Source organism: Medicago sativa, chromosome 5, assembly GCF_051527215.1.
Source record: "Medicago sativa cultivar Bolivia chromosome 5, Bolivia_mono, whole genome shotgun sequence".
NCBI classification, from domain to species: Eukaryota; Viridiplantae; Streptophyta; class Magnoliopsida; order Fabales; family Fabaceae; genus Medicago; species Medicago sativa.
Window position 1 is genome coordinate 21,115,070 of NC_140753.1, and position 72,089 is coordinate 21,187,158.

Below are 72,089 nucleotides of genomic sequence, written 5' to 3' on the forward strand. Positions count from 1 at the left end.
ACAAGACCGACTGACATGACATGTTTTAGGACCCTGCGAATGTCGTTATTCTCTAATAATAAAATATATGAATTAATTTCGTCCAAAATATATATGATTTAAAACACTCATTATGAATAATTTTTTTTTTAACAAATCAAAATGAAATATATTGCTCAAAAGAGAGTGAATCACCCCGCACAAGGTGTGCTAAAGTGATGAAACACTCAAAGTCTGTTACAAACCACAGTCACCTAACAAGAAAGCCAACATCTAAAAAAGAAATAAAAAAAATAATTACATGACACCCATACAAAGTAGTGGGTATCTCCACCAATCATGAAAACCAAACGCAATAGGTACCGGATGCGAAGAAAGCCACGAAAAGGAAGTTTGCTTCACTTTATCAACAATACTAGAAGGATCAAATACCGCATTTTTGAAGACACAGTTGTTTCTTTCCTTCCAAATTACCCAGCAACTAGCCAACCAAATGACCTTAAGATAATAATGAGTACATTGTGGTAAGCCTGCCAAATGAATAAAGTGAACATAATGGTCTGTAACTCATTATGAATAATTAAATGTCGCTTAGCTCAGTCTGTTGGGACAATTTATAAAATATGCAAGGTCCAGGGTCCAAACCCCGGCCACTACCATCCAGGGTTCAAACCCCGCCCACTACCAAAAAAAAGAAGAACTACCAAAAAAAAATAAAAAAATGTCACAAGCATTTTCTTAATTACAATTATGCACATTTAATAAATGCTAAAACACTCTTATTTAACTATTTTTTTTATTCTATCATTAAAAATCTCAATTAATAAATGCTAAAAAATCAGAATCGTTTAATAGTTTATTGTCATTCAAGAAAAATAAAAAACTTACTCTACTCAGTTAGCAAATTCTTTTTTAAGGGAGTGAGCCAATTTTTTTTAATGTTTTAATATATTCATTTTAAAATTAACTTTATATTGTAAATTTTGAATCTCTATCTCTATTATAAACATTTGCCTTAATTTTTTTGAAAAGTACACATGGCATCTTCAAATTTCTCATCTCATTTAATTTTTTTTATCAACCAATCAAAATGGATCATGACTCATTTATTTTTTATTAGCCAATCAAAATGGATCATGACTCATTTATTTTTCATTAGCCAATCAAAATTGATCATGACATGATTTTTTTCTTATATATAGACAAATTGTTTTTCATTATTTTCATCTACCTCTTCCTCTCATTAAAAAAAAACCACTTTCAACCACATTATCTTTTCTTTTATTTGTTTATTTCCTATTTTTTTTTTATTGTTTTAGTGTTTGATTAACATTTCTTATTCTTATGTTACTTTTTATTGTGATTTTGTGTGTGTGAAGAATATTGTGATTTCTTATTCAAAATTGGTGTTTATATGTTCTTTGTCTTTTACCAGATTCTTATTTTGGACTTGGAAGCCAATCAAGAGAAAAGAAGAAATGCATCACATATCAATTAAAATATATATGAAGTATTTATTTTTATGTAGTATTTGTTTTTGGAAATGATGTTTATCAATTTTATTGATTGTTGATATTTTATTGTTATAAATCTATGATCAAGGTCATGTATAACATAATTTTTTTACCTTTTTCCAAACATCATGCCTTGAACTTGAGGAATTCATGTTTCGTATATCAATATACCTATGTTGGAACATAGTACCTAAAAAACTAAGCAAGTAGCAAATCTATAACCTTCATTTTTTTTTTTTAGATAACTAAGGATATGGAAGGTCAAATCGAAAACACACTAACTCATGGATATGGGAGCATATGAGAGCACCGGGAGACCAAAACTTAGACTAACATTGACACCTTAACTAACTTAATCAATATTATCATTGGATTAAAATCAATCAATGGCTAAAATTTGGCATCAAATTAACTTTGACACTTTAATGTCATTTAATCCTAACCCATTTTTATATATTGATTGAGGGTATTTATTTGATAAAAAAAAGTATGTCACTATTCCCTACTTCAAAAAAACTAATGTGATTTTTTGTTTGCAAGGCTAGGAAATGAAAAAAAAATGACTACAATCTCAAGAAGGTTCATATTGCATCAGCAACAAGCATATCCCAAAGGCCTGGCGAAAGAAAAGCGTGAACGAAATGGTGAATATCAAAAGAAGTGCAAAACATGAATTAATAGCTAATGTGATTTTCTTACTTCAAAAAAAAAAAAAAAGGCAATGTGATTTTCCTTAAAAAAAGCTAATGTGATTTAGCAAGATTTAAAATTTTCATTTTTAATTACTTCTTTTTTGTTATTATTACTTACTCATATTAATGTAGTATTTTTTAATTTTTATGAACATTCAAAATCAAATCGAGAAAGAGAAGATTTTCACGTGCCAAAGCAATTGTTCTTTTTTACGGTGTAAATTTTATAATTTTATAATTGCAATGGTACCTATGCAAATCTTTTTTCATTTTTAATTTCACTAAGATAGTAAAAAAAACGATGTTAACCCTTTACAGCCGATTAAGGATCCATTTCCTAAAAAAACAAATACCCATATATTACCAAAAAAAAAATTGTGAAGAAAAAAATATTTATGAGTTGATTATTGTTTGTATAATATTACCAAGTTTACTCCGCTAAAAAAACAAAAATTTACCAAAAATGTTAACAATCACGTTTGGATTGAATCTGTGTGAGACACACCAAAATATAAAGTTTTTTTAATTGTTTTTCTTAAAAAAAAAATTGGTAGATGCAAATTTCACTATTGTAAACAAATAAAAAAAAAAGCTTCATTTTTTTCAATTAAATCTCTACATTAAATTAGGAAAGTGTCTAAATGATTTTTTTTAAAAACTCGGTATTTGACCCATGACCGATTAATTTTGGTAACCATTCTCATATCCGCTAGAGGGGGCCATTTAAAGGCAAATCAAACTCTGTACAGGCTAGCCTACTCAAATTTGCATAAGAGGATTCAAATTTGATACCTTGAGATGATCACATTTCAAGGTGTAAAGCATACACCAATGGTTCGACAAAATTGTTTAAAAATGATATTTAGAAAGAAATATACTTGAACATGTCTTTTTAAGAAACTAAGAATAAGGTTCTTGCTAAATTGTGCCTTGAATACACGAGCTAAGAAGGTAAAATTATAATTAAAAAAATTAAATTTGTATTGAAAAATAAAATTTTGAACTTTCAAACTAAAAAATACACAACTTCCAAGATTTCATTTATCTGTTTAATTTCTTTATTTGTACTATAAGGACATCTCTATTATATACAAATGTCTTCCTAAAAATCAAAAGTACACATTGCATCTTCATATTCTAAAGACCATTAAAGTCTAATTCACCTCATCTAAAAATCGAAAGTACACATTGCATCTTCATATTCTAAAGACCGTTAAAGTCTAATTCACCTCATAAAAAAGTTTACACATGTGATTTATTTGACAAGACAATGTGTCTATGTAAACATGCATTAATATTTTTATTAATTACCTTATTTATAAGCGGAAAGCTGTAAAAGTCTTATAATGACAAAAGAATAATTGAATTTTTTTATCACTTATTAATCATGTTTCAAAGGCAACCATCAAATTATCATCATTGTTTGATTTCTCAACCAATCAAATGTAGTCATGTACTCTTTGCCTTAACTTTCTACCAATTAGAGTAACTAAATCATCATAGGTTTCAATCATACACGAATTTGTTAACAAGTTGTGTGTGTGTGTGTGTGTAGGTACAACAAATATAACTTACTAACAAGCAAAATCTTCAACTTTCATCTAGCATGTTGACGTGACATTTTTTCTTGGGCTTTAATTTTTCCTTTTTTTTTCGTTTCTCAAACATGAAACATATCATTGATGTCATTACAAGGACCATTGAATTGCTTCTAAAATGCAAGGACCAATGAGTACGAGTATATGATATAACATAACAAGTATGTGTAACATCGCAGTTTAAGTATTAAGAATTTAAAACCTTTTCAACTCAAATGGAGTTTTACTTTAAGATTTGAACTTAAAACATCATATAAATGACTTTGAATAACTTTATTTAGAAGAAAGATTTACAAAATATTTACATTTACATAAAAGACACCTTTTAAAATATAGCGGATAATGAGACCCTAAACTAGACTCTACTGTGATCCGGCCTCTGATGATACTTTGAAAATTACTTATACCTGATAAATAGAAATAAACATGGGTGAGAGTATGAGTGTATGTCATTGCAAGGACCTTTGAATTGCTTATAAAATTGATTTAATTCAAATTATTTTTGGTCAATTTGTTTTGATAAAAAAAAACGGATCCTAAAAATATGTCAGATTATATAGTTGATTTAATTATAATGTTACGAACAGTATCATTTTTTTTTCTACAAAAGATGCAAAATCATCTTAGCATTTAATGAAATATCAATTATCTAATTGAATGTATTTATTGATTTTCCTTGATTGTGTTTTTCCGATGATGTTAATTAGAGGTTCTTGGTACAAACTCGGATGAAGAAGAAAAAAATTAATTTTGTTTTGAGAAAGAAATAAAAATTAATCTAACAACTAATTATTAAATTTGCCATTAAAAAAGCCTTTGTTAAATAGGATATCTTTTTTCTTAATTAAATACATTAAATATATAACTTTTAACCTATGATGATCAATAAAATCTCATGTCATTCATTTTAAATAGTATTCTAGACATTTTTTAAATTAAAAATAGAAAATAATTGATATTTTAAGGATCGTTTCTAATAAGTATTCTTAAGATAAAAATTTATGGAGAAAAAACAAAAAAAAAACTAGAAGACGAAAACCTAATCTGATAAAAAATTAGGGACATAAATTGAATCCAAGAAAAGAGCTAACATGAACTAAGTTGTATAATCACATTAGGTTAAAAACAACCACATTAATTGACACTACATCTTCGTCAAAATCCTTAAGACATTAGATATATGGATCATCTCATTTATATGTTTCTCTTCATCTACTGATGCATTCAATATGGAACTTTAACTCACATATGACACATTAACATCACTCTATTTAGTGTGATTTAATGGATGAAGCTTTATGTTCATTTCTTTCATGAGTAAAGAGAAAGTAAATTTGGAAATGAAAGATGATAAAAAAAAATCTAAGCATGAGAAAAATGATAATGAATATCTCCACAATCAAAAGAATACATCATAGAGTTCATAGCTATGAGGAAGCCTACAATGAATTGGATCATTACATTTGTCTAAGAGAAACCTCACAAATGAGATTGACACCACATTTTTATCTAAAATCTTTAGATACATGTATATGAGTCATTTCACTTCTATGTTATTCATCATCTACTCTTCCATCTAATGTAAAATTTTAACTCTCTCTCTCTCTCTCTCACACACTCTCTGCAATGTGCGACTCTGTGTCCATAATTATGTGACATACTACATAGTCAAACAAGGTCACACGGAGGCACAACATGGTCAAAAAGGTGGATTGATGTAATTTAATGGATTGGGGTTTATGTTCCTATCTTTCATGAGAATAGAGATAGAAAAATTAGAAAAAGAAAGAAGATCATGAAAAATAAATTTCAGATTAAGAGATATGATAGTGGTAAAAAAAATAAGAATTGTGTGTTTTGTCCATAAGGTTATAACAAATAGAGTGATTTTATAGTAATTTTATCGGTTTATTGAAGGAGTTTGAGATATTTGGGTAATTAATTTACCAAAAAATTAAACTCAATTAAAAATACGCCACAACATTTAAAAATGTTCAATAAAGATGTATTTTGTCAACTCAACATAACACGACAACGTTTTTCTATCGTGAAATCCCAACGAAGACCAAAACTGAAGGAAGTTGAAATAATAGACATTGATATTATAAAATATTGCATGAAAGCGAACAACATCAAAAAACTTCAATTTAATATAAAAATTATACAAACAACGTTGAAAAAACTAACGAAATAATTCATCAAAATGTTTAGAGTTTCAAGGCCACCAACAATGAGTTAGATCATCACAAAGCACACAACTGAGATTGACACCACATCATCACCCAAAACTTTAAAATATTATGTATATTGGTCATCTCACTTATATGTTTTTCAAGATCTACTTGCATCTATTGTGGAACTTTAAGTCACAATTGACACTTTAACATATCTCCCATAAGTGTGAGACTCTTGCGTATGAGGTCTGGTGACATAGCCAAATAAGGTCAACCAGAGGCACAACATGGTAAAAAATGTGGGTTGATAGTGGTTTGATGGATGGAGGTTTATGATCATCTTTCATAAAAAAAGAGAAAGAAAATTAGAAAAAGAAAGAATATAAAAAAGAAATTTAAAGATAATAGAAATGATAAGGGAAAAAAGTAGTGTGTGTTTTGTCCATTGAAGTGTTAGGAATAGAGCGAGTTACTGATAATTTTATGGGACAGTTGAAGGAGTTGAAGATTTATCAGTAATTATTTCACCCAAAAAGAGAATCAATTAAAAAAATATCACATCATTTTTAAATGTCTGATAAATATGTAATTTGTTAATTTAACATAACACGTCTACATTTTTCTATTACTAGATCCCACCAAAAACCAAAAGTGAAGGTATATAAAATAGTGGATATTGGATAATTTTTTTCTTTCATGAAAGTGAACATCTAAAAACTTATATTTAATATAATAAAATTAAACTAATGAAATCCAAAAACTAAAAAAATAGTTCATCGTAGTGTTTGGAGTTTTGAGTGAGCTTATAATGGATTGATTATCACATTTGACTAACAGAAACCCCAAAAATGAGATTGACACTACATCTTCACCAAAACCTGAAAGACATTATATATATTGGTCATCTCACATTCATGTTTCTCAATATATACTTTTGTTTCGAATGTAGAAGTTTAACTCACACATGACACATAAACATATCACTATTATGTGTGAGACAATCCGTATTTCTGATCTGGCGAGAGAGCCAAAAAAGATCAAAGGCATAACATGTTAAAAAATGTGGGTTGGTAGTGGTTTTATAGAGAAATATTTTTGTTCCTTTCTTTCAAGAGAAAAAAGAAAGTATATTAGAAAAAGAAAGAAAACGAAAAAGGAATTTGAACATGAGAGAAATGAAAAGAGAAACAAGTAAGGAGTGATTGTTTTTCTCTAAGAGTATAAAGTATATAACGAGTTACTGGTACTTTTATACATTATTGAAGGAGATAAGAATTAATGTTCAATTAATTTACCAAAATATTAGACTCATAAAAAAAATGCCACGACAATTTAAAATGTCTAATAAACATGTATGTATTTTTTATGTCAGCAAAACACATCTACATTTTACTATTGTCAGATCTTACCAAAGATCAAAAGTGAATGAATCAAATATAACAGAGGTTGAATAATTTTTTGACATTTGAAAACTAAAATTTAAGATAAAAAATTAAACAAAACGACATTCAAAAACTAACAAATAAAATTATCACAACGTTGGAACTTCTGTGAGAGTCTGAGTTGAGTTGTATGATCACATTAGGCTAGGGTGTTCGCGGTGCAGTTTGGTTCGGTTTTGAGGCTAAAAGTCATCTGAACCACAAGATAAAAAAGCATGTGGTTTTGTTTGGTTCGGTTGACTTTTAAAGCACAATCTGAACCAAACCAAACCAAACAAATACGGTTTGAGTTGGATCGGTTGGTGCGGTTTTTTTGAGACAATACAATTTTTTGTTTACAACATTAAAATCGAGTTAAAAAGGTAACACACAACATATTTTCAGCAAGGTTCCGACAATGTTTTTAATTTCATTCCACATTAAATTTTCATTTTCACCAAACAACATAAACCAAATTAAAAATGTGGACAAAAATTAATTCTATTATGTAAAAAATGTAAAATACTTATATTTTATCATTCTCTAAAAGTTCAAGTAGAACATAAATACATTTTTGAAATAAAAAAGCAAAGAAGAAACTTAACAAGAGAAAAAATATGTCATTTATAAAAGTTTTCATTGAGTTTCTATGAGTATTGGTCTAGGTGACATAGATTTTAATTAGTGTTTTTATTATGTTGCAGTTTGGTTTGGTTTGGTTCGGTTGGTAAAATGAAAACCGCAAACCAAACCAAACCATGTGGTTGAGTAAAAAAGTGATCCGAATACATCCAAATCAAATGCAGTTTTTTGTAGTTTCGGTTTGGATTGGTTCTGTTTGTGGTTTTTGTATTGGATTGGTTCAGTTTTGAACACCCTTACATTAGGCTAAGAGCAATCACACGAGTGAGATTAACATCAAACCTTCATCCAAAGTCTCAAGGCATTACAACATGGACCATATTATTTATATGTTGTTCACATCTACTCTTGCATACAATATAAAATTTTAACTTACACTTAACACATTAACATCTCTCCATTAAGTTTCAGATTCTCCGTGTTCGTGATCCACCACCTAGAACACTCCCTCTCCCCTACAACATTGAACCAGGATATCATACCACAGTTGGACTTTTTGGTGGAGCCAACAATAATGTGGATCAACACATCGGAGAAAGGGCAACAACACTGAAAATGAGACTACAGTTTCATCCAAAACGTTAAGGCTTAAGTATGAGTTTTTCACTCTTTTGATATTCAACCTGCACTCTTTCATCTAATGTTGAACTTTAACGGACTTCTGCTACATCACAATATTATCTCCCTTAAGTTTGACGGAATTCTAGCCCGTGCTTGGCACGGGTGTTCATGCTAGTTCTTAACAAAAGTCAAGTTTGTTTAGAATATTCCTTAAATTTCTCAACCATCATTGCATATTGATACTCTCAATTTTTCTCACTGATCGAAAATTATTATTATTCCTATTATTATTATTATTATTATTATTATTATTATTATTATTATTATTATTATTATTATTATTATTATTATTATTATTATTGTTAACTAATAGAGGTACAAATTTAAATGGTAATTCATATATATTGAAAAAAATTCTACTTACCACTCATTGTAATTTTATTATTTTTTTACCAGATTTAAGGTTGACTGATGAAGAAATTTCCAATTTGACACTAATTGAAATTGAGAGACACTTGCAAAAGAATCGCAAGTCTTTGAAGGACTATCCTGGTATGCCATATCCAAATGGATATGTTGCTGAGCAATTGGGGAATAGATTTATTTATGAAGAGCGTGCTTATAATCATAATGAGCAACTTCAAGAATTTAATGGCTTATACCAAAGTCTCACAGGTATGTATATTTTACTATGTTGATTGTGTTATATCTATTTTTTTTTTTTATAAAAGAGTCATGCCTATTGTGCATTACTAATAGCTTCTTCGAAGAAAAAAAAATTGTTTATTACTAATTGACTTATTATGTCTTTGATATATTCACAAGATGAACAACGAGGTGTCTTCCAAAAAATAATGGAAGCTGTAAACAACCAAAAAGGAGGTGTGTTTTTCCTTTACGATCATGGTGGCACAGGGAAGACGTATATGTGGAGAACCTTGGCTTCTTACATACGTTCAAAAAAACAAATTGTTTTGACAGTTGCTACGTCTGGAATTGCATCACTATTACTGCCGGGAGGTCGAACAACACATTCAATGTTCAAGATTCCAATACCTGCTCTTGAGTCATCATCATGTGATATAGATAAAGGGAGTGATCGTGCAGAGCTTATAAAAATGGCCAAGTTAATCATTTGGGACGAAGCTCCAATGGCTCACAGGTTTTGTTTTGAAGCGTTAGATAGAACACTCAAAGACATAATGTCTGGCACCCGTTTTTCATCACAAATTTTTGGAGGGAAAGTTATTGTATTTGGTGGTGATTTTAGACAAATCCTTCCAGTTGTACCAGGAGGAGGTCGCTCTGATATAGTTCATGCAACTATCAATTCATCATATATATGGGATCATTGTCAAGTGTTGAGGCTTACAAAGAACATGCGACTGCAACAAAATATCCAAACATCCAATGATTCAGAATTGGAGGAATTTTCCAAATGGATATTAAATGTCGGAGATGGGAAGTTGTCAGAACCTAATGATGGGTATGCAGATATTGACATTCCATCAGATTTGTTGATCACTAATTTTGATGATCCAATTCAGGCGATTGTTCAAAGCACATATCCAAACTTAGTCCATAATTACAAGGATCCAAAAATTTTACAATCTAGAGCTATTTTGGGTGGAACACTCGAGATTGTTAATGCTATCAATGAATATATTTTGGGCTTGATTCCAGGTAATACAATGTTTCAACATGTTTTCAAAATTTCCTGTTATAATTGTATCATTAATTGTAGTTTTTTTTAAATGTTTTATAGGTGATGAAAAAGAGTATTTAAGTGCGGATTCTGTTGATAGATCCGAAGCTGATGGCAATGAGTCTTTTGATGTGTTGACCCCTGAGTTTTTAAATACTCTCACAACTTCAGGGCTGCCCAACCATAAAATAAAACTCAAGATCGGTACACCTATAATGCTACTCAGAAATATTGACCAATCAGAGGGTCTCTGTAATGGAACAAGACTTATAGTAACAAGACTAGCAAACCATGTTATTGAAGCAAAGGTTATTTCAGGTAAGAACATTGGAGCAATTGTTTATATCCCGAGAATGGAGATATCTCCTACACAGTCTCCATGGCCATTCAAGCTCTCTAGAAGGCAATTCCCAATTACTGTTTGTTATGCTATGACAATCAACAAATCTCAAGGACAATCACTGGATTATGTTGGATTATATCTTCCTTGGAGTGTGTTTAGTCATGGTCAACTGTATGTGGCAATATCAAGGGTAAAGAGCAAAAAAGGTCTTAAGATCGTAATTCATGACAAAGAAAATCATGCATTGAAGTCTACCACCAATGTCGTTTTCAAAGAAGTTTTTGAGAACTTATAGTTTGTAATATATTTTCATCTATGTTATATGCTTATCGTTATATTTTAAACTATTGTCGTAATAAGAGTGGTGTTGACACTTTATTCAACAAGCTCTACTTTTGTTAAGGTTTCAGCATATTCAAGTGGTGATAACTTTTGGAAGTTCACTATGTATATTTTCTTAACTAAAAGTTTTTTCTGTTCAAATTATTTTTATTATTCGGTTATATATGTTGATTGTGACGATAATTATCGTAATGGCTCGCGACCCGTGCGAATGCACGGGTCTTTTACTAGTTGTATTAGAAAGAGAGTGTTCTTAACATTTATCAATAGATTTTTTTTTGACAAAAACAAAACGATATTTATTCATTCAAATTGATAGAGTACATCAGATACAAAACTTGCTATAAACGTAAAGGGTGAATCGCGAACAAATTCACAATACCCAAGTTAATAGCATACAACGACAAAATGCTTACAAATAATATGATAAAATCTAAGTCACCAAAATACACATGCTTCCGGATCTGCAACGTTGACGCCCAAATCATTGATTGAAAAACATTTGTGCTTTGGTGAGAAACTGAAGGAGGGAACTTGGGAAACCAAAGGAGGGAACTTTAGGGTTGTGTGTCTTTGGTGAGAGTTTAATTTTTGGGTCGGAAAACATTTGTAAACACTTTGAGTAGTGAGATTTCATTATTGGAAGGATAAAAAAGCTTCCTTTAGTGTTTTCTCTTAGAATTCATTTATGAGTGTGAGTGACTTGAAAATGGGTAGAAATTAAGGTTTGTTTTTTTTTTTGAACTTTTAAGCTAATTTCTTGTAACCTCTTTATATCACTTTTATCATAGTGGATCAGAGAGCTACTCTCTCCCGCAGAGTATGTCATTTTGGACAGAACTGGGTAAATAATTTTTTTTTTAAAAATGGGCAAACAATATTGATGTGTTTTTTTTTTCTTCTTCTTTCTTATATTTGTTTCTTTGAATATGTTTGTGGTGTTGTTTTACACTTAGATCTAAGTTTGTTTGTTGTTTTTGTTGCTCGAAACTACTTTACTCATTAATTAATATTTTCTTTACTCCACACATCTAACTTTTATTGGTATGATTATTTGTTCAAATTCACAACAGAATATTATATAACATTTAGATATATACATATTTTACTTATGCTTAATTATATATATTGTCTACCCTACTTAAAATTATAGGTCCGTCCTTGAAACGGGTCATTACAAAATCTAACCATCAAAAGGACATAGATGTCACTTTATTTATCCCGAAATGAAATAAACATAACAGCCTATACTCTCGTCCTCTTGACCTATGGCAGTATCGCTCAGTGGCGAAGCTAGGGAAATTATAGAGCCTGTGTAAAAAATTTATCGCAAAATATAGCGTGTTAAGAACGTTAAAATATGACTTTACACAAAATATTATAAATTTTCGACAAACGACAAATTAATTATGAATTTTTAAAGTGTCAAAAACTCAAAAAACAAAACAACGGAAATCTCGACCTATAAATCAAATTTTGAACTCATTATTTGCAGAGACATCTATAAAAATACATAAAAAGAATTTGTAAAGTTTCATAACATTTCGAAGCCGTTTCAATTTATTTTGATTTTTCAACCAAAACGTGCAAATTTGAAATTTTGTTCCGAGTAAGCATATACTCATAGGTCAAATTTAGTTCCCTAATTTTGCAGGCATGACTAGAAGATGATAAGAACCTTCACAATGAAATTTTGTAGTTTTTAAATGAGATACAAATTAATTATAAATTGTTTAAGAAATTCATAATTATGGGGAATAAAAATTCATAATTAATTTGTCCCTGGTCGAAAAACTTTAATTTTTTGTGTAAAGCTATATTTTAACGTGCTAAACATGTATAGAAAAAATCATGAAAAAATTCAACATCTATGTCACATTTTTATACTACGCATATATTATTATTATAGGATAAAAAATAAGAAAAAACTCGAATTACAATGCTAGAATATATGTTTTTTATTTTACATGGTCAATTTAAACAATTAACCATTCAAAATAAGAGAGATGAACCTGTCAATAGTGTGCTAAATAAAATTAGGAGATAAATAAATGTCCTTTCTGAGATCTCTTTGCGTGTGAGAATTTTCAGTTTTGCCCAATTTTATTTATTTTTTAAAGTAGGAAAAGGGCTATTAGGCTGAACTTGGTACAAAGAAAGTAGCAGCTGAGCCCGGGCTAGTGCTCAGGCTAGCTGGGGGTGCCACCGCCCCTGGTATCGCTAATGTAGTAATGACCATCACCACCTATAAATGGGATTCGAAATTAACATTCTTGTGATTCTTCTTATTTCTTGTATGTCGTCACGCGACTTTTTCAAGATTTACAAGGGAAAGTTAGAATGGTCCCCTCCAACTTTTTTACAAGATTAATTTTGTTTTGATCGGTTTTATTATTTATGACACATTCATAGCTTGATCGGATCTACTAGAGGTCATCCAAATAAATTTTAAACTAATAAAAGTGAATATTAGATAAGAAAATAACAAAATATATAGCTTAGGATAAAATTCATCACTCGAAAAATCTGATTGAGACGAGAGAATTCATCTTATGTATCTTATAAGTTTTTGTTCAAAACAAACAAAAAATTTACCCGAGTAAGGTAAAGATACTCACAATGGTGATGAATCTATGGAAGTTTGTGCTCTAATCGTTGATGACGGTGCTATGAGGATGTGATGGTCACATCCCGTTGGGGAAAAGATGGTGTTATCCCTGCAGACACTCCAGCGCTCAAGTACGTATATGAGCAAGAGTGGAGCATGGAGATATACATATCTTGTGAGCTTGTCAAGAGCTATTTATATAAGGTCGAGGAAACCGTTATGTAGTAATGGTGTGATAATGGGGCAACCATTATGAAAGACATCCATTAATCATGAAATTGAATGGTCGTTAAGGTTACATACCATTTGGAGTCTTTATATATTATTGGTCAGAGAGGATTTGATGTCCGAGGGTAGGCTTTGGTTGTTGGGCCTCTGAGTAAATGGGCCTAAATTTGTGGCGGGCTAGGCTTTTGACTAGTCCAGAAAATAAGCCCCCCAAGTCGTTAGTTCAAGACGTTCGAAGTGATGACTTCGAATGACAACAAACAAAAAAAGGGATGTCAATTTGATTGTGTTAGAAACGATCTGAAGAAGATCTTTGTGATACTTTGAATACGATCATAATCCAAGGAGGATTTGTATTATGCTCTGATGAGAGAGCAGTTTTTACTTTGATGGTTTTTTTTTTAAATTGTAGCAAGAAGATAATGTTTTTCTTCTTGTGGAGTGTCGTAGCTTAGCCGAATTATTGACTGTTGTCCCCGTTGCAAGCTGAACACCCATGGGTTTGTAGAGCTGTATCATTGTAGAAATGATACCCTTTATGTTGAATAGACTTGTTGAGTGAGATAATTAATATTTTATCTTAGTTGAGCGAAGGAGCTCGAAAAGAGGACCAAATCGACCCAAACTTATTTTCGTTGGAAGTTGTTTTTCCAAATGATTTTAGTACTACTACCTTGTATTCACAGTTGTCAATGATTGCAATGATTATATGTAGACACAGAAAGAATGAATAAATGCAATATTTGAATTACGCAAACAATAGAGTCTACTCAACTCATGAAGCAAAATCATTTTATTTAAATGTATAATGCATATTTTATTTTCCTCCCTTACAAGGAGCATCTAGAACCAGAAGGCAAGATCTAGAAGAGGTAAAGGGATCAAACTCATACACTTTTCCCTCTCGAAATTACTACAACACAAATTAATCTCGAACCCAACAACAACAATGTGGGATTTTTTAGAGAGGTGAATGAATCAAACCTAGACGACAACAACGACAACACCATTTGGTGAAAGAGGTGAATGAATCTAGATCTTGAGGATGGAACAAGAATCTTGGTTGTTGTTTTGCTGGTAATTCGCTGTGGTAGTGAGATATTGTTGTTGAGGTTACTGATGGTGGAATCAATGAATTAGTGATTGTGATTGAGAGAGAGAGAGAGAGAAAGAGAGAGAGGCACTATACTCTATAATGATGATTTTACTGGGTTTAACTTTGAAAATGGAGAGAAGATTGTGAATGTTGATGTATATGAAGAGGATGAAGATCATAGAAAACCCCGAAAAAATGAGTTGTTAATGTTTTACTTTTTTTGTTTTAATAAAAATGAAATAATAAATCCTCTCTAATTTGTTTTTAATGATTCCTACTTACCATGTCATCGATTAACACACACATAAGCATCTCTTGACATAGTTGAATGAAGAAAACCAACGTTGTATGACTTCAAAGACCAATTTAAAACTAAATTTTTTAAAGGATTAATCTAATACAAATGTAAAATTTAATGAACCAAAAAGGTATTATTTAGTTTATAATAAGAATTTAATAGGAAGTTTTTTTTGTAAAGAAAAAGGCTAACGAGTGTTTTCGATACACTCTTTAAAAACCTTAAATAATAAGTTTTATTAAAAATGATATATTTAATAAATTAAAAACTACTCCCTCCGTTTCAAAATGAGTGTCGCTTTAGCCAAAAAAATTTGTTTCAAAATGAATGTCGCTTTCGGTTTCCAATGCAATAATAACTTTTTCTTTTCAATTGTACCCTCCAATTAATACTCAGCACACTACTTCCAAAGTATTACTTTTAAAACTAACCAATAGTTAATAAGGATAATTTGGTAAAATAACCATTCTCTTTCTTTTAATCATTGCATTTCTTAATATGTGTGTAAACACCTAAAACGACACTCATTTTAAAACGGAGGGAGTAAAATATTTAACTTTTTAAAAGAATAATTTTCTTAATTTAAAATCTTTAAAGAGTGTCCAATCATTCATTCACAAGAACCAAAGTCAAATAAGTAGTTTACGATTGTCCACGAGCACATAGATTATAATATTTTTTATTTGTTCATATCTAAAAGTATCGTGCGTAAGCAATGACTCTATGCGGAAGGGCAAAGGCTTTGTTTGTGGCTTAGTCTACAGTGTGTGACAGTCTCAGCCTTTTCTTTGCCCTGTCTTGACCCACTTAGATATTCGTGATTCTTGGATCTTTATGTTCGTGTTCTTTGTGTTTGTGCAACGTACAAACGAGTAACACATCATCTCCAAAACATTCACACCCACCTTCCCTCCTACCCATATGATTTCTCAACCATAAGAATGCTCTAACTATACTAATAATAACTTGTTTATGTATTTTCTAGAAATATTTCTAAATTATTTTAAATTAAAAAAAAAAGAATTTTTTTCATTTATTTGGATATATATTTTTTCATTTATTTTTAATTATGAATGCACGTACTAGTACTATAATATTTACTCATTTTTATTAGTAAGTTGTTGAAATGATCAGGGTGGTGATTACTATAGTACGGAGAGAGTATTAAAGTTTGCAACTGATCCCAACCAGTGACACTTATTTATCTTATTAAAAGAAATTCTTATATTAATTTTATTTAGACAAACACCAATTTCCTTTAAAAGCCACTTTACAAAAATGAAATGAAATAGAACCTTTCAATCATTCATTCTTCTCATCTTTATTTTTTCCTTCACTTTTTTGAGATTTTCATTAACCAAACAAAATTTACCACCCCTCGTGCTTCACGCACGAAGACCTAGCTAGCTATGCCAAGCAAGGAACTAGCTTCTCCATTAGGTGAAACAAAGGTTCCATTATTATCACAAAATCATCATCTTTCAACAACAAATGAAGAAGAAGAACCACAAGATCTTACAAGAAAGGTTTGGATTGAATCAAAGAAGCTATGGCATATAGTTGGCCCTGCAATTTTCAGCCGTATTGCATCTTATATGATGTTGGTCATCACTCAAGCCTTTGCTGGTCATCTTGGTGACCTTGAACTTGCAGCTATCTCCATAGCCAATAATGTTGTTGTTGGCTTTGATTTTGGCCTCTTGGTACGTCTACATAACACTATTAATTCCATTATAATATACTAGTACTTCATTTCAAAAAACTAGCACAAAAAAATAAAGAGCTAAGCTATACCAATTTATACTTTATTTTTGTATATTTGTTTATGATCCATGGTAATTAGATTCTTTGACAAATTCAAATCCCCTGTTTCGACATTGACAATCGTCATTATTATTCACGCAATCAGTACATCAGTGGTCGTTTGATTGAAATCAAATACTCCATATTTCAATGTAGAATTTGATTTATTTTTTAAAGAATTAAATACCAAATTTAAAACCTAGTAGGTCTAATATCGATTCAGCGATTACTGATGTACTGATTGTGTGAATGCAAAAATCCCTAACGGTACACAATGATAATTCCTCTTTTATCCCCGCGGTTAACCGCCTCAACGTATCCTCATGGCTTACGACCTTTTTCTACTATTGAACTAATCAATTTTTGTTTTATGATTTTTCAGTTAGGAATGGCAAGTGCATTAGAAACATTATGTGGACAAGCATTTGGAGCAAAACAATATTACATGTTAGGAGTATACATGCAACGATCATGGATAGTATTATTCATATGTTGTATTTTTCTCTTACCAATCTACCTTTTTGCAACGCCAGTGTTAAGACTATTGGGCCAACCAGAAGATTTAGCAGTATTATCAGGACAAGTTTCAGTGTGGTTGATACCATTACATTTTGCATTTGCATTTCAATTTCCTCTCAACAGATTCTTACAAAGCCAGCTCAAAACAGCTGCTATAGCTTGGGTGTCTTTGTTTGCACTTTTGGTTCATGTTTTTGTGAGCTGGTTGTTTGTCTTTAAGTTTCAGTTTGGTGTTATTGGAACTGCTGCTACTTTGAATTTCTCTTGGTGGGCCCTTACTGTTGGGCTTTTTTGTTACACTGTTTATGGTGGTTGTCCTTTGACTTGGAATGGGTTTTCTATGGAGGCTTTTTCTGGGCTTTGGGAATTTGTTAAACTTTCTGCTGCTTCTGGTGTTATGCTATGGTAAGTTTTGCTCTTTTAATTAATTTTATTGAATAATATTGAATAATTAATGTATCTGATCTATTGAACAGAATATGTTTGTTTTGTTTGTGTTTTTTGATTTTTATTTTTTCTGTTTGCAGTTTGGAGAATTGGTATTATAGAATTCTGATATTAATGACCGGGAATCTTCCAAATGCTGAGATTGCAGTAGATGCTCTATCCATATGGTAATTTAATTTTTAAAATTGTTTATTTTGTGAGTCGATCAAGAAAATGGAAATTGATTAAAATTGAGTGTTTTCATTTTTAATATTGTCCATATGGCCTATTTTTCCATCTTACAGTTTTTGTTTTTATCTTGATGATTATTTTTGTGCTGATCCATAGTATGTTTTGTTTGGCAGCATGACAATAAATGGGTTGGAAATGATGATTCCATTGGCATTCTTTGCTGCAACAGGGTAACATGCTTATCTTATTTTTGTTTTACATGCTATTCTAAATTTTGTAGTTGTTATTTTATTTTTTTGTTGAATGAAATCATGGCTAAGATTAAAACATAATGAGACCAAACTTGCAGAGTCTCATTGGGTGGATGATTAACATGACATACCGAATAATTATCTAATAAAAATATAGGCCAAGATTAAATTGCGGTGGTGATTGAGACTTTTGTACGTTGTGCAAAAATTCAAATAACACACGGAATCTATGACGATATAAGGTTTTAAAAAAACATAATATTTCCTGAAAAAGAAAAACATAATATAGGCGTCATAGAAAAAATTGTTGGTGCCTAGTCAAACAAAGATATTGTGCATTATGAAAGTAAAATATGAATGGTTATCTATGATTTGAAGTCCCTAGATAAAGTACTACCTTAGCCTCATAATATAAATAAAACGACAATGATTTCTTACGTGTTTGTGTTGCCCATTTCTTGTTAATAACTTTAATTTATTATTATAAATAAATATTCTAGGTTTCTTTATGTGAACGGGACAAACCTATATATATTATTGAGTTTTGTGATGGCTACATATTGGAGGCTGTTACATTCCGTTTGGTGTAGCTTTCATGAATTCAGTGAATCATAAGGGAAGACTAAGAACAAATATTTGTTTTGGTCACTAATTGGTTTACTTGACGACCACGTATATGTTTCCATACAGCCACCAATTTTATTTGACATATTCAATACTAGTACTTGATTTCCATTAAATAGTAGTACTCAAATATTGATATCCATTAAATAGTATTACTAGAATAAAGACAACAGACTTTATGAATAGAGCCATAAGTTTTTGAAACAGAAAAAGTCCATGCATTATAATTTAGGGAAATGCTAACCGGTGCTCCCAGTGCACTGGTTAAGGGAACTAAAAAGGGAAAAATATAGTAATTATTGCATTGAACATTGTATAATTAATCCATAAATAAGTCAACAAAGTTTCCTTTTATGGTAATAATTTCCTCTTTTTGTATGCTTAACCAGTGTCCCGGGGGCACCGGTTAGCATGACCCTATAATTTATAACTATTGGGTGCCACTGTCTTCCCCCTCCTAATGACGTTATGCAAATTCCTTATTTACTTTTAATTACTCCTATGAATCATTTTTGTTTAAATTTTATTTTATAAATAATACCTATTGAGGAATATATCATATACAAAATAATAGTATATTTTTTAATAGTGTGTCACAAATTTTTTTTTCAAGGAGTGTGTCACATTTAGTTAAGCAGTGTTTAGTTTTTAGGGGTGGATCAAAATGCGATTCAATCTTTTAAACTCTTGAGGAGAGATTAAGTTTTTTTTTTTTTTAACAAACTAAAATATATATAACCGATCAAAAGCTCTCCTCAACAAAAGACGTGAATAAGAGCTTTAAGATGAAACCTAGACCTAATTACAAAGTTTTTCTTTTTTGAATCTTCCAAACAAACTTTTTATTGAAAATAATACTTTTTTAGGGAGTATATCACTCAATTAGTTTGTAACTTAAATTTTTACACTTCCTAACAATTTTCTTTTTCTTTTTGATAGAATAACATTCTAAGAATCCAACAAAAAAATTAAAAAACTTTTTTAAAATGTTTCTTTCAAGAAAACATTGTAAGAATGTCTTTAAAGAGAAAAAAAAAAGTATATGGTGCTACAAACCAAATTAATATACATGTAATAATAATGCAAGTCAATGCAATATTGCAGAGTGAGGGTTGCAAACGAGCTTGGAGCTGGGAATGGGAAAGGAGCAAAATTTGCTACTATAGTGTCTGTGTTGACATCATTAATAATTGGACTTTTCTTCTGGATGTTGATTATGATATTTCATGATAAATTTGGCTACATATTCTCTACTAGTAAACCTGTTCTTGATGAAGTAAGCAAGCTTTCTCTTCTATTAGCATTCACAATTCTTCTCAACAGTGTCCAACCAGTTCTATCAGGTATCACCTTAACAATTAACATTTCAAATTCAAATATTTAATCTCAAATATATGCATGATTTTAAAAATAGTTATGATTCAAATCAAACGTTTTATGATCGATTATGCTTGATTGACGATGTGAAAATAGGAGTGGCTGTCGGATCAGGGTGGCAATCATATGTTGCATATATAAATTTGGGGTGCTACTATATGATTGGGGTTCCTCTTGGATTTTTAATGGGTTGGTACTTTGATCAAGGTGTTATGGTATGTTCAATTTCTTTATTTACTCATTTTTTGTCTTAGTTTCTAAAATTTGTTAATTAATAAGTATTTTTACTAGAATGTAAGCTAATTGGTATTCAAATTGAACAATCAGGGAATTTGGGCAGGGATGATTTTTGGAGGAACAGCAACTCAAACATTAATTTTGTGTTTGATTACACTTCGATGTGACTGGGATAAAGAGGTAAATTTAACTAGCTATCTATCCATTTATTCAACTTTTTAAAGTTTAAAACTTGTCATTTTAAATACATATATATTTTATATTTAAATTATTTAACTTATGTTTTTAGAACAAAGTTAACATAACCCTAAAGGATAAAGAGAGTCTTGTATAATCGTAAGATCATGTATTAGATGCTTAGACACACATATAAGAAGACACTTTCTAAAATGTTAAATCATTTTTTTTATCATTAAAATAAGTTTTTCATTGTGTATATCTAAACATTATAGATTTATCCCTCAAAAAAAAAAAAAACGTTATAGATTTAGTTTCGTGATGATTTAGATCTAAAAGATATGTATCATCTATGCAATTGAGTTTTACACTGACATTTGACATTTTATTATAACTAATGCAATCTTCTTTGTATTCTTTGGTTTCTTACTTGTGGTATACTTCCTCCTTCCTGGAATATCTGACCCATTTTCTAAAAAAAAGTGTACCAAAATAACTGAACTATTTCAATTTTCAATACAATTTTCATCATTCCCAATACAATATAACTCTAATTAATGCTACTTTCATCATTCTCAATACAACATATTCTACTTTCCCCTTTATTTATACATTTTTCTTAATCTGTGTGAAAAACCAAACTGGCTCAGATAAATCAGGACGGATGTAATATTGGTTTTGAATTTGGATTATCTAATTTTATTTCATCATTGTGTTGGCTAAAATTGCAGGCAGAGAAAGCAAAATTACATATAACAAAGTGGTCAAATCGAAAACAACAACTAAGCTAGTGTTTCTTTTCGTAACCAAAATGGATAGGAATTGGAATATTTGTACCGGGCTTTATTCACCCAAACTATATAATTACTTTTTTTTGAAGGGTTATAATTACTACTATTCATTCTTAAAAATAATTAGATCAATAAATTACTATAGTTCTATAAATTGTCGAAAAGTAAATTATAGTTTTATTTCAATCCAATATAAATTTTAATGAATCAGGAAGCCCGTTTTTAAAATCCAATATATAAGGTTTCACCACTACTCAAAAGTGTTGTGTGCAAGTATGAGTTATATGTCTCACATCGGATAGAAAAGTGGAGGTTGAACACTTTATAAGTGAGAGGATCCACAAACTCATTGCCTTAAGGTTTTAGGTAAGAGTGTGGCGTCTCTCTCACTTGTGCGGTTGCTCTGGCCTAGATGTGGGCGGTCCCCCTGGCTCCCCTCGTGACCCAACAGTGGTATCAGAGCCGTGGTTTGACGAAGGGTTCGACCGGCTCCTTGTGTCGAAAGTCCTCCTGACCAAGGGTGTTCAGGCGGCGGGTTCCGTTGAGTGCGGCAACAGTGGTACAAGTATACGTGTGTGGATGAAAGATCTTCCGCTTGAGGGGTGAGCATGATGAATTTTGATGGACTCACACTTGAGGGGGAGATTGTTGTGTGCAAGTATTAGTTATATGTCCCACATCGGATAGAAAAGTGGAGGTTGAACACTTTATAAGTGAGAGGATCCATAAACTCATTGCCTTAAGGTTTTGGGTAAGAGAGTGGCGTCTCTCTCACTTGTGCGGTTGCTCTGGCCTAGATGTGGGCGGTCCCCCTGGCTCCCCTCGTGACCCAACAAAAACAATGTTGGTGTAGAATAGAAATTTGCACAACATTGCCTTGCACAACATTGCCTTAAGGTTTTGGGTAAGAGAGTGGCGTCTCTCTCACTTGTGCGGTGGCTCTGGCCTAGATGTGGGCGGTCCCCCTGGCTCCCCTCGTGACCCAACAAAAACAATGTTGGTATAGAATAGAAATTTGCACAAGGGATGAACACACATAATGGTATAGAAATTTGCGGTCCCCCTGGCTCCCCTCGTGACCCAACAAAAACAATGTTGGTGTAGAATAGAAATTTGCACAACATTGCCTTAAGGTTTTGGTTGCCTTAAGGTTTTGGGTAAGAGAGTGGCATCTCTCTCACTTGTGCGGTTGCTCTGGCCTAGATGTGGGCGGTCCCCCTGACTCCCCTCGTGACCCAACAAAAACAATGTTGGTATAGAATAGAAATTTGCACAAGGGATGAACACACATAATGGTATAGAAATTTGCACAAGGGATGAACACACATAATGTTGGTATAGAAATTTGCACTTGCACAAGGGATGAACACACATAATGGTATAGAAATTTGCACAGGGGATGAACACACATAATGTTGGTATAGAAATTTGCACAAGGGATGACCACACATAACGGTATAGAAATTTGCACAAGGGATGAACACACATGCTTTGTGTTTTAGAAGTTATCTTTCAAGATTTTTTAGAATTCATTGTTCACATTTTGCAAACTCTATGATTGAGTTTATTAGAAGACAACGAAAGAGCTTGTCGAAACTTTAGCTAAAGCGGACAGATCTCTTGCTAGTTTCCGCTTATTCACTAATGTATGTAATTATGTATTCATATTATCAACGAAATGAATTAAGTCTGTTATATTCACACACAAAAAATTACTTGTTATGTATGTAATTATGTATTCATATTATCAACGAAATGAATTAAGTCTGTTATATTCACACACAAAAAATTACTTGTTGGACCGATAGTAACTTGGACTATTATTTTTTTCCACATTTTTCTCTTGCATCTACTTTTTTTTTTTTTGTGAGGGATTCATTTGTATCTATATATACTATGATTATTCGTCTATTTATCCTTTCCTCTCTTTACACTATGGACTTTTTTTTTAAGCAGAAACATGAAGCGATAAAAGAGAATCAGTCATTTCAACTAAGGTGGCACCACTAACTCGGACAACAAACCCCATGTTAAAATATGTTGATAAAAAACGAAACTTTTGAGAGACATAAACCAAAACCCAAAAAAGTAAAAACACACATCAATCAAAATTCTAAAATGACAAACTTAATTACCTCTAACAAAAGAAATCAAGCCTGTCAAAGTAAGGGATATATACTATTTTCACCAATGGTAAATTGATGTTCATTGCATTGGGGCATATGTCCTCCCTTAATCATCATTTTGTTGTAAGTTAAGTATTGAATAATTTTAGTTTTGTTCCATTGAACATTAAATAATGTGCAAAACAAATACAATAATTTTAAAATAGAAAGACATGTAGAGAAATTTAAATTCATAAATATTTAGATGTCGTTAGTTTGACATGTTTTATATAAAACTTTGTAGTATAAAAGATTTATCTTTAAGTGAAACGTCAATAACTTACACAAAAAGAAGTCAATATATCTGCATAAGAATTATCTTCCCTGTAAATATGAGAGACTTTAAATTGAAAGGAAGAAATTAAATGAAAATAACTGCATTATTTAACGTTGAACCTCCAAGGAACAATCCTAGGAGATGAGAAAGATTGAATGACTAAAGAAGAACCACACTCTAACCAAAGGTCATTTCAACCCTTCTCAAAAGCCACTTGAATAATTAACATAATTGCCTAAAGTTCCATGTGAAAGGCTACAAAGACTCCCAAATAGATAACAAAACAATCAACAATCGCACCATTACGATCTCTAAAAATGCCACCACCACTTGTAAGATTAGGAGAACCTTTTGTTGCGTCATATGTGTCTACTTTAGTTCAACAACAAGGAGTGAAATTCATTAGCTTTAAGAATTTTAAGCGCCTTGTGAGGATGACCCACAACTTCAAACACTACAACAAAAATACATTTTGTCGCGGTTATAATCGCAGCAAACTTGACATTGTGATAACTCCAAAATCGTCGTAGACCTTTGCTGTCACGAGCATGTTTTGCGGCAATTTTATAACGACCAACTATCGTGCATTAAACATTGCAACACTTCAAAACCACCACTAATTACAGTGTAATTTTTTGTATGTATGTATGTACATGTGCGTTTATGAAAATATTACAAAATGTCCTTTAAATCATAGGCAAACTAAAACTCCTCTAATTTGGGTCAAATCATAACTAAAATGTCTAAAAAAAAATATGCTGAAAATAACGTAAGATGATATGTAATCGGTAGCTAAATATGTTCAGTCCATCTTTTTTTTATCACGACTCTTGTTTTTTTGTTGGATTGCTATTGAGCGATTTTCTTTTTTCTTTTTACTCTTGAAGTGAGAATTACAACTCACAAATCTATTTTTCTTTGCATTACCTTTTATTTGTGACTATTACTTTTTCCAGTCTATCTATTTCCACGCGCCTTATTTTTCTACGAAAATGCTTGTGGTTTTTAGATTTTATAATTCGGATTGAGTTTTCCCTTTGTTTTGGGGTTGAAAAATGAGTTTTTCACCAATTCAAATTTTATAATCTGAACACGCCAAAAAATAGGGCGTGTTTCTTGTTTTTTTCTTCGGATTATAGATTACAAACACTTAAACACCTTTATTCAGGGGAAGAATGTTCGAATTATATAATCCGAGTTGTATCAACATCAATTCTGAGTCTGTTTGTAACATGCATAGCCAGTTTAAGGACCATATTAATCTTCATAACATCCTTCAGAATTAGGTCATTTTTCTTATGGGACTCCGTCCCTCAAAATCCAAAATTTCACTGTTTAGACTCATTTTTAATTTTTTCTATAAAATTTCTCGTATTCTCATAAAAATCCGAAAAAAATTCAATTAGTTTTATTTGATTTTTAGAATTTTTTTTGGCGGTGTTTTTATTTTTTTTCATTTTATTTGACATGATTTATCATTTTTTTACTTTGTTTTTTTATTTTTTTAAAATAGAAATTCGCAATTGTTGAAATGAGAGAGATTATGATTGCTGCTATGTATAAGCATATTTTGGATTATATAATTCGAACACATCCAAAATGTATTTCGATTATATAATCTGAAACCCCATGAACATTTTTGTAAAAAAAAAAAATGCGCGTGAGAAGGTTATTGGGTAGGAAACGTAAACCTAAGTCGGTCCCATTCACAGTGTTGGCCATTGCTTAATTAGGAAAATGTTAACCGGTGCCCCCGGGGCAATGGTTAAGGAATTATAAGAGGAAATGATTCCTTGGAAATTGTGTATTCTATGTTTTAAAAGTTAAGAAATTGCACTTTCCAATACAAATTATATATTTTCTTTCTATTTTTAACTCCTTAACCAGTGTACCAGGGGCATCAGTTAACAAGACTCTTACTTTATACAGCTGGCACATATCATAACTTATTCCAATTGATAAATGTTTTCAAGGACAACTCTTAGACTTCCATAGCATCCTAAGCTCCATGTACATCATATCAAGTGAAGTTTATTAAAGATGAAGAAGATAAAATTTTGGTTCAAATAAAAGATATAAAGGATATATGAAAGAAAAATTTCTACTACTTATTTAACGATGAATATGAGATCTTATCGGACACTAACATGCTAAAAATTAAAGACGAGGATCAAAGTTATAACGAATATCTTTAGACTCAAGAACATGAGGTAAGATAAGCATTGAAAATGATGAGTAATGACAAGGTTGTTGAGCATTGGATGACTTACCATACTTTTCAACAAAATTGTGAGATCAAAGAAAATGTCGGATGCGTGTAGAAGAAGCACTTTAATTTCAATCTACAAGAACGAGAAGGATATGTAAAACTATGAAACTTATAGGGGGGGGGGGTTAATTTATGAGTCATAGCATAAAGTTATGGAAAAAATGTTCAAACGAAATATAAGAAAAGAGACGCAGGTTACTTATAATCAATTTGGTTTTATGTGTGGGAGGTCGACAATAAAAGTAGTCATACTATGGTGTGTGATGGAGCGGTATTAGATGGATTAAAATGACTACAACTTAAACCAAGTTGCTTGGCTCCAGTGGCAATGAGCTCCTTCCAAGGACGTACCCGGGGAATACCAGGTTCGTTTCCCATGGGGAACAACGCTTGGCTAGTGCGCATGCCTCTACGCATGAGCCGGATTAGTCGTCCACCTTTGGTGGGTCGGAAACCGGTGCGAAAGCAACAAAAAAAACGACTTGAACTTAGTTTTCATTGATTTTGTTTTCATTGATTTTGATAAGGCATATAATAGAGTTCCTAGAGAGCTTTTGGGGAAATGCATAGAGAATAAAGGGGTTATTATTGCCTATATTCAAGTTGTAAAGAATATGTATGAGGGAGTATAGACTAGTGTGAGGACACTTGATGGAGACACCGACGATTTCCCCACACCAATAATGTTCCCCAAAGTTTCAACCCTGAACCCTCATCTTTTTACACTACTTTTGGATGTACTTACAAAACTCATGCAAGAGTTAGCACCGAGATGTATGTTTTTCTTGCAGATGATATAGTCCTACTTGGAAAGTTGAGGGATAAATTAAATGCGAGGTTGGAGACAAGCCTTAGAAATGAATAGATTTTGCCTGAGCAGAAGTAAAACTGAGTATATAGAATATAATATTAGCAAAAGGTGAGACATTTCTAACTTATAGGTGAAATGCGGAGATCACAGCATACCACAAGCTACACACATTTAAATAACTTGGCTCCATAAAACAACACGACAGAGAAATAGAAGGAGACATGAACCATCGAATACCAACCGATGGGGGAGATGGAGGAGGACCCTCAAATGTTTTATGTGATAAGAAAGTACCACTCAAGTTGGAGGTGAAATTCTATCGAGCAGTTGTAAGACAGAAGATGTTGTATGAGACTAAGTGTTGGGATGTCAAAAACCAAGAAAATAAATTAAGCGTATCAGAGATGATTGAGATATTGTGTTGGATGTGTCGTAAGAGAAGATGATATATGATTAAAAATGACAACATTAAAGAAAGAGTTGGGGTATACCCTATAGTATTAAAGATCGCGGAAACTAGGCTTGGGTGGTTTGGGCATGTAGAGAGAAAATGTGTAAATTGTATAGTAAGGAAATTTGATCAAATGGAATTATTTACGCTAAATAATTCTCCAATTTAACAAATCATTACAAAAAAAAAACATTAAATTGGAGAATTATTTAGCGTAATTATTTTGTTTTTAGCTACCATGAATGGTGGCGCCACCCACTCCATTGTATGGGTGTTACTATGTAATTTTTGCTTTTTGTGTTGATTGTGTCTTTTGTTATAAGGCACTTACTTCATCCTGACTTCGTAATTTTTGAGGGGTTCACTCTAGGCACACCTTGTGCGGGATGAATCACCTTTGATTTTAGTTATATATCTCATTTTGGCTTGTTCAAAAAAAAATTACCTACGATTAGTAAAAGGGCGATGCTATTAAGGGAAATTATGGAAAATTAAAAAATTAAAAAAAGTACAAAATGAGAAAGTATAATAAGGAATTTGTTTTCCTTCCAAAAAATATATATAAGGAATTTGTTTTAAATATTTTTGTACAGTCTGTTATTTTTTCTTATTTTATTCTTTCTTGTTTTAAAAAAGTACAGTCTGTTATTTTCCCCTGATTTCATTAGGGAGGAGTATTTTAGGAATAGGTTGTGAATGCCTAATTTCAAGTTTTGCACCTTTTGAAAAAGTTTTGGTATAGTCCCCATTTTCTTTCTTGTATTCTTTTTTTTGGTTTAATCTAATGAATTGAGGGGAAACCCCTCTTTTTTTTTTTTTTTTGACAGAGGGAAACCCCTCTTTTTGTGAAAAAAAAACTAGACTCCAACAATTTGTTTTTTTAATAAAAACTCCAACTATTTTTTCTTTTAAAATTAGTCTACTATTAAGGAATTTGTTACCTAGATTATAATTTAATGCAATAATACGTATATCTACCATTTAATCCTTCAAAAAAATATCTTTTTTGACAAATCAAAAAAATATATCCACCATTTAACAATTAACATCATTACCATTTGATAAAATAATTACGCTAAATAATTCTCCAATTTAATTTAATTTAATTTAATTATACATGTAAGATAAATTTGATGTACTCTTAATTGCGTTATTCATTCGTAATTTTTTTGAAGAAAAGTTACTTACTCGTGATTGATTTTATTTTATTTTGATATTTTCTTGAGAGAAATTGGTCACCTATTATGGTTTTATCTGACTTACGATATTAGTTTCTACAGTTAAATAGAGAAGATATTTAATTTAGACAAAATAATTCATTTTTTACATTGAAACATAAGAAAGCAAGAAATTATTATTAATTTAAATGATATTAATGATGATTTTATGATTTCTCTCAAATAAATTTGAACTTATCATTGAGATGATAATGACACAACCTCTTACTACTGTGCAGCAAGCTCATGGACATTTTTTGGTAAAAAGAAATGTTCATGGATATTTGTAATCGGTTCAATGAACAACTTTGTTTTTTGTTGCTAATGTTCAATGAACACATTTTAGAGGAGATGGTAATTTAATCATTGCTTCAACCAGCAACTATATTATGTAAGAAATTATACTATAGTTTTTATTTTATTAAAAATAAATAAATTATATTATAGTAGTATTTTTTATTATTAAGAAATCATGCTGTCAACAATATATATATATATATATATATATATATATATATATATATATATATAATCAACCTCTTTCAAAAAAAAAATGATTATATTAAGTAAGAAAATTATTTATATATTTTTTTTCCTTTTTCAAAAGGAAGAAATTTATTTATAGTTAATTTGTTTGGTATGTAAAATCATGTATATAGACCCATTTGAAAAAAATAGTATTTCGAAATATAAATATATCAAATTATCAAATGCATTAGCTATATTTTTACAAAAAATACCCGTAATTAATTTAGTCATATAGTGTCATTGTTTAATTAAAATATTAATTAAAAGATAATTTTTTTATTAGAAGTCAAAAGGATAATTTTAAAATATCAATAGTCAAAATGGCCGAATTTAGAATGTTTTTTTATTTTTTTATTTTAAAACTCGATATCTGATCCACGAACCGACTAATTTTAATGGCCGAATCTCATTGTCTTTTTGTGAAAGACTCATTTACGGTCAACAAACAAACTCAAAATAAAACAACTCCCCGAAATTGACACTAAATAAAATTGAATCTAATATCTTGAGAAAAACAGAACTAAGGTTCCAAACCAAGTGGGTTAGTTTTTCAGCGCATTAAATAGAAATCTATTTAATACGATGTATTTTTGAGCTCCTAATTAAAATTTATAATAGTTAAAATCTAACAATAACATTTGAGCAAATGAGTTGTTCTTAAAAACAACCTCATCAAGAGTGATTCATAGGAACATAAAACTGCTTGAATTTTTCTTAAGAGACAGCAGGGAAAACACCTTAGAGCAGCAGGTAAAATATCCTTTCATTACTTGGGGTTATGTCTCTATGGTTATCATCAGATCTTTATCTCCCATCCTATTCTCATCACTATTACTATTTTTCAAAAATGGTTTTGAGAACGGTAAGAAGATCAAGAACACTTTTAGTTCCTACAATTTCATCAAATTTTATTGTTGATTGCATCAGACCGTTCCCCTTCATCATGGTTTGTGACCATGGTTTAGGATTTTATTGCTAATAGTTGGATTTTTAGCTGTACAGGAGAAAATAAGAGGGAGAATGTTAATTATCAAATAATTTGTTGAGAAATTGATTTTGAAGCTGAAGAAAGGCATAAACGAAAGGGATCTTGAATCTTCTCTCATGATTTATATTTTGTTCCAATTCTCTCATGATTTATATTTTATTCCAAATAATTGTCTACTATATATCATTTTTGAAAATGCTTCATTTGAGACATTATTTTCATCATATAACGATATGATCTTATTCATTAAATTTCTTTTGCTATTAATGTAACATATTTATTTTCCCATATATTTGTTTGCGGATGACCATATTGCTACTCAATGTTCCTCAAATTTACAAAGAACTTATCGGATTTATAACTAAAGTATATCTCAGTTTAATCGACTTTAATTCCTTCCAGTTTGGTTGTGTTTCTTCTAATTGGGAGGAAACTCAACATTATTGAAATTTCTTTTATCGATTTTGTTTACAATGTGTTCATTATTTTGCAGAGACCTTTATAATATTGAGAACAAAGTAGTTTCCTATCTATATATTCAGTTCAAGGTCGCACATCCTATATTAACTGTCAGGGTCAAACTTTAGTTTTTTTGGTAATTTGTCATTTACTCTTTTTATACCACGAATCATATGTAATTAGTGTGTATTTTAGTCTTTTTAAGGCTTTTGTTTATTTTTCTTCTTTGTGTTGTTTGGATTAGTGTTACATTATAAGAATTTTGAATTAGGGTTTCATTTTTCTTTGTTGCAGCTTCTCTTCTGGATTCTTAAGTTTCTTTTTTGACATATTCTAGATTCTTATGTTGCAAAAGTTTTTCTGAATTTTATTACTATGATTATTTCTGAATTTTGCTAAAAAAAAAATCTAAATTTTTATTGCAACTTTATTTCTGAATTATGTGTTCTCACGGAATTTCATATATTTTATTTTCAGTATTAAATAAATACAAACATTTGAAGAAAAAAAATTCCTCTTTTATTTTTTTGAGGGAATTCCTCTTTTATTTAAATGCAGTTTTGGTCGAACCAAACCGTACACCATCGATTCAGTTTGGTTCGTTTTCACTTTTAAAAATTGATAAAACCCAAACCTCATTTGATTTTGAAGAGCATGTAAATGGTAATTTAAAAACAATTTATTATAACAATCAATATTTTGAATAAAACACGTTTACTCAATAATATAAGTATTGTACTACCTCTCATACAAACAAAGTTGTAAAGAGTGTATATACACATTAATCAAAATATATCTATTTTAAAAGGGGCACTAGCCAACAAATGTGTATTTTTTTTTATGTTAATTTTAAACCGAGCCTCCACTAGATAGAACTAGAAAATTAGGTGTAGAACATATACAGTGGCTAGATCTATGGGTTTTTAGATGCAATATTGCACATGTTAAAGCAACTGAAAGTAATAACTTCTTATTGAAAACAACTATTATTTATTAAAAAACTACACATTTAATATAAAATGCACAACAATTATTTGTTACTAAGACCCATTTAATATTTTTTGAAGCGTTGAGTTTGAGAGATTTTTTATTTTTTTTAGTTAAATGGGGTTCAATTATGAACCAGCTGCATCACTTTATAAATGCATAAATAAAAGGAAACAAGAACAAAAGGAGTTGGGGGATGGACCAAAACCTTCTCAATAAAGCTAAGCAAAAAGCTGAGGGGCAAACACCAAACTAAGAAAAAAGTAAATAACAAGAAAATAAAAAGTAAAGAAAACCAAAAGAAAAATAAAAGGAACGAACTAAGAGAAAGTCCTTGAGTTATTCTGGTAACATATATACTCCTAGAGTTTGAAAGATTAAATCTTATTAAGTATTAATTATAAGAGCAAGTGACATGTACATAGAGACTCATTTAAGCAACCAAAAGGAGAGGTCCATTGTGAATGCTCTAACAATCGATTAACTTATTGATTAAAATTTTTGGTCGAAAATAATACAAAATAAATGCTTGCTGAAATTATCAATTTTTAAATATTATTGTTATTATTATTATATTATTATTAATAATAATAAATATTTATTTTTAATGTTTATTAGATATACTAATTAAATGTATCAATTAAGTTTGGTAACTAATTTTATATTTGATATTTTTTCGAGTTATCATGAAATTGGTATAAAGCTTACATCACCGCTTAACAGTGATTAATCTTAGTTGGAAAACCTGTGGGATACATAAGACGAGTTCTCTCATCTCAGCCGAATATTTTCCATACACATGAGGCAGAAATTGAACTGCTATCCACATACTTACGAGGCTCTAATCTATTATCAATTTGACCATTTTTTCCTAGGGTCATAGCTTACATGTTAATTCCAGGTGTTCGTACAACCGGTTCATCCTTCAATATTCCATTGAAAATCAATGAAGCATTGATACATGGATTTGAAAAGAAAATACGAGACCTTAAAATTGACATGAAGGCAGCAGAGAGAATCAAACACGAGACCTTAAAAGTAGTCCCAGGTCAAAACAAGTGGGTTAGATCAAACTTATTCATTGTGTTCCCTTATTGACTTTGTTTATCCAAATAATTTGGAAAATATATAGATCTCCAAAAAAATCAAGAGCGAGGGATACTTGCTCAAACTTTGAACCCATTTGAGCACTTTAACAATATTATTCTATCGTTGTTTCCAGAAAACGAGAAGGAAAATATTAGCTTTGATTTTGTTTGTCAATCTGACCAAAATAAAAAGCTACAAAGCAAATGGTATTCAATTGAGTTCTTGAATGATATTAACAGTTGCATATTTCAAACCACAAATTAAGATTTAAAGTTGGATGTCCAATAATATTGATGAGGAACATATACCAAGGTATTGTGTTTCAAAATGAGAAACCCCACATCTTCATCTAAAACCTTAAGACAATATGTATATTACTCATCTCATTTATATGTTCATAAATATCAAATCTTGCTGGCAATATAGAATTTTTACTCACACATGACAAATTAGCATTTCTCCCTTAAACGTGAGACTCTCTATGTCTATGATATGATGAAATAGTCAAATAAGGTCAGAGGCACAACATGGTAAAAAAGGTGGCTTGGTGGTGGTTTCATAGAGATGTTTTTTTTTTCTCATTTATTTTATGAGAAGAGAGAAATTAAATTAGAAAAATTATTCGAACTAGAAAGAAATGACAAGGAAAACGAGTGAGTTGTGGGTAGTTTTATGAGTTTGTTGAAGGAGTTGGATATTACTGAGTAATTATTCTACCAAAAATATTAGACTCATTAAAAATGTCACATCAATTTAAAATGTACAATAAACATGTATTTTTCAACTCACCATAACACATAAACGTTTTTCCTTTGTCATATCCCACTAAAGACTAAAAGTGAAGGAACTTAAAATAATAGAGGTTAAATAAAAAAAAGTTATCGCCTTGACAAATAAAAATTGCATGAAAGCGAACGACTTCCAAAATATAATATTTAACATAAAAAAATTAAACAAATGACATTCAAAAGCTAACAAAACAAATCATCATAATTTCGGGACCGCAAGTGTAACCTACATTGGGTTGTATCTTTGCATTAGGCTAAAAGAAACTAGACAAATGATATCGACACCACAATTTCTCTCAAATTATTTAGGCACACGTTTGTGAGTCATCTCACTTATATCTTATTCAATATCTACTATTCCTTTCATTGTAGAACTTTAACTCTTATTTTACACGATAACATATCTCCCTCAAGTGTGACATTCTCTGTGTCCGTAATTACGTGACATAACCAAATAAGGTCAAACCGATGTACAACATGATCAAAAAGGTAGATTAATGGTAATTTACTAAAAGTGTGTTTTTGTTCCTTTATTTCATGAGAAGAGATCAAAGAAATTAGAAGATGAAAAATAAATTTGAGATTGAGAGAACTGATACCGGTTATAAAAAAATAAGAATTGTGTATTTTGTCCATGAGGTTATAAAGAACGAAGTAAGTTGCAAGTGATTTTATAAAATTGTTGAAGGAGTTGAAGCTTTTTGTGTAATTAATTTACCAAAAAGTTAGATTGCGTTAAAAAAACTAATTTACCAAAAAGTTAGATTCGGGTAAAAAAACGCAACAACATATAAAGAATTTACTAAGCACATATTTTGTTAACTCAGCATAACACTTAAGTGTTTATCTATGGTTAAATTCCACCAAAGATAAAAGGATAAGGAATTTAATATCTTAGAGATTGATTAAAAAATATTGCATGAAAGTGAACAACACCCAAAAACATAAATTTGATATAAAAATTAAATAATTGGCATCCCAAAACTAACGAAACCGTTTATCGTAATGTTGAGAGTTCTAAGGGTGTCTACAGTAGGTTGGACTATCACATTAGGCTAAGTGAAACCACACAATTGTGATTGACATCACATCATTATCCAAAACCTTAAGGCATTAGGTGTATTGGTCATCTTACTTATATGTTTCTCAACATCTACTTTTGCATCCAATAATGTGGAACTTTAAGTCACAATTTACACATGAACATATATCTCTAAAGTGTGAGACTCAATGCGTCTGTAATTTGTTGATAATCAAATAAGGTTAGGCGAAGGCACAACATGGTTAAAAAAAATGTATTAATGGTGTTTTTGCGGAGGGAAGTTTGTGTTCCCATCTTTCATGAAACGAGAGAAATAAATTTAGCAACAATAAAATTAAATTAGAATATGAAAAGAAATTTGAACATGAAAGAAATGATAAGGGAAAAAAATAGTGTGTTTTGTCCATGGAAGTATCGGAAATATAGCGAGTTACTAACAATTTTACGGGTCAGTTAAAAAGTGTTGGAAATTTAAGAGTAAATATTTCACCAAAAAATAGACTCAGTTAAAAAAACGCCACATCTTTATAAAATGTTTAATAATCATGTACTTTTTCAATTCAGCATAACACATTTGTATTTTTCCATTCGCATGTTCGTTCACCCAAAGACCAAATATGGAGGTATTTGATATAATATTGATTGGATAAAAAAATTGTATGAAAGCAAATGACATCCAAAAACTTATACTTGATATAAAAAGTTAAACAAATGAAATTCAAAAACTAAAAAAAAAATAAAAAAATTAATGTTTAGAGTTCTGAGGGAGTCTACAATGGGTTGGACCATCACATTTGACTATGAGAAACTCCACAAGTGATATTGACAGCAAATCTTCGCGTAAAATCTTAAGACATTAGGTATATTATTCTTCTCGCTTATACGTTACTCAATGTATATTATTGCACACAAGTTTAACTCACTATAATGTTTAGAGTTCTGAGGGAGTCTACAATGGGTTGGACTATCACATTTGACTATGAGAAACTCCACAAGTGAGATTGACATCACATCTTTGCGTAAAATCTTAAGACATTAGGTATATTGTTCTTCTTGCTTATATGTTACTCAATGTATATTATTGCACACAAGTTTAACTCACATATGAAACATAAACATCTCTCCCTTAAGTGTGAGACTATTATGTATGTGATCTGGTGAGATATCACATAAGGTCAGAGACACGACATGGTAAAAAAAAGTGGGTTGGCGGCAGTTTCATAGAGGGGTGTTTGTTTCTTTCTTTCATGAGAAGAGATAAAGTAAATTATAAAAGGAAAGAAGATTAAAAATGAATTTGAACTTGATAGAAATGAAAAGAGAAAAAAAAATAAGGAGTGTGCGTTTTATTCGTGAGAGCATAGGAAACATAATGAATTGCTGGTGATTTTATGGATTTGTTGAAGAAGTTGAATATTACTGGGCAATTATGCTACCAAAATATTAGATTTATTGAAAATATGTACATCTATTTAAAATGTCTAACGAATATGTATTTTGTCAACTCATCATACATATACATTTTTCCATTGCAAGATCCCATGAAATACCATAAGTGAAGGAATTTGAAATGACAAAGGTTATTTTTTTTTTTTGTGCATGAAAGCTAATCACATTCAAAAACTAAAATTTAAGATGAAAAATTAAACAAATGACACTCAAAAAATAACGAAACAAATCATCACATTAGGCTAGGATCCTACAATGGATTGTATTATCACATTAAGCTAAGATCAATCACAGAAGTGAGATTCACATCCTATCTTCTTTCAAAGTCTTAAGGCATTATGTATATGAGTCATTTCACTTATATGTTTCTCACATCTACTCTTGCATACAATACGGAATTTTAACTCACACTTGAGTTTAACATCTCTCCATTAAGTGTTAGGATCTTTGTGTCTGTAGTCCACCACCAAGAACAACTCTCGATCCCCCACAACGTCGAACCCGGATGTGATACCACCGTTGGGCTTTCTGTGGGAGCCTACGTTGATGTAGATCGACAATTTGGATAAAGAGAAACCACACAAGCGATAATGATACAACCAAAACTCCATCTAAAATTTTAAGTAACACCTGATACATCACAATATTCCCTCCATCAAATATAACGACATTCTAGCCCGTGCTTGGCACGGGTGTCCATGCTAGTTATAAACATTTGCCTTAATTTTTTTGAAAAGTACACATGGCATCTTCAAATTTCTCATCTCATTTAATTTTTTTTATCAACCAATCAAAATGGATCATGACTCATTTATTTTTTATTAGCCAATCAAAATGGATCATGACTCATTTATTTTTCATTAGCCAATCAAAATTGATCATGACATGATTTTTTTCTTATATATAGACAAATTGTTTTTCATTATTTTCATCTACCTCTTCCTCTCATTAAAAAAAAACCACTTTCAACCACATTATCTTTTCTTTTATTTGTTTATTTCCTATTTTTTTTTTATTGTTTTAGTGTTTGATTAACATTTCTTATTCTTATGTTACTTTTTATTGTGATTTTGTGTGTGTGAAGAATATTGTGATTTCTTATTCAAAATTGGTGTTTATATGTTCTTTGTCTTTTACCAGATTCTTATTTTGGACTTGGAAGCCAATCAAGAGAAAAGAAGAAATGCATCACATATCAATTAAAATATATATGAAGTATTTATTTTTATGTAGTATTTGTTTTTGGAAATGATGTTTATCAATTTTATTGATTGTTGATATTTTATTGTTATAAATCTATGATCAAGGTCATGTATAACATAATTTTTTTACCTTTTTCCAAACATCATGCCTTGAACTTGAGGAATTCATGTTTCGTATATCAATATACCTATGTTGGAACATAGTACCTAAAAAACTAAGCAAGTAGCAAATCTATAACCTTCATTTTTTTTTTTTTAGATAACTAAGGATATGGAAGGTCAAATCGAAAACACACTAACTCATGGATATGGGAGCATATGAGAGCACCGGGAGACCAAAACTTAGACTAACATTGACACCTTAACTAACTTAATCAATATTATCATTGGATTAAAATCAATCAATGGCTAAAATTTGGCATCAAATTAACTTTGACACTTTAATGTCATTTAATCCTAACCCATTTTTATATATTGATTGAGGGTATTTATTTGATAAAAAAAAGTATGTCACTATTCCCTACTTCAAAAAAACTAATGTGATTTTTTGTTTGCAAGGCTAGGAAATGAAAAAAAAATGACTACAATCTCAAGAAGGTTCATATTGCATCAGCAACAAGCATATCCCAAAGGCCTGGCGAAAGAAAAGCGTGAACGAAATGGTGAATATCAAAAGAAGTGCAAAACATGAATTAATAGCTAATGTGATTTTCTTACTTCAAAAAAAAAAAAAAAGGCAATGTGATTTTCCTTAAAAAAAGCTAATGTGATTTAGCAAGATTTAAAATTTTCATTTTTAATTACTTCTTTTTTGTTATTATTACTTACTCATATTAATGTAGTATTTTTTAATTTTTATGAACATTCAAAATCAAATCGAGAAAGAGAAGATTTTCACGTGCCAAAGCAATTGTTCTTTTTTACGGTGTAAATTTTATAATTTTATAATTGCAATGGTACCTATGCAAATCTTTTTTCATTTTTAATTTCACTAAGATAGTAAAAAAAACGATGTTAACCCTTTACAGCCGATTAAGGATCCATTTCCTAAAAAAACAAATACCCATATATTACCAAAAAAAAAATTGTGAAGAAAAAAATATTTATGAGTTGATTATTGTTTGTATAATATTACCAAGTTTACTCCGCTAAAAAAACAAAAATTTACCAAAAATGTTAACAATCACGTTTGGATTGAATCTGTGTGAGACACACCAAAATATAAAGTTTTTTTAATTGTTTTTCTTAAAAAAAAAATTGGTAGATGCAAATTTCACTATTGTAAACAAATAAAAAAAAAAGCTTCATTTTTTTCAATTAAATCTCTACATTAAATTAGGAAAGTGTCTAAATGATTTTTTTTAAAAACTCGGTATTTGACCCATGACCGATTAATTTTGGTAACCATTCTCATATCCGCTAGAGGGGGCCATTTAAAGGCAAATCAAACTCTGTACAGGCTAGCCTACTCAAATTTGCATAAGAGGATTCAAATTTGATACCTTGAGATGATCACATTTCAAGGTGTAAAGCATACACCAATGGTTCGACAAAATTGTTTAAAAATGATATTTAGAAAGAAATATACTTGAACATGTCTTTTTAAGAAACTAAGAATAAGGTTCTTGCTAAATTGTGCCTTGAATACACGAGCTAAGAAGGTAAAATTATAATTAAAAAAATTAAATTTGTATTGAAAAATAAAATTTTGAACTTTCAAACTAAAAAATACACAACTTCCAAGATTTCATTTATCTGTTTAATTTCTTTATTTGTACTATAAGGACATCTCTATTATATACAAATGTCTTCCTAAAAATCAAAAGTACACATTGCATCTTCATATTCTAAAGACCATTAAAGTCTAATTCACCTCATCTAAAAATCGAAAGTACACATTGCATCTTCATATTCTAAAGACCGTTAAAGTCTAATTCACCTCATAAAAAAGTTTACACATGTGATTTATTTGACAAGACAATGTGTCTATGTAAACATGCATTAATATTTTTATTAATTACCTTATTTATAAGCGGAAAGCTGTAAAAGTCTTATAATGACAAAAGAATAATTGAATTTTTTTATCACTTATTAATCATGTTTCAAAGGCAACCATCAAATTATCATCATTGTTTGATTTCTCAACCAATCAAATGTAGTCATGTACTCTTTGCCTTAACTTTCTACCAATTAGAGTAACTAAATCATCATAGGTTTCAATCATACACGAATTTGTTAACAAGTTGTGTGTGTGTGTGTGTGTAGGTACAACAAATATAACTTACTAACAAGCAAAATCTTCAACTTTCATCTAGCATGTTGACGTGACATTTTTTCTTGGGCTTTAATTTTTCCTTTTTTTTTCGTTTCTCAAACATGAAACATATCATTGATGTCATTACAAGGACCATTGAATTGCTTCTAAAATGCAAGGACCAATGAGTACGAGTATATGATATAACATAACAAGTATGTGTAACATCGCAGTTTAAGTATTAAGAATTTAAAACCTTTTCAACTCAAATGGAGTTTTACTTTAAGATTTGAACTTAAAACATCATATAAATGACTTTGAATAACTTTATTTAGAAGAAAGATTTACAAAATATTTACATTTACATAAAAGACACCTTTTAAAATATAGCGGATAATGAGACCCTAAACTAGACTCTACTGTGATCCGGCCTCTGATGATACTTTGAAAATTACTTATACCTGATAAATAGAAATAAACATGGGTGAGAGTATGAGTGTATGTCATTGCAAGGACCTTTGAATTGCTTATAAAATTGATTTAATTCAAATTATTTTTGGTCAATTTGTTTTGATAAAAAAAACGGATCCTAAAAATATGTCAGATTATATAGTTGATTTAATTATAATGTTACGAACAGTATCATTTTTTTTTCTACAAAAGATGCAAAATCATCTTAGCATTTAATGAAATATCAATTATCTAATTGAATGTATTTATTGATTTTCCTTGATTGTGTTTTTCCGATGATGTTAATTAGAGGTTCTTGGTACAAACTCGGATGAAGAAGAAAAAAATTAATTTTGTTTTGAGAAAGAAATAAAAATTAATCTAACAACTAATTATTAAATTTGCCATTAAAAAAGCCTTTGTTAAATAGGATATCTTTTTTCTTAATTAAATACATTAAATATATAACTTTTAACCTATGATGATCAATAAAATCTCATGTCATTCATTTTAAATAGTATTCTAGACATTTTTTAAATTAAAAATAGAAAATAATTGATATTTTAAGGATCGTTTCTAATAAGTATTCTTAAGATAAAAATTTATGGAGAAAAAACAAAAAAAAAACTAGAAGACGAAAACCTAATCTGATAAAAAATTAGGGACATAAATTGAATCCAAGAAAAGAGCTAACATGAACTAAGTTGTATAATCACATTAGGTTAAAAACAACCACATTAATTGACACTACATCTTCGTCAAAATCCTTAAGACATTAGATATATGGATCATCTCATTTATATGTTTCTCTTCATCTACTGATGCATTCAATATGGAACTTTAACTCACATATGACACATTAACATCACTCTATTTAGTGTGATTTAATGGATGAAGCTTTATGTTCATTTCTTTCATGAGTAAAGAGAAAGTAAATTTGGAAATGAAAGATGATAAAAAAAAATCTAAGCATGAGAAAAATGATAATGAATATCTCCACAATCAAAAGAATACATCATAGAGTTCATAGCTATGAGGAAGCCTACAATGAATTGGATCATTACATTTGTCTAAGAGAAACCTCACAAATGAGATTGACACCACATTTTTATCTAAAATCTTTAGATACATGTATATGAGTCATTTCACTTCTATGTTATTCATCATCTACTCTTCCATCTAATGTAAAATTTTAACTCTCTCTCTCTCTCTCTCTCACACTCTCTGCAATGTGCGACTCTGTGTCCATAATTATGTGACATACTACATAGTCAAACAAGGTCACACGGAGGCACAACATGGTCAAAAAGGTGGATTGATGTAATTTAATGGATTGGGGTTTATGTTCCTATCTTTCATGAGAATAGAGATAGAAAAATTAGAAAAAGAAAGAAGATCATGAAAAATAAATTTCAGATTAAGAGATATGATAGTGGTAAAAAAAATAAGAATTGTGTGTTTTGTCCATAAGGTTATAACAAATAGAGTGATTTTATAGTAATTTTATCGGTTTATTGAAGGAGTTTGAGATATTTGGGTAATTAATTTACCAAAAAATTAAACTCAATTAAAAATACGCCACAACATTTAAAAATGTTCAATAAAGATGTATTTTGTCAACTCAACATAACACGACAACGTTTTTCTATCGTGAAATCCCAACGAAGACCAAAACTGAAGGAAGTTGAAATAATAGACATTGATATTATAAAATATTGCATGAAAGCGAACAACATCAAAAAACTTCAATTTAATATAAAAATTATACAAACAACGTTGAAAAAACTAACGAAATAATTCATCAAAATGTTTAGAGTTTCAAGGCCACCAACAATGAGTTAGATCATCACAAAGCACACAACTGAGATTGACACCACATCATCACCCAAAACTTTAAAATATTATGTATATTGGTCATCTCACTTATATGTTTTTCAAGATCTACTTGCATCTATTGTGGAACTTTAAGTCACAATTGACACTTTAACATATCTCCCATAAGTGTGAGACTCTTGCGTATGAGGTCTGGTGACATAGCCAAATAAGGTCAACCAGAGGCACAACATGGTAAAAAATGTGGGTTGATAGTGGTTTGATGGATGGAGGTTTATGATCATCTTTCATAAAAAAAGAGAAAGAAAATTAGAAAAAGAAAGAATATAAAAAAGAAATTTAAAGATAATAGAAATGATAAGGGAAAAAAGTAGTGTGTGTTTTGTCCATTGAAGTGTTAGGAATAGAGCGAGTTACTGATAATTTTATGGGACAGTTGAAGGAGTTGAAGATTTATCAGTAATTATTTCACCCAAAAAGAGAATCAATTAAAAAAATATCACATCATTTTTAAATGTCTGATAAATATGTAATTTGTTAATTTAACATAACACGTCTACATTTTTCTATTACTAGATCCCACCAAAAACCAAAAGTGAAGGTATATAAAATAGTGGATATTGGATAATTTTTTTCTTTCATGAAAGTGAACATCTAAAAACTTATATTTAATATAATAAAATTAAACTAATGAAATCCAAAAACTAAAAAAATAGTTCATCGTAGTGTTTGGAGTTTTGAGTGAGCTTATAATGGATTGATTATCACATTTGACTAACAGAAACCCCAAAAATGAGATTGACACTACATCTTCACCAAAACCTGAAAGACATTATATATATTGGTCATCTCACATTCATGTTTCTCAATATATACTTTTGTTTCGAATGTAGAAGTTTAACTCACACATGACACATAAACATATCACTATTATGTGTGAGACAATCCGTATTTCTGATCTGGCGAGAGAGCCAAAAAAGATCAAAGGCATAACATGTTAAAAAATGTGGGTTGGTAGTGGTTTTATAGAGAAATATTTTTGTTCCTTTCTTTCAAGAGAAAAAAGAAAGTATATTAGAAAAAGAAAGAAAACGAAAAAGGAATTTGAACATGAGAGAAATGAAAAGAGAAACAAGTAAGGAGTGATTGTTTTTCTCTAAGAGTATAAAGTATATAACGAGTTACTGGTACTTTTATACATTATTGAAGGAGATAAGAATTAATGTTCAATTAATTTACCAAAATATTAGACTCATAAAAAAAATGCCACGACAATTTAAAATGTCTAATAAACATGTATGTATTTTTTATGTCAGCAAAACACATCTACATTTTACTATTGTCAGATCTTACCAAAGATCAAAAGTGAATGAATCAAATATAACAGAGGTTGAATAATTTTTTGACATTTGAAAACTAAAATTTAAGATAAAAAATTAAACAAAACGACATTCAAAAACTAACAAATAAAATTATCACAACGTTGGAACTTCTGTGAGAGTCTGAGTTGAGTTGTATGATCACATTAGGCTAGGGTGTTCGCGGTGCAGTTTGGTTCGGTTTTGAGGCTAAAAGTCATCTGAACCACAAGATAAAAAAGCATGTGGTTTTGTTTGGTTCGGTTGACTTTTAAAGCACAATCTGAACCAAACCAAACCAAACAAATACGGTTTGAGTTGGATCGGTTGGTGCGGTTTTTTTGAGACAATACAATTTTTTGTTTACAACATTAAAATCGAGTTAAAAAGGTAACACACAACATATTTTCAGCAAGGTTCCGACAATGTTTTTAATTTCATTCCACATTAAATTTTCATTTTCACCAAACAACATAAACCAAATTAAAAATGTGGACAAAAATTAATTCTATTATGTAAAAAATGTAAAATACTTATATTTTATCATTCTCTAAAAGTTCAAGTAGAACATAAATACATTTTTGAAATAAAAAAGCAAAGAAGAAACTTAACAAGAGAAAAAATATGTCATTTATAAAAGTTTTCATTGAGTTTCTATGAGTATTGGTCTAGGTGACATAGATTTTAATTAGTGTTTTTATTATGTTGCAGTTTGGTTTGGTTTGGTTCGGTTGGTAAAATGAAAACCGCAAACCAAACCAAACCATGTGGTTGAGTAAAAAAGTGATCCGAATACATCCAAATCAAATGCAGTTTTTTGTAGTTTCGGTTTGGATTGGTTCTGTTTGTGGTTTTTGTATTGGATTGGTTCAGTTTTGAACACCCTTACATTAGGCTAAGAGCAATCACACGAGTGAGATTAACATCAAACCTTCATCCAAAGTCTCAAGGCATTACAACATGGACCATATTATTTATATGTTGTTCACATCTACTCTTGCATACAATATAAAATTTTAACTTACACTTAACACATTAACATCTCTCCATTAAGTTTCAGATTCTCCGTGTTCGTGATCCACCACCTAGAACACTCCCTCTCCCCTACAACATTGAACCAGGATATCATACCACAGTTGGACTTTTTGGTGGAGCCAACAATAATGTGGATCAACACATCGGAGAAAGGGCAACAACACTGAAAATGAGACTACAGTTTCATCCAAAACGTTAAGGCTTAAGTATGAGTTTTTCACTCTTTTGATATTCAACCTGCACTCTTTCATCTAATGTTGAACTTTAACGGACTTCTGCTACATCACAATATTATCTCCCTTAAGTTTGACGGAATTCTAGCCCGTGCTTGGCACGGGTGTTCATGCTAGTTCTTAACAAAAGTCAAGTTTGTTTAGAATATTCCTTAAATTTCTCAACCATCATTGCATATTGATACTCTCAATTTTTCTCACTGATCGAAAATTATTATTATTCCTATTATTATTATTATTATTATTATTATTATTATTATTATTATTATTATTATTATTATTATTATTATTATTATTATTATTATTGTTAACTAATAGAGGTACAAATTTAAATGGTAATTCATATATATTGAAAAAAATTCTACTTACCACTCATTGTAATTTTATTATTTTTTTACCAGATTTAAGGTTGACTGATGAAGAAATTTCCAATTTGACACTAATTGAAATTGAGAGACACTTGCAAAAGAATCGCAAGTCTTTGAAGGACTATCCTGGTATGCCATATCCAAATGGATATGTTGCTGAGCAATTGGGGAATAGATTTATTTATGAAGAGCGTGCTTATAATCATAATGAGCAACTTCAAGAATTTAATGGCTTATACCAAAGTCTCACAGGTATGTATATTTTACTATGTTGATTGTGTTATATCTATTTTTTTTTTTTATAAAAGAGTCATGCCTATTGTGCATTACTAATAGCTTCTTCGAAGAAAAAAAAATTGTTTATTACTAATTGACTTATTATGTCTTTGATATATTCACAAGATGAACAACGAGGTGTCTTCCAAAAAATAATGGAAGCTGTAAACAACCAAAAAGGAGGTGTGTTTTTCCTTTACGATCATGGTGGCACAGGGAAGACGTATATGTGGAGAACCTTGGCTTCTTACATACGTTCAAAAAAACAAATTGTTTTGACAGTTGCTACGTCTGGAATTGCATCACTATTACTGCCGGGAGGTCGAACAACACATTCAATGTTCAAGATTCCAATACCTGCTCTTGAGTCATCATCATGTGATATAGATAAAGGGAGTGATCGTGCAGAGCTTATAAAAATGGCCAAGTTAATCATTTGGGACGAAGCTCCAATGGCTCACAGGTTTTGTTTTGAAGCGTTAGATAGAACACTCAAAGACATAATGTCTGGCACCCGTTTTTCATCACAAATTTTTGGAGGGAAAGTTATTGTATTTGGTGGTGATTTTAGACAAATCCTTCCAGTTGTACCAGGAGGAGGTCGCTCTGATATAGTTCATGCAACTATCAATTCATCATATATATGGGATCATTGTCAAGTGTTGAGGCTTACAAAGAACATGCGACTGCAACAAAATATCCAAACATCCAATGATTCAGAATTGGAGGAATTTTCCAAATGGATATTAAATGTCGGAGATGGGAAGTTGTCAGAACCTAATGATGGGTATGCAGATATTGACATTCCATCAGATTTGTTGATCACTAATTTTGATGATCCAATTCAGGCGATTGTTCAAAGCACATATCCAAACTTAGTCCATAATTACAAGGATCCAAAAATTTTACAATCTAGAGCTATTTTGGGTGGAACACTCGAGATTGTTAATGCTATCAATGAATATATTTTGGGCTTGATTCCAGGTAATACAATGTTTCAACATGTTTTCAAAATTTCCTGTTATAATTGTATCATTAATTGTAGTTTTTTTTAAATGTTTTATAGGTGATGAAAAAGAGTATTTAAGTGCGGATTCTGTTGATAGATCCGAAGCTGATGGCAATGAGTCTTTTGATGTGTTGACCCCTGAGTTTTTAAATACTCTCACAACTTCAGGGCTGCCCAACCATAAAATAAAACTCAAGATCGGTACACCTATAATGCTACTCAGAAATATTGACCAATCAGAGGGTCTCTGTAATGGAACAAGACTTATAGTAACAAGACTAGCAAACCATGTTATTGAAGCAAAGGTTATTTCAGGTAAGAACATTGGAGCAATTGTTTATATCCCGAGAATGGAGATATCTCCTACACAGTCTCCATGGCCATTCAAGCTCTCTAGAAGGCAATTCCCAATTACTGTTTGTTATGCTATGACAATCAACAAATCTCAAGGACAATCACTGGATTATGTTGGATTATATCTTCCTTGGAGTGTGTTTAGTCATGGTCAACTGTATGTGGCAATATCAAGGGTAAAGAGCAAAAAAGGTCTTAAGATCGTAATTCATGACAAAGAAAATCATGCATTGAAGTCTACCACCAATGTCGTTTTCAAAGAAGTTTTTGAGAACTTATAGTTTGTAATATATTTTCATCTATGTTATATGCTTATCGTTATATTTTAAACTATTGTCGTAATAAGAGTGGTGTTGACACTTTATTCAACAAGCTCTACTTTTGTTAAGGTTTCAGCATATTCAAGTGGTGATAACTTTTGGAAGTTCACTATGTATATTTTCTTAACTAAAAGTTTTTTCTGTTCAAATTATTTTTATTATTCGGTTATATATGTTGATTGTGACGATAATTATCGTAATGGCTCGCGACCCGTGCGAATGCACGGGTCTTTTACTAGTTGTATTAGAAAGAGAGTGTTCTTAACATTTATCAATAGATTTTTTTTTGACAAAAACAAAACGATATTTATTCATTCAAATTGATAGAGTACATCAGATACAAAACTTGCTATAAACGTAAAGGGTGAATCGCGAACAAATTCACAATACCCAAGTTAATAGCATACAACGACAAAATGCTTACAAATAATATGATAAAATCTAAGTCACCAAAATACACATGCTTCCGGATCTGCAACGTTGACGCCCAAATCATTGATTGAAAAACATTTGTGCTTTGGTGAGAAACTGAAGGAGGGAACTTGGGAAACCAAAGGAGGGAACTTTAGGGTTGTGTGTCTTTGGTGAGAGTTTAATTTTTGGGTCGGAAAACATTTGTAAACACTTTGAGTAGTGAGATTTCATTATTGGAAGGATAAAAAAGCTTCCTTTAGTGTTTTCTCTTAGAATTCATTTATGAGTGTGAGTGACTTGAAAATGGGTAGAAATTAAGGTTTGTTTTTTTTTTTGAACTTTTAAGCTAATTTCTTGTAACCTCTTTATATCACTTTTATCATAGTGGATCAGAGAGCTACTCTCTCCCGCAGAGTATGTCATTTTGGACAGAACTGGGTAAATAATTTTTTTTTTAAAAATGGGCAAACAATATTGATGTGTTTTTTTTTTCTTCTTCTTTCTTATATTTGTTTCTTTGAATATGTTTGTGGTGTTGTTTTACACTTAGATCTAAGTTTGTTTGTTGTTTTTGTTGCTCGAAACTACTTTACTCATTAATTAATATTTTCTTTACTCCACACATCTAACTTTTATTGGTATGATTATTTGTTCAAATTCACAACAGAATATTATATAACATTTAGATATATACATATTTTACTTATGCTTAATTATATATATTGTCTACCCTACTTAAAATTATAGGTCCGTCCTTGAAACGGGTCATTACAAAATCTAACCATCAAAAGGACATAGATGTCACTTTATTTATCCCGAAATGAAATAAACATAACAGCCTATACTCTCGTCCTCTTGACCTATGGCAGTATCGCTCAGTGGCGAAGCTAGGGAAATTATAGAGCCTGTGTAAAAAATTTATCGCAAAATATAGCGTGTTAAGAACGTTAAAATATGACTTTACACAAAATATTATAAATTTTCGACAAACGACAAATTAATTATGAATTTTTAAAGTGTCAAAAACTCAAAAAACAAAACAACGGAAATCTCGACCTATAAATCAAATTTTGAACTCATTATTTGCAGAGACATCTATAAAAATACATAAAAAGAATTTGTAAAGTTTCATAACATTTCGAAGCCGTTTCAATTTATTTTGATTTTTCAACCAAAACGTGCAAATTTGAAATTTTGTTTCGAGTAAGCATATACTCATAGGTCAAATTTAGTTCCCTAATTTTGCAGGCATGACTAGAAGATGATAAGAACCTTCACAATGAAATTTTGTAGTTTTTAAATGAGATACAAATTAATTATAAATTGTTTAAGAAATTCATAATTATGGGGAATAAAAATTCATAATTAATTTGTCCCTGGTCGAAAAACTTTAATTTTTTGTGTAAAGCTATATTTTAACGTGCTAAACATGTATAGAAAAAATCATGAAAAAATTCAACATCTATGTCACATTTTTATACTACGCATATATTATTATTATAGGATAAAAAATAAGAAAAAACTCGAATTACAATGCTAGAATATATGTTTTTTATTTTACATGGTCAATTTAAACAATTAACCATTCAAAATAAGAGAGATGAACCTGTCAATAGTGTGCTAAATAAAATTAGGAGATAAATAAATGTCCTTTCTGAGATCTCTTTGCGTGTGAGAATTTTCAGTTTTGCCCAATTTTATTTATTTTTTAAAGTAGGAAAAGGGCTATTAGGCTGAACTTGGTACAAAGAAAGTAGCAGCTGAGCCCGGGCTAGTGCTCAGGCTAGCTGGGGGTGCCACCGCCCCTGGTATCGCTAATGTAGTAATGACCATCACCACCTATAAATGGGATTCGAAATTAACATTCTTGTGATTCTTCTTATTTCTTGTATGTCGTCACGCGACTTTTTCAAGATTTACAAGGGAAAGTTAGAATGGTCCCCTCCAACTTTTTTACAAGATTAATTTTGTTTTGATCGGTTTTATTATTTATGACACATTCATAGCTTGATCGGATCTACTAGAGGTCATCCAAATAAATTTTAAACTAATAAAAGTGAATATTAGATAAGAAAATAACAAAATATATAGCTTAGGATAAAATTCATCACTCGAAAAATCTGATTGAGACGAGAGAATTCATCTTATGTATCTTATAAGTTTTTGTTCAAAACAAACAAAAAATTTACCCGAGTAAGGTAAAGATACTCACAATGGTGATGAATCTATGGAAGTTTGTGCTCTAATCGTTGATGACGGTGCTATGAGGATGTGATGGTCACATCCCGTTGGGGAAAAGATGGTGTTATCCCTGCAGACACTCCAGCGCTCAAGTACGTATATGAGCAAGAGTGGAGCATGGAGATATACATATCTTGTGAGCTTGTCAAGAGCTATTTATATAAGGTCGAGGAAACCGTTATGTAGTAATGGTGTGATAATGGGGCAACCATTATGAAAGACATCCATTAATCATGAAATTGAATGGTCGTTAAGGTTACATACCATTTGGAGTCTTTATATATTATTGGTCAGAGAGGATTTGATGTCCGAGGGTAGGCTTTGGTTGTTGGGCCTCTGAGTAAATGGGCCTAAATTTGTGGCGGGCTAGGCTTTTGACTAGTCCAGAAAATAAGCCCCCCAAGTCGTTAGTTCAAGACGTTCGAAGTGATGACTTCGAATGACAACAAACAAAAAAAGGGATGTCAATTTGATTGTGTTAGAAACGATCTGAAGAAGATCTTTGTGATACTTTGAATACGATCATAATCCAAGGAGGATTTGTATTATGCTCTGATGAGAGAGCAGTTTTTACTTTGATGGTTTTTTTTTTAAATTGTAGCAAGAAGATAATGTTTTTCTTCTTGTGGAGTGTCGTAGCTTAGCCGAATTATTGACTGTTGTCCCCGTTGCAAGCTGAACACCCATGGGTTTGTAGAGCTGTATCATTGTAGAAATGATACCCTTTATGTTGAATAGACTTGTTGAGTGAGATAATTAATATTTTATCTTAGTTGAGCGAAGGAGCTCGAAAAGAGGACCAAATCGACCCAAACTTATTTTCGTTGGAAGTTGTTTTTCCAAATGATTTTAGTACTACTACCTTGTATTCACAGTTGTCAATGATTGCAATGATTATATGTAGACACAGAAAGAATGAATAAATGCAATATTTGAATTACGCAAACAATAGAGTCTACTCAACTCATGAAGCAAAATCATTTTATTTAAATGTATAATGCATATTTTATTTTCCTCCCTTACAAGGAGCATCTAGAACCAGAAGGCAAGATCTAGAAGAGGTAAAGGGATCAAACTCATACACTTTTCCCTCTCGAAATTACTACAACACAAATTAATCTCGAACCCAACAACAACAATGTGGGATTTTTTAGAGAGGTGAATGAATCAAACCTAGACGACAACAACGACAACACCATTTGGTGAAAGAGGTGAATGAATCTAGATCTTGAGGATGGAACAAGAATCTTGGTTGTTGTTTTGCTGGTAATTCGCTGTGGTAGTGAGATATTGTTGTTGAGGTTACTGATGGTGGAATCAATGAATTAGTGATTGTGATTGAGAGAGAGAGAGAGAGAAAGAGAGAGAGGCACTATACTCTATAATGATGATTTTACTGGGTTTAACTTTGAAAATGGAGAGAAGATTGTGAATGTTGATGTATATGAAGAGGATGAAGATCATAGAAAACCCCGAAAAAATGAGTTGTTAATGTTTTACTTTTTTTGTTTTAATAAAAATGAAATAATAAATCCTCTCTAATTTGTTTTTAATGATTCCTACTTACCATGTCATCGATTAACACACACATAAGCATCTCTTGACATAGTTGAATGAAGAAAACCAACGTTGTATGACTTCAAAGACCAATTTAAAACTAAATTTTTTAAAGGATTAATCTAATACAAATGTAAAATTTAATGAACCAAAAAGGTATTATTTAGTTTATAATAAGAATTTAATAGGAAGTTTTTTTTGTAAAGAAAAAGGCTAACGAGTGTTTTCGATACACTCTTTAAAAACCTTAAATAATAAGTTTTATTAAAAATGATATATTTAATAAATTAAAAACTACTCCCTCCGTTTCAAAATGAGTGTCGCTTTAGCCAAAAAAATTTGTTTCAAAATGAATGTCGCTTTCGGTTTCCAATGCAATAATAACTTTTTCTTTTCAATTGTACCCTCCAATTAATACTCAGCACACTACTTCCAAAGTATTACTTTTAAAACTAACCAATAGTTAATAAGGATAATTTGGTAAAATAACCATTCTCTTTCTTTTAATCATTGCATTTCTTAATATGTGTGTAAACACCTAAAACGACACTCATTTTAAAACGGAGGGAGTAAAATATTTAACTTTTTAAAAGAATAATTTTCTTAATTTAAAATCTTTAAAGAGTGTCCAATCATTCATTCACAAGAACCAAAGTCAAATAAGTAGTTTACGATTGTCCACGAGCACATAGATTATAATATTTTTTATTTGTTCATATCTAAAAGTATCGTGCGTAAGCAATGACTCTATGCGGAAGGGCAAAGGCTTTGTTTGTGGCTTAGTCTACAGTGTGTGACAGTCTCAGCCTTTTCTTTGCCCTGTCTTGACCCACTTAGATATTCGTGATTCTTGGATCTTTATGTTCGTGTTCTTTGTGTTTGTGCAACGTACAAACGAGTAACACATCATCTCCAAAACATTCACACCCACCTTCCCTCCTACCCATATGATTTCTCAACCATAAGAATGCTCTAACTATACTAATAATAACTTGTTTATGTATTTTCTAGAAATATTTCTAAATTATTTTAAATTAAAAAAAAAAGAATTTTTTTCATTTATTTGGATATATATTTTTTCATTTATTTTTAATTATGAATGCACGTACTAGTACTATAATATTTACTCATTTTTATTAGTAAGTTGTTGAAATGATCAGGGTGGTGATTACTATAGTACGGAGAGAGTATTAAAGTTTGCAACTGATCCCAACCAGTGACACTTATTTATCTTATTAAAAGAAATTCTTATATTAATTTTATTTAGACAAACACCAATTTCCTTTAAAAGCCACTTTACAAAAATGAAATGAAATAGAACCTTTCAATCATTCATTCTTCTCATCTTTATTTTTTCCTTCACTTTTTTGAGATTTTCATTAACCAAACAAAATTTACCACCCCTCGTGCTTCACGCACGAAGACCTAGCTAGCTATGCCAAGCAAGGAACTAGCTTCTCCATTAGGTGAAACAAAGGTTCCATTATTATCACAAAATCATCATCTTTCAACAACAAATGAAGAAGAAGAACCACAAGATCTTACAAGAAAGGTTTGGATTGAATCAAAGAAGCTATGGCATATAGTTGGCCCTGCAATTTTCAGCCGTATTGCATCTTATATGATGTTGGTCATCACTCAAGCCTTTGCTGGTCATCTTGGTGACCTTGAACTTGCAGCTATCTCCATAGCCAATAATGTTGTTGTTGGCTTTGATTTTGGCCTCTTGGTACGTCTACATAACACTATTAATTCCATTATAATATACTAGTACTTCATTTCAAAAAACTAGCACAAAAAAATAAAGAGCTAAGCTATACCAATTTATACTTTATTTTTGTATATTTGTTTATGATCCATGGTAATTAGATTCTTTGACAAATTCAAATCCCCTGTTTCGACATTGACAATCGTCATTATTATTCACGCAATCAGTACATCAGTGGTCGTTTGATTGAAATCAAATACTCCATATTTCAATGTAGAATTTGATTTATTTTTTAAAGAATTAAATACCAAATTTAAAACCTAGTAGGTCTAATATCGATTCAGCGATTACTGATGTACTGATTGTGTGAATGCAAAAATCCCTAACGGTACACAATGATAATTCCTCTTTTATCCCCGCGGTTAACCGCCTCAACGTATCCTCATGGCTTACGACCTTTTTCTACTATTGAACTAATCAATTTTTGTTTTATGATTTTTCAGTTAGGAATGGCAAGTGCATTAGAAACATTATGTGGACAAGCATTTGGAGCAAAACAATATTACATGTTAGGAGTATACATGCAACGATCATGGATAGTATTATTCATATGTTGTATTTTTCTCTTACCAATCTACCTTTTTGCAACGCCAGTGTTAAGACTATTGGGCCAACCAGAAGATTTAGCAGTATTATCAGGACAAGTTTCAGTGTGGTTGATACCATTACATTTTGCATTTGCATTTCAATTTCCTCTCAACAGATTCTTACAAAGCCAGCTCAAAACAGCTGCTATAGCTTGGGTGTCTTTGTTTGCACTTTTGGTTCATGTTTTTGTGAGCTGGTTGTTTGTCTTTAAGTTTCAGTTTGGTGTTATTGGAACTGCTGCTACTTTGAATTTCTCTTGGTGGGCCCTTACTGTTGGGCTTTTTTGTTACACTGTTTATGGTGGTTGTCCTTTGACTTGGAATGGGTTTTCTATGGAGGCTTTTTCTGGGCTTTGGGAATTTGTTAAACTTTCTGCTGCTTCTGGTGTTATGCTATGGTAAGTTTTGCTCTTTTAATTAATTTTATTGAATAATATTGAATAATTAATGTATCTGATCTATTGAACAGAATATGTTTGTTTTGTTTGTGTTTTTTGATTTTTATTTTTTCTGTTTGCAGTTTGGAGAATTGGTATTATAGAATTCTGATATTAATGACCGGGAATCTTCCAAATGCTGAGATTGCAGTAGATGCTCTATCCATATGGTAATTTAATTTTTAAAATTGTTTATTTTGTGAGTCGATCAAGAAAATGGAAATTGATTAAAATTGAGTGTTTTCATTTTTAATATTGTCCATATGGCCTATTTTTCCATCTTACAGTTTTTGTTTTTATCTTGATGATTATTTTTGTGCTGATCCATAGTATGTTTTGTTTGGCAGCATGACAATAAATGGGTTGGAAATGATGATTCCATTGGCATTCTTTGCTGCAACAGGGTAACATGCTTATCTTATTTTTGTTTTACATGCTATTCTAAATTTTGTAGTTGTTATTTTATTTTTTTGTTGAATGAAATCATGGCTAAGATTAAAACATAATGAGACCAAACTTGCAGAGTCTCATTGGGTGGATGATTAACATGACATACCGAATAATTATCTAATAAAAATATAGGCCAAGATTAAATTGCGGTGGTGATTGAGACTTTTGTACGTTGTGCAAAAATTCAAATAACACACGGAATCTATGACGATATAAGGTTTTAAAAAAACATAATATTTCCTGAAAAAGAAAAACATAATATAGGCGTCATAGAAAAAATTGTTGGTGCCTAGTCAAACAAAGATATTGTGCATTATGAAAGTAAAATATGAATGGTTATCTATGATTTGAAGTCCCTAGATAAAGTACTACCTTAGCCTCATAATATAAATAAAACGACAATGATTTCTTACGTGTTTGTGTTGCCCATTTCTTGTTAATAACTTTAATTTATTATTATAAATAAATATTCTAGGTTTCTTTATGTGAACGGGACAAACCTATATATATTATTGAGTTTTGTGATGGCTACATATTGGAGGCTGTTACATTCCGTTTGGTGTAGCTTTCATGAATTCAGTGAATCATAAGGGAAGACTAAGAACAAATATTTGTTTTGGTCACTAATTGGTTTACTTGACGACCACGTATATGTTTCCATACAGCCACCAATTTTATTTGACATATTCAATACTAGTACTTGATTTCCATTAAATAGTAGTACTCAAATATTGATATCCATTAAATAGTATTACTAGAATAAAGACAACAGACTTTATGAATAGAGCCATAAGTTTTTGAAACAGAAAAAGTCCATGCATTATAATTTAGGGAAATGCTAACCGGTGCTCCCAGTGCACTGGTTAAGGGAACTAAAAAGGGAAAAATATAGTAATTATTGCATTGAACATTGTATAATTAATCCATAAATAAGTCAACAAAGTTTCCTTTTATGGTAATAATTTCCTCTTTTTGTATGCTTAACCAGTGTCCCGGGGGCACCGGTTAGCATGACCCTATAATTTATAACTATTGGGTGCCACTGTCTTCCCCCTCCTAATGACGTTATGCAAATTCCTTATTTACTTTTAATTACTCCTATGAATCATTTTTGTTTAAATTTTATTTTATAAATAATACCTATTGAGGAATATATCATATACAAAATAATAGTATATTTTTTAATAGTGTGTCACAAATTTTTTTTTCAAGGAGTGTGTCACATTTAGTTAAGCAGTGTTTAGTTTTTAGGGGTGGATCAAAATGCGATTCAATCTTTTAAACTCTTGAGGAGAGATTAAGTTTTTTTTTTTTTTAACAAACTAAAATATATATAACCGATCAAAAGCTCTCCTCAACAAAAGACGTGAATAAGAGCTTTAAGATGAAACCTAGACCTAATTACAAAGTTTTTCTTTTTTGAATCTTCCAAACAAACTTTTTATTGAAAATAATACTTTTTTAGGGAGTATATCACTCAATTAGTTTGTAACTTAAATTTTTACACTTCCTAACAATTTTCTTTTTCTTTTTGATAGAATAACATTCTAAGAATCCAACAAAAAAATTAAAAAACTTTTTTAAAATGTTTCTTTCAAGAAAACATTGTAAGAATGTCTTTAAAGAGAAAAAAAAAAGTATATGGTGCTACAAACCAAATTAATATACATGTAATAATAATGCAAGTCAATGCAATATTGCAGAGTGAGGGTTGCAAACGAGCTTGGAGCTGGGAATGGGAAAGGAGCAAAATTTGCTACTATAGTGTCTGTGTTGACATCATTAATAATTGGACTTTTCTTCTGGATGTTGATTATGATATTTCATGATAAATTTGGCTACATATTCTCTACTAGTAAACCTGTTCTTGATGAAGTAAGCAAGCTTTCTCTTCTATTAGCATTCACAATTCTTCTCAACAGTGTCCAACCAGTTCTATCAGGTATCACCTTAACAATTAACATTTCAAATTCAAATATTTAATCTCAAATATATGCATGATTTTAAAAATAGTTATGATTCAAATCAAACGTTTTATGATCGATTATGCTTGATTGACGATGTGAAAATAGGAGTGGCTGTCGGATCAGGGTGGCAATCATATGTTGCATATATAAATTTGGGGTGCTACTATATGATTGGGGTTCCTCTTGGATTTTTAATGGGTTGGTACTTTGATCAAGGTGTTATGGTATGTTCAATTTCTTTATTTACTCATTTTTTGTCTTAGTTTCTAAAATTTGTTAATTAATAAGTATTTTTACTAGAATGTAAGCTAATTGGTATTCAAATTGAACAATCAGGGAATTTGGGCAGGGATGATTTTTGGAGGAACAGCAACTCAAACATTAATTTTGTGTTTGATTACACTTCGATGTGACTGGGATAAAGAGGTAAATTTAACTAGCTATCTATCCATTTATTCAACTTTTTAAAGTTTAAAACTTGTCATTTTAAATACATATATATTTTATATTTAAATTATTTAACTTATGTTTTTAGAACAAAGTTAACATAACCCTAAAGGATAAAGAGAGTCTTGTATAATCGTAAGATCATGTATTAGATGCTTAGACACACATATAAGAAGACACTTTCTAAAATGTTAAATCATTTTTTTTATCATTAAAATAAGTTTTTCATTGTGTATATCTAAACATTATAGATTTATCCCTCAAAAAAAAAAAAAACGTTATAGATTTAGTTTCGTGATGATTTAGATCTAAAAGATATGTATCATCTATGCAATTGAGTTTTACACTGACATTTGACATTTTATTATAACTAATGCAATCTTCTTTGTATTCTTTGGTTTCTTACTTGTGGTATACTTCCTCCTTCCTGGAATATCTGACCCATTTTCTAAAAAAAAGTGTACCAAAATAACTGAACTATTTCAATTTTCAATACAATTTTCATCATTCCCAATACAATATAACTCTAATTAATGCTACTTTCATCATTCTCAATACAACATATTCTACTTTCCCCTTTATTTATACATTTTTCTTAATCTGTGTGAAAAACCAAACTGGCTCAGATAAATCAGGACGGATGTAATATTGGTTTTGAATTTGGATTATCTAATTTTATTTCATCATTGTGTTGGCTAAAATTGCAGGCAGAGAAAGCAAAATTACATATAACAAAGTGGTCAAATCGAAAACAACAACTAAGCTAGTGTTTCTTTTCGTAACCAAAATGGATAGGAATTGGAATATTTGTACCGGGCTTTATTCACCCAAACTATATAATTACTTTTTTTTGAAGGGTTATAATTACTACTATTCATTCTTAAAAATAATTAGATCAATAAATTACTATAGTTCTATAAATTGTCGAAAAGTAAATTATAGTTTTATTTCAATCCAATATAAATTTTAATGAATCAGGAAGCCCGTTTTTAAAATCCAATATATAAGGTTTCACCACTACTCAAAAGTGTTGTGTGCAAGTATGAGTTATATGTCTCACATCGGATAGAAAAGTGGAGGTTGAACACTTTATAAGTGAGAGGATCCACAAACTCATTGCCTTAAGGTTTTAGGTAAGAGTGTGGCGTCTCTCTCACTTGTGCGGTTGCTCTGGCCTAGATGTGGGCGGTCCCCCTGGCTCCCCTCGTGACCCAACAGTGGTATCAGAGCCGTGGTTTGACGAAGGGTTCGACCGGCTCCTTGTGTCGAAAGTCCTCCTGACCAAGGGTGTTCAGGCGGCGGGTTCCGTTGAGTGCGGCAACAGTGGTACAAGTATACGTGTGTGGATGAAAGATCTTCCGCTTGAGGGGTGAGCATGATGAATTTTGATGGACTCACACTTGAGGGGGAGATTGTTGTGTGCAAGTATTAGTTATATGTCCCACATCGGATAGAAAAGTGGAGGTTGAACACTTTATAAGTGAGAGGATCCATAAACTCATTGCCTTAAGGTTTTGGGTAAGAGAGTGGCGTCTCTCTCACTTGTGCGGTTGCTCTGGCCTAGATGTGGGCGGTCCCCCTGGCTCCCCTCGTGACCCAACAAAAACAATGTTGGTGTAGAATAGAAATTTGCACAACATTGCCTTGCACAACATTGCCTTAAGGTTTTGGGTAAGAGAGTGGCGTCTCTCTCACTTGTGCGGTGGCTCTGGCCTAGATGTGGGCGGTCCCCCTGGCTCCCCTCGTGACCCAACAAAAACAATGTTGGTATAGAATAGAAATTTGCACAAGGGATGAACACACATAATGGTATAGAAATTTGCGGTCCCCCTGGCTCCCCTCGTGACCCAACAAAAACAATGTTGGTGTAGAATAGAAATTTGCACAACATTGCCTTAAGGTTTTGGTTGCCTTAAGGTTTTGGGTAAGAGAGTGGCATCTCTCTCACTTGTGCGGTTGCTCTGGCCTAGATGTGGGCGGTCCCCCTGACTCCCCTCGTGACCCAACAAAAACAATGTTGGTATAGAATAGAAATTTGCACAAGGGATGAACACACATAATGGTATAGAAATTTGCACAAGGGATGAACACACATAATGTTGGTATAGAAATTTGCACTTGCACAAGGGATGAACACACATAATGGTATAGAAATTTGCACAGGGGATGAACACACATAATGTTGGTATAGAAATTTGCACAAGGGATGACCACACATAACGGTATAGAAATTTGCACAAGGGATGAACACACATGCTTTGTGTTTTAGAAGTTATCTTTCAAGATTTTTTAGAATTCATTGTTCACATTTTGCAAACTCTATGATTGAGTTTATTAGAAGACAACGAAAGAGCTTGTCGAAACTTTAGCTAAAGCGGACAGATCTCTTGCTAGTTTCCGCTTATTCACTAATGTATGTAATTATGTATTCATATTATCAACGAAATGAATTAAGTCTGTTATATTCACACACAAAAAATTACTTGTTATGTATGTAATTATGTATTCATATTATCAACGAAATGAATTAAGTCTGTTATATTCACACACAAAAAATTACTTGTTGGACCGATAGTAACTTGGACTATTATTTTTTTCCACATTTTTCTCTTGCATCTACTTTTTTTTTTTTTGTGAGGGATTCATTTGTATCTATATATACTATGATTATTCGTCTATTTATCCTTTCCTCTCTTTACACTATGGACTTTTTTTTTAAGCAGAAACATGAAGCGATAAAAGAGAATCAGTCATTTCAACTAAGGTGGCACCACTAACTCGGACAACAAACCCCATGTTAAAATATGTTGATAAAAAACGAAACTTTTGAGAGACATAAACCAAAACCCAAAAAAGTAAAAACACACATCAATCAAAATTCTAAAATGACAAACTTAATTACCTCTAACAAAAGAAATCAAGCCTGTCAAAGTAAGGGATATATACTATTTTCACCAATGGTAAATTGATGTTCATTGCATTGGGGCATATGTCCTCCCTTAATCATCATTTTGTTGTAAGTTAAGTATTGAATAATTTTAGTTTTGTTCCATTGAACATTAAATAATGTGCAAAACAAATACAATAATTTTAAAATAGAAAGACATGTAGAGAAATTTAAATTCATAAATATTTAGATGTCGTTAGTTTGACATGTTTTATATAAAACTTTGTAGTATAAAAGATTTATCTTTAAGTGAAACGTCAATAACTTACACAAAAAGAAGTCAATATATCTGCATAAGAATTATCTTCCCTGTAAATATGAGAGACTTTAAATTGAAAGGAAGAAATTAAATGAAAATAACTGCATTATTTAACGTTGAACCTCCAAGGAACAATCCTAGGAGATGAGAAAGATTGAATGACTAAAGAAGAACCACACTCTAACCAAAGGTCATTTCAACCCTTCTCAAAAGCCACTTGAATAATTAACATAATTGCCTAAAGTTCCATGTGAAAGGCTACAAAGACTCCCAAATAGATAACAAAACAATCAACAATCGCACCATTACGATCTCTAAAAATGCCACCACCACTTGTAAGATTAGGAGAACCTTTTGTTGCGTCATATGTGTCTACTTTAGTTCAACAACAAGGAGTGAAATTCATTAGCTTTAAGAATTTTAAGCGCCTTGTGAGGATGACCCACAACTTCAAACACTACAACAAAAATACATTTTGTCGCGGTTATAATCGCAGCAAACTTGACATTGTGATAACTCCAAAATCGTCGTAGACCTTTGCTGTCACGAGCATGTTTTGCGGCAATTTTATAACGACCAACTATCGTGCATTAAACATTGCAACACTTCAAAACCACCACTAATTACAGTGTAATTTTTTGTATGTATGTATGTACATGTGCGTTTATGAAAATATTACAAAATGTCCTTTAAATCATAGGCAAACTAAAACTCCTCTAATTTGGGTCAAATCATAACTAAAATGTCTAAAAAAAAATATGCTGAAAATAACGTAAGATGATATGTAATCGGTAGCTAAATATGTTCAGTCCATCTTTTTTTTATCACGACTCTTGTTTTTTTGTTGGATTGCTATTGAGCGATTTTCTTTTTTCTTTTTACTCTTGAAGTGAGAATTACAACTCACAAATCTATTTTTCTTTGCATTACCTTTTATTTGTGACTATTACTTTTTCCAGTCTATCTATTTCCACGCGCCTTATTTTTCTACGAAAATGCTTGTGGTTTTTAGATTTTATAATTCGGATTGAGTTTTCCCTTTGTTTTGGGGTTGAAAAATGAGTTTTTCACCAATTCAAATTTTATAATCTGAACACGCCAAAAAATAGGGCGTGTTTCTTGTTTTTTTCTTCGGATTATAGATTACAAACACTTAAACACCTTTATTCAGGGGAAGAATGTTCGAATTATATAATCCGAGTTGTATCAACATCAATTCTGAGTCTGTTTGTAACATGCATAGCCAGTTTAAGGACCATATTAATCTTCATAACATCCTTCAGAATTAGGTCATTTTTCTTATGGGACTCCGTCCCTCAAAATCCAAAATTTCACTGTTTAGACTCATTTTTAATTTTTTCTATAAAATTTCTCGTATTCTCATAAAAATCCGAAAAAAATTCAATTAGTTTTATTTGATTTTTAGAATTTTTTTTGGCGGTGTTTTTATTTTTTTTCATTTTATTTGACATGATTTATCATTTTTTTACTTTGTTTTTTTATTTTTTTAAAATAGAAATTCGCAATTGTTGAAATGAGAGAGATTATGATTGCTGCTATGTATAAGCATATTTTGGATTATATAATTCGAACACATCCAAAATGTATTTCGATTATATAATCTGAAACCCCATGAACATTTTTGTAAAAAAAAAAAATGCGCGTGAGAAGGTTATTGGGTAGGAAACGTAAACCTAAGTCGGTCCCATTCACAGTGTTGGCCATTGCTTAATTAGGAAAATGTTAACCGGTGCCCCCGGGGCAATGGTTAAGGAATTATAAGAGGAAATGATTCCTTGGAAATTGTGTATTCTATGTTTTAAAAGTTAAGAAATTGCACTTTCCAATACAAATTATATATTTTCTTTCTATTTTTAACTCCTTAACCAGTGTACCAGGGGCATCAGTTAACAAGACTCTTACTTTATACAGCTGGCACATATCATAACTTATTCCAATTGATAAATGTTTTCAAGGACAACTCTTAGACTTCCATAGCATCCTAAGCTCCATGTACATCATATCAAGTGAAGTTTATTAAAGATGAAGAAGATAAAATTTTGGTTCAAATAAAAGATATAAAGGATATATGAAAGAAAAATTTCTACTACTTATTTAACGATGAATATGAGATCTTATCGGACACTAACATGCTAAAAATTAAAGACGAGGATCAAAGTTATAACGAATATCTTTAGACTCAAGAACATGAGGTAAGATAAGCATTGAAAATGATGAGTAATGACAAGGTTGTTGAGCATTGGATGACTTACCATACTTTTCAACAAAATTGTGAGATCAAAGAAAATGTCGGATGCGTGTAGAAGAAGCACTTTAATTTCAATCTACAAGAACGAGAAGGATATGTAAAACTATGAAACTTATAGGGGGGGGGGGGGTTAATTTATGAGTCATAGCATAAAGTTATGGAAAAAATGTTCAAACGAAATATAAGAAAAGAGACGCAGGTTACTTATAATCAATTTGGTTTTATGTGTGGGAGGTCGACAATAAAAGTAGTCATACTATGGTGTGTGATGGAGCGGTATTAGATGGATTAAAATGACTACAACTTAAACCAAGTTGCTTGGCTCCAGTGGCAATGAGCTCCTTCCAAGGACGTACCCGGGGAATACCAGGTTCGTTTCCCATGGGGAACAACGCTTGGCTAGTGCGCATGCCTCTACGCATGAGCCGGATTAGTCGTCCACCTTTGGTGGGTCGGAAACCGGTGCGAAAGCAACAAAAAAAACGACTTGAACTTAGTTTTCATTGATTTTGTTTTCATTGATTTTGATAAGGCATATAATAGAGTTCCTAGAGAGCTTTTGGGGAAATGCATAGAGAATAAAGGGGTTATTATTGCCTATATTCAAGTTGTAAAGAATATGTATGAGGGAGTATAGACTAGTGTGAGGACACTTGATGGAGACACCGACGATTTCCCCACACCAATAATGTTCCCCAAAGTTTCAACCCTGAACCCTCATCTTTTTACACTACTTTTGGATGTACTTACAAAACTCATGCAAGAGTTAGCACCGAGATGTATGTTTTTCTTGCAGATGATATAGTCCTACTTGGAAAGTTGAGGGATAAATTAAATGCGAGGTTGGAGACAAGCCTTAGAAATGAATAGATTTTGCCTGAGCAGAAGTAAAACTGAGTATATAGAATATAATATTAGCAAAAGGTGAGACATTTCTAACTTATAGGTGAAATGCGGAGATCACAGCATACCACAAGCTACACACATTTAAATAACTTGGCTCCATAAAACAACACGACAGAGAAATAGAAGGAGACATGAACCATCGAATACCAACCGATGGGGGAGATGGAGGAGGACCCTCAAATGTTTTATGTGATAAGAAAGTACCACTCAAGTTGGAGGTGAAATTCTATCGAGCAGTTGTAAGACAGAAGATGTTGTATGAGACTAAGTGTTGGGATGTCAAAAACCAAGAAAATAAATTAAGCGTATCAGAGATGATTGAGATATTGTGTTGGATGTGTCGTAAGAGAAGATGATATATGATTAAAAATGACAACATTAAAGAAAGAGTTGGGGTATACCCTATAGTATTAAAGATCGCGGAAACTAGGCTTGGGTGGTTTGGGCATGTAGAGAGAAAATGTGTAAATTGTATAGTAAGGAAATTTGATCAAATGGAATTATTTACGCTAAATAATTCTCCAATTTAACAAATCATTACAAAAAAAAAACATTAAATTGGAGAATTATTTAGCGTAATTATTTTGTTTTTAGCTACCATGAATGGTGGCGCCACCCACTCCATTGTATGGGTGTTACTATGTAATTTTTGCTTTTTGTGTTGATTGTGTCTTTTGTTATAAGGCACTTACTTCATCCTGACTTCGTAATTTTTGAGGGGTTCACTCTAGGCACACCTTGTGCGGGATGAATCACCTTTGATTTTAGTTATATATCTCATTTTGGCTTGTTCAAAAAAAAATTACCTACGATTAGTAAAAGGGCGATGCTATTAAGGGAAATTATGGAAAATTAAAAAATTAAAAAAAGTACAAAATGAGAAAGTATAATAAGGAATTTGTTTTCCTTCCAAAAAATATATATAAGGAATTTGTTTTAAATATTTTTGTACAGTCTGTTATTTTTTCTTATTTTATTCTTTCTTGTTTTAAAAAAGTACAGTCTGTTATTTTCCCCTGATTTCATTAGGGAGGAGTATTTTAGGAATAGGTTGTGAATGCCTAATTTCAAGTTTTGCACCTTTTGAAAAAGTTTTGGTATAGTCCCCATTTTCTTTCTTGTATTCTTTTTTTTGGTTTAATCTAATGAATTGAGGGGAAACCCCTCTTTTTTTTTTTTTTTTGACAGAGGGAAACCCCTCTTTTTGTGAAAAAAAAACTAGACTCCAACAATTTGTTTTTTTAATAAAAACTCCAACTATTTTTTCTTTTAAAATTAGTCTACTATTAAGGAATTTGTTACCTAGATTATAATTTAATGCAATAATACGTATATCTACCATTTAATCCTTCAAAAAAATATCTTTTTTGACAAATCAAAAAAATATATCCACCATTTAACAATTAACATCATTACCATTTGATAAAATAATTACGCTAAATAATTCTCCAATTTAATTTAATTTAATTTAATTATACATGTAAGATAAATTTGATGTACTCTTAATTGCGTTATTCATTCGTAATTTTTTTGAAGAAAAGTTACTTACTCGTGATTGATTTTATTTTATTTTGATATTTTCTTGAGAGAAATTGGTCACCTATTATGGTTTTATCTGACTTACGATATTAGTTTCTACAGTTAAATAGAGAAGATATTTAATTTAGACAAAATAATTCATTTTTTACATTGAAACATAAGAAAGCAAGAAATTATTATTAATTTAAATGATATTAATGATGATTTTATGATTTCTCTCAAATAAATTTGAACTTATCATTGAGATGATAATGACACAACCTCTTACTACTGTGCAGCAAGCTCATGGACATTTTTTGGTAAAAAGAAATGTTCATGGATATTTGTAATCGGTTCAATGAACAACTTTGTTTTTTGTTGCTAATGTTCAATGAACACATTTTAGAGGAGATGGTAATTTAATCATTGCTTCAACCAGCAACTATATTATGTAAGAAATTATACTATAGTTTTTATTTTATTAAAAATAAATAAATTATATTATAGTAGTATTTTTTATTATTAAGAAATCATGCTGTCAACAAATATATATATATATATATATATATATATATATATATATAATCAACCTCTTTCAAAAAAAAAATGATTATATTAAGTAAGAAAATTATTTATATATTTTTTTTCCTTTTTCAAAAGGAAGAAATTTATTTATAGTTAATTTGTTTGGTATGTAAAATCATGTATATAGACCCATTTGAAAAAAATAGTATTTCGAAATATAAATATATCAAATTATCAAATGCATTAGCTATATTTTTACAAAAAATACCCGTAATTAATTTAGTCATATAGTGTCATTGTTTAATTAAAATATTAATTAAAAGATAATTTTTTTATTAGAAGTCAAAAGGATAATTTTAAAATATCAATAGTCAAAATGGCCGAATTTAGAATGTTTTTTTATTTTTTTATTTTAAAACTCGATATCTGATCCACGAACCGACTAATTTTAATGGCCGAATCTCATTGTCTTTTTGTGAAAGACTCATTTACGGTCAACAAACAAACTCAAAATAAAACAACTCCCCGAAATTGACACTAAATAAAATTGAATCTAATATCTTGAGAAAAACAGAACTAAGGTTCCAAACCAAGTGGGTTAGTTTTTCAGCGCATTAAATAGAAATCTATTTAATACGATGTATTTTTGAGCTCCTAATTAAAATTTATAATAGTTAAAATCTAACAATAACATTTGAGCAAATGAGTTGTTCTTAAAAACAACCTCATCAAGAGTGATTCATAGGAACATAAAACTGCTTGAATTTTTCTTAAGAGACAGCAGGGAAAACACCTTAGAGCAGCAGGTAAAATATCCTTTCATTACTTGGGGTTATGTCTCTATGGTTATCATCAATTTTTTTGTTTTTTTGTACTAAGAAATTGTCAAGTTTATTTGCATGTATCCTTTCTCCTAACATTGTCAAATTTTTTATACTAAGTCAAAATTAAGATAGTTAACATTGATTGACTTCATTGTATACTGACACTGTATTTTGTCCAAAAGAATGTCAAACGTGGAAGCATCAGAGGCAATAGTGGAAGCAAAAAAACCATTGTTGAAAAATAATGTTGATGAACGTGAAAATGAGGTTTTGGTAAGAAGGGTTTGGGATGAATCCAAGAAGCTTTGGCACATAGCAGGTCCTGCAATCTTCAACCGTGTTTCAAACTATAGCATGTTAGTCATCACTCAAGTTTTTGCTGGTCACCTTGGTGACATAGAGTTGGCTGCTACCTCCATTGCTATGAATCTCATTTTGGGCCTTGACTTGGGCATCATGGTAAAGTTCATGTTTTCATTTTGGTTTTAATTTGCAAGAGAAATAGATGAATCTCAACATTTTCTTTTGTGTTATATGATTGTTGTTAGAGAATAGTTTGAGTATACACCCTCCGGTCACTATTATACGCAAAAATTTACATTTCACATTCATTCAATTAATGATGTATATAGTCTTTATTATAGACTACATACAACATTTAATGAATGAATCTAAAATGTTAACTTTTGCTTATATTTGTGACCGGAGGGTGTATGTGATTAGATGAGTGTTTGACAATATAATCAATTTTGAATGAATTGGTGTTAAAATTTGATTTACTTATTAAAATTGAGTTTGACATAAAATGATTTATATTTGTGTTTTGGTATCTATGAAGCACGTATGCGTGTCGTGTCCGACGCCGACACGGCACCAACACTTGTAATTACACTGCATTATGTAATTTTTTCAAATTATTCGACGTGTCAGTGTCCGTGTTGTTTTCAGTGTCCGCACCTGTATCCATATAGTTTGGTATTGAGGTGTGCCTAACATATGTGAAATTTAAAATCAAACACTAAACAAATTAATGTGAACTTTTTATGATGTTAATGATGAGATATGCTATGTCAAAAAAAAAGAATGAGATCTGCTAGTACAGTGACATATAAAGTTATTAATTGTCACTATTTAAATCTTGGTAGCAATCGCTCTTGATCATAGATTCATCTCTGCTTGAGGCCTAAAATCAATGGATTTGTTTTTATCATGGGCTGGTCCTGTTTTTATTTCAAATAGATATAAACAACTTTGATGCAAAATTTATTGTAAAATTTAACTTTTTTTTTTACATGTGAAAAAAAAGAGCAGAAAGCAAAAACTATCTCCTAATAAAGGACACTCCTGTAACATCAGCTAATAATATCGAAGAAAAACTAGGCATCTTTTCATGCACCAACACAAGATCCTTTATGGTTAGCTCAGAAATTTGCAAGAATATTTGTACAAGGATTTCCCTCTCTTGGAGTATGGTGGATGGAGATATCTCAATCCTTAGATAACTCCGAAGTAGCTCCAAGAGGTTAACATAATAGTGAAACTTTAGTATTTCCTTCGCCAAAATTTTAAACGACATGAAGGTAAAGCGGAACAATAGGAAGTGAATCATTAAAGCATAATACTTTTTGTTAAGTCTGCTTCCCAACAAAGAGTAATTCATGTTAACAAAACTTGAATCCCTACATCTAAAATATTGGATAAGCCCACACTACCATAAAAATCAAACCGAAGTTGGCCATAAGAGTTGCACACAAGACCTCCATACTTCTAGTCAAACTAAAATTTAAAGTCAAAACCATCGGCCAATGATAACCAAATATTTAACCAACATGGTCTGGCACACAAGGGTAGAAGTTTAGGTTCCTTAACCATTTGGTGAGGATTCGATCTCTGATCGGTACGTATGAAAAGATATATGTTATGAAAAGATATACACCCTCCGGTCACAAATATAAGCAAAAATTCAGTTTTTAGGTTCATTCAATAAATGATGTATTTGGACTATTAAATAGTCCACATACATCATTTATTGAATGAACCTAAAAAGTAAATTTTTGCTTATATTTGTGACCGGAGGGTGTATGTTGGAAGATGTCAATCTCTTAAATAGGTTTCAACTACGTCAATAGATTAGTTTCTGCATTTACACATGGAAATACTATGGTTTAACAAAAAAAAAATTATATTTTAACTAAAAATACATTTCACAATCGGCAAAATCCAAATTTTATTATTGTTTTCTCTAAAACCAATTACAAAATTAATACAAAATATTTTTAATTTTGTTATTATCATGTTATAAGTACGAAGTATCATGAGATGATAAGGATTTTTAATAAGTTTATTTTTATACTGTTCTTTACTTTAAAAAAATAAAATACTGCTATGAGATTGTGGTTATTTTGACCTGAAAAATGATTTTGTACATGTCATGCCATCCATTTACTTTTCATGTATTTCTTCTATTGGTAATGATTGTGATAATAATATTTTTCTTGGTACTAAACAAAGTAAATAACATTCTGTTTTTGCATCAGTTGGGTATGTCAAGCGCTTTGGAAACTCTATGTGGACAAGCATTTGGAGCCAAACAATTCAACATGTTAGGAGTTTACATGCAACGTTCATGGATCGTTCTTTTCATCACAGGAATTCTCCTTTTACCTCTTTTCATCTTTGCAACACCAATCTTAAACTTTTTTGGACAACCACAAGAGATATCTGAGCTAGCTGGAGTGATTGCAATGTGGCTAATACCAACTCACTTGGCTTATGCATTCTTTTTTCCTCTTTATTTCTTCTTGCAAAGTCAGCTCAAGAATAACATCATTGGTTGGGTTTCTCTTGTTGCTTTATTGGTTCATGTTTTTCTTTGTTGGTTGGTTGTGGTGAAGTTTAAGCTTGGTGTTATTGCTCTTGTTGCTTCTGGAAATGTGGCTTGGATTGTTTTGGTGTTTGGTTTTTTTGGGTATGCTGTTTTGGGTGGTTGTCCCTTAACTTGGACTGGTTTTTCTATGGAGGCTTTCTTTGGTCTTTGGGAGTTTGCTAAACTCTCTGCTGCTTCTGGGGTTATGCTCTGGTACTCTTTATTTTCATAAGCAATTTCTCACTTCTTAATTGTCATTGCATTATACTCACTGAGATCAAAAAATATATTTAGGGATAGGAATAGGCCAGGCCGGCCTACAGGGGCTTATGGCCTAGCCTACGACAGGTCAGGCCAGGTCAGACTTATTTTTTTTTAAAATAGAGAAGGCGTAGGCTTTTTTATAAGTCTATTTAATTTAAAAGGTCAGGCCGCATGCCATTCAAAAAGTCTGTTAAGCCTATTAAGTCGGCCTATTTAACTAAATATGAATAATATTAGAGGATATTATTTACTATTATATTATATTTTGTACTTTGAATTAAAATATAAATTTGTTAACTTTCTCAATAATTTAAGCTTATTAGTATACATTAATATATAAATGTATTATTATAAACTCATGTTAATTATCAAAAGATAGTCAAATTGATATATTAGTTCGCTAGTCTATTTAAACTTAGATCACATTGTTTATTTAAAGATGTTCATATAATATAGAGGCTTTTAAACAGGCTAGTAGGCCGTAACATGCTTTCAGAAGGTCATGCTCAGGCCTAAAAAGTAAGCTTACAACAAGCCACAAGCCAGACTTAGACCTTTACAAAATTAGTAGGCCAGACTTAGGCCTTGCAAAGCCTAACTCGGCCTAACCTATTCTCACCCCTAATAATATTGGTGTCAGCGTTCAAAATGCGTTTACAAACATATTTTTCTGAACCCTACTATTAAATTAAGGATTCAAACATTTTGTTTTTTTATCTTAACCCTTTTATGGTCATAATAATCAAGAATTTGATCGTGAGATAAGTAAAATCTAACTAATAATTATTTTAACTAGAGTTTGAATTCAGGTACTTCCGATCGATTTGACATTCATTGGAGCTCGTTTAACCGAGCCCTACCATTTAGTTTAAGGGTCTCAAGTATAATTTACATTATTGATTGGTCTCTTTTTCAATTGTGTTTTCATCATGAGCCTCTTGGAAATTCTTTTACAGCTTGGAGGTTTGGTATGACAAAGTACTCATGTTGATGACTGGAAATCTACATAATGCAAAGAAATTTGTAGAGGCTTTAACCATATGGTAAGCAAGTGAGAATATTTAACAGTCCATATGGATATTATTCTGGTTCTAACTTCTAATTTTCTATATTTTTTAGAGGAATTTTCTATTGTTTTTATTGTTGCTTTGTTTGATGTGGCAGCTTGACCATAAATATATGGGAGTTGATGTTTCCTCTGGGATTCCTTGCTGCAACTGGGTAACAATGCATCATAACTTTCCCCTTTTGCTACTATTTTTGTGCATTTACAACAACAAAAATTGAAGTCATAATATCATGTTTCACATGTCTTAAACTACTTGAATCAAGACAAAACCATGACCAAACCACCAAAATTATCGAACTCTAGTAAAAAATAGGTTAAGGTTCAACCGATTGAACCGTTTTATTCAACTTAATTTTTAAAACATTGTATGTCGTCTATACTACTATTTTCATCGGTTTTTCATGCATTTGTAAAAATCGGTTAAGGTTCAACCGATTGGACCGTTTGATTCAACTCAATTTTTAAAATATTGTCTATCGTCTATACTGCTATTTACATTGGTTTTCAAGCGTTTGTAAAAATCGGTTAAGGTTCAACCGATTGAACTATTTTATTCGACTCAATTGTTAAAACATTGTCTATTGTCTATACTACTATTTACAGAGTAAGGGTAGCAAACGAGCTTGGAGCAGGAAATGGTGAAGCAGCCAAGTTTGCTTCAGCTGTGGCAGTGGTGACATCAATTATAATAAGTGTTTTCTTCTGGCTCTTGGTTATGATCTTTCGTAGACAAATTGGCTATTTATTTACTTCAAGTGAACTTGTCATTGAAGAAGTAAATAAGTTGTCACCCCTCTTAGGCTTCACCATTCTTCTCAATAGTGTTCAACCTGTTCTCTCAGGTACTATATAATCCAACTTCTTCTACCATCCATTTTACATTTATTTGATTTTAGCAATGAGTGTTTAACTAAGATATATATTTCATATTTTTATGTCCTTCAATTGATATATCAAATAGGTGTGGCTATTGGATCTGGGTGGCAGAAATATGTGGCCTACATTGACTTGGGTTGCTACTATCTTATTGGGATGCCACTTGGGTTTTTGATGGGTTTTGTTTTTTAATTTGGAGTTGAGGTAAGTTGTATACATTCCTTCTTGGAGTTTTAATTTTTGAAAAGTACTTTTTTATATAAGAAATTGCTCATTCACTACATCAACGACAGTTAATTGTCGCTCGGCATTTTCAGCGGCAGTTAACTGTCGTTGGACACTTTTAAGATCGGTCGAATCGACTTAAAAAGTGATTGAACCGATCTTAAAAATGTTCAGCGGCAATTAACTGTCGCTGAAAATGTCCAACGATAATTAACTACCGTTGATGTAGTGAATGAGCAATTTCATAAGAGAGAAGGGTAATAATCATACTTTTCACCCATCCTTCTAATCTAAAAGTTTTTACATATTTATAGAAGTGTACTTTTAAACAACACAAAATTTATGTTTTGGGATAGAGATGTTCATTATTATAAGTGCAACACTTCTATTTGATTTTTGTCCTGGCATAATGGTGATATTTTTATTTTATTTTTTTGTCAAAATCAATTGGTTATATTAATTAACCATTAGGGACTTTGGGCGGGGTTAGTTTGTGGTGGACCAGCAATTCAAACTTTGATATTGGCTTGGGTTACCATTCGTTGTGACTGGGACAAAGAGGTAACTACATTTTTAACACATGTTTTATTGATGTCTTTGCATTCTCATTTATTTATTTATTAGTACTAATTTGACTGTTAACAATTTACAGGCCGAAAGAGCAAAGTTGCATTTGAGTAAATGGGGAGCACCAAATCATGAACAAAAGTGATACTTTTTGAACATGAGAATAACATGTGGGATTATGAAATTCGTTTTGATTGGGAAATCTGATACAGGGTGATCAGAGACATAGTTAATTATTTCAATTGGAGAATGAATAATTAAGTCTCCATGAAAAAGGGGAAAAACTTGATTTTTGG

The 72,089-nt window shown here is 30.9% G+C and overlaps 4 protein-coding genes and 1 pseudogene across 5 annotated transcripts; all 5 read left to right on the forward strand.

Moving 5' to 3' along the window:
• The first annotated feature begins 9,412 nt into the window (after window positions 1-9,412).
• Window positions 9,413-11,112, forward strand: LOC146920956 (uncharacterized). Its single transcript, XM_085710749.1, has 2 exons — window positions 9,413-10,264; window positions 10,347-11,112. The coding sequence occupies exons 1-2, from the start codon at window positions 9,436-9,438 to the stop codon at window positions 10,922-10,924; spliced, it is 1,407 nt and encodes a 468-aa protein (XP_085566875.1). The 5' UTR covers window positions 9,413-9,435; the 3' UTR covers window positions 10,925-11,112.
• A 5,379-nt stretch (window positions 11,113-16,491) lies between these two features.
• LOC146920957 (protein DETOXIFICATION 27-like) lies at window positions 16,492-21,752 on the forward strand. The gene is made up of 8 exons (XM_085714366.1): window positions 16,492-16,904; window positions 17,387-17,928; window positions 18,051-18,137; window positions 18,315-18,371; window positions 20,121-20,359; window positions 20,490-20,608; window positions 20,721-20,810; window positions 21,539-21,752. The coding sequence occupies exons 1-8, from the start codon at window positions 16,611-16,613 to the stop codon at window positions 21,596-21,598; spliced, it is 1,488 nt and encodes a 495-aa protein (XP_085570492.1). The 5' UTR covers window positions 16,492-16,610; the 3' UTR covers window positions 21,599-21,752.
• Window positions 21,753-45,259: 23,507 nt separating this feature from the next.
• On the forward strand, window positions 45,260-46,959 carry LOC146920958 (uncharacterized). The gene is made up of 2 exons (XM_085710750.1): window positions 45,260-46,111; window positions 46,194-46,959. The coding sequence occupies exons 1-2, from the start codon at window positions 45,283-45,285 to the stop codon at window positions 46,769-46,771; spliced, it is 1,407 nt and encodes a 468-aa protein (XP_085566876.1). The 5' UTR covers window positions 45,260-45,282; the 3' UTR covers window positions 46,772-46,959.
• A 5,379-nt stretch (window positions 46,960-52,338) lies between these two features.
• Window positions 52,339-57,599, forward strand: LOC146920959 (protein DETOXIFICATION 27-like). The gene is made up of 8 exons (XM_085714367.1): window positions 52,339-52,751; window positions 53,234-53,775; window positions 53,898-53,984; window positions 54,162-54,218; window positions 55,968-56,206; window positions 56,337-56,455; window positions 56,568-56,657; window positions 57,386-57,599. Exons 1-8 carry the CDS (start codon window positions 52,458-52,460, stop codon window positions 57,443-57,445), a joined length of 1,488 nt encoding a protein of 495 aa, XP_085570493.1. The 5' UTR covers window positions 52,339-52,457; the 3' UTR covers window positions 57,446-57,599.
• Window positions 57,600-66,109: 8,510 nt separating this feature from the next.
• Window positions 66,110-72,074, forward strand: LOC146920960 (protein DETOXIFICATION 27-like; annotated as a pseudogene). The gene is made up of 8 exons (XR_015011956.1): window positions 66,110-66,385; window positions 68,464-69,005; window positions 70,013-70,099; window positions 70,221-70,277; window positions 70,729-70,967; window positions 71,087-71,205; window positions 71,698-71,787; window positions 71,879-72,074. The product of XR_015011956.1 is annotated as a protein DETOXIFICATION 27-like (transcript).
• The last annotated feature ends 15 nt before the right edge of the window (window positions 72,075-72,089 follow it).

Coding starts and splice junctions, on each gene's coding strand:
- LOC146920958 (XM_085710750.1), top strand. CDS start 45,283: ATGGAAGCTGTAAACAACCAAAAAGGAGGTGTGTTTTTCCTTTACGAT. Junction 46,112..46,193: donor TATTTTGGGCTTGATTCCAG/GTAATACAATGT, acceptor AATGTTTTATAG/GTGATGAAAAAGAGTATTTA.
- LOC146920956 (XM_085710749.1), top strand. CDS start 9,436: ATGGAAGCTGTAAACAACCAAAAAGGAGGTGTGTTTTTCCTTTACGAT. Junction 10,265..10,346: donor TATTTTGGGCTTGATTCCAG/GTAATACAATGT, acceptor AATGTTTTATAG/GTGATGAAAAAGAGTATTTA.
- LOC146920959 (XM_085714367.1), top strand. CDS start 52,458: ATGCCAAGCAAGGAACTAGCTTCTCCATTAGGTGAAACAAAGGTTCCA. Junction 53,985..54,161: donor GTAGATGCTCTATCCATATG/GTAATTTAATTT, acceptor TTTGTTTGGCAG/CATGACAATAAATGGGTTGG. Junction 56,456..56,567: donor ACTTTGATCAAGGTGTTATG/GTATGTTCAATT, acceptor TTGAACAATCAG/GGAATTTGGGCAGGGATGAT.
- LOC146920957 (XM_085714366.1), top strand. CDS start 16,611: ATGCCAAGCAAGGAACTAGCTTCTCCATTAGGTGAAACAAAGGTTCCA. Junction 16,905..17,386: donor GCTTTGATTTTGGCCTCTTG/GTACGTCTACAT, acceptor ATGATTTTTCAG/TTAGGAATGGCAAGTGCATT. Junction 18,138..18,314: donor GTAGATGCTCTATCCATATG/GTAATTTAATTT, acceptor TTTGTTTGGCAG/CATGACAATAAATGGGTTGG.